The sequence below is a fragment of the Zingiber officinale genome, chromosome 3A (genome assembly GCF_018446385.1).
Source record: "Zingiber officinale cultivar Zhangliang chromosome 3A, Zo_v1.1, whole genome shotgun sequence".
NCBI classification, from domain to species: domain Eukaryota; kingdom Viridiplantae; phylum Streptophyta; class Magnoliopsida; order Zingiberales; family Zingiberaceae; genus Zingiber; species Zingiber officinale.
Genome location: NC_055990.1, coordinates 119159763 through 119231851, shown reverse-complemented (window position 1 = coordinate 119231851; position 72089 = coordinate 119159763). Strand labels below are relative to the sequence as shown.

Genomic DNA, 72089 nt, shown 5'->3' with positions numbered 1-72089 from the left:
CACCTAGGGTTAGGAAGGTAGGTAAAAGTTTAGGCTATGACACTAAGGACCATAGTTATAAGCCTAGAAATAAAAATGCTCAAGGATTTAAAGAAAAATCAAAATCTAGGGAGTTATGGGAAGAAAATCAAGTATTGAGGTCAAGGCTTGATAAAATGGAAAAGACCCTAAAAAGGATGAAAAATATCCTAAAAGGGAAAAATGAGCAAAATCTAGGTTTAGGACAACAAGGGTCATCCAAGAACCATAGGGGTTTGGGATACAAACCTAAAAAGGATATGCCTTCTTATCATATGGTTCCATATAATTATGGAACCGACCCTAGGTCAAATGGTCAAGTCAAAAATACTAGGAAGGTTATTCCTAAGAGTATTTTTGCAACAAAAGTGAAGAGTTCTAAGAAGTCCAAGAAAGTCACAAGGGAAGGAATCCCTAGAGTTGATCTAGAAAATGTGACCAAGGCTTCTAAGAAGCCTAACAAGGTCACTGGGAAGGTATCTAGGGAAGTTATCCCTAGTGAATACCTAGAGCATCCAAGGAGCACCAATATGTTTTGGGTTCCTAGGAGCATTTTCTCTACTCCTTAGATGGATTAGAGAGTATCAACTCTAATTAGAATGATAGTTAACCCAACTTTGATGAAGTTGACACTCGGAGAGTATTTTCAAGGTTATTGTTAACCTTTGAAATGATAAGGATTAATGGTTTACTCTTGGAAAGAGTAAGATGTGCAAAAATTTGAGTATTTGGTTATAATTTTAATTGGCACAAGAGATCAGGTGTAAAGAAATGCCAAGTTGGGATGTTGGCATTTTATTGAGAAGTTAAAGGCAAGTCTAAGCCTTATTTTAATTTGTTACTCTTTAAAAAGAGTCACATGTGTCAAAAAATTTGAGGAATTTATTTAATTTAAATTGGCACAAAATTAGGAAAATCAAAAGAAGTGTCAAAAATTGAATTTTGGCATGCTCTTGGGAAATAGTGGGCTATCTAAGTTTTAAATTTTAATTTAGCTAAGGTTTAAGGATACTTAGATAGTTATTCTAGGTATTTCATTTATGCTAATTTACCATGCGGTGTTTGCCCATCATATGCCATGACATCATATTTTGCATTCATGTTCTATTATGAAAAACACAAAAATACCATGTCATGACATACATACATCATGTAGTTCTAGGAAATTTTCTTTTGAAAATTATTTATCTTTGATGTATGTCATATCGCATCATGTATAACCTTTAAATTCCTTGCAATGAAAGACAAATGACATTCATTAACAAGTAACATCCTTGGTGGATGTTTATAACATCAAAATGCTTAGATAGATATGCATGATCCCTAGATTAGGGAAAAACCAAAATTTTACATCTCACAAGAACTATAAGGTGACTTGTATATGGTTTTGTACACATTAGATGCAAGTGAGATGTTAGGATGATGAACAAAACTCAAGATGTTGATTTAGTGCATTCTTTTGAGTTTTAAATTCATCAAAACACATAGTTATATGTTTTCCAATCATTGGGAAAGCTAATGTACAAGTTATGTGCATTGAGCCCAAAGAATATGGTTGGATATTGGTTTTGAAAATGATTTTAAAATACTTTTGGAAAACCTTGGTGAAGACTATCTTTTGATAGTAATCATCATTGAATAGTTAAGCACAAACTTGGAAGAAAACACTAAACTTTTTACAAGTTTCCAAGTTTGTGTCAATCTTTGAAAATAGAATGTATTTTCATAGAAAACTATTTTTCCTTGATAGTATATGCCCTAAGGAATGTCTACATGAATTTTCATAATTTTTTGAATTTTGTAGAATTTTTGGGGAGTTTCTGAAATTAATTGAAAGTGAATTTCAGTTTTTTCAGAGCTTCAATCGATCACCCGATCGATTGAAGTGCCTCAATCGATTGGGCAATCAATTGAGAAGGCATCTCTCGCGAGCAGAAGCTCGCTGGATCGATCCACCGATCGATCCACACAGTCTGAATCGATCAGTGAATCGATTCAGCAGGGTTCAATCGATTAAGACCCAACTCCAATCGATTGGGAATGCTGATTTTGGCTGGGAAAGCCTGATTTCAGCATTTTTGAACCACCTTTAGTCTAGGTAACCATTCCTTACCCCTCAAAACAAATTTGTATACATTTAGGGGGATTTTTCATGATGAAAACAAGGACGAATTGTTTAAGGGAGACTAAGTAGAGGTTTAGGTTGAAGTTTGGTTTCAATATTGAATTTTTGGACCTCAAAACTTATAATTTTGGGTTTTATAAAGGTTTAGGGATTTCAAGTCATTGTTGGTGCAATGACAGAAGTTACGTGCATGTCTTTAGGGGAGTTACTTTTTAAGGACATGAAAATCTATTTTTCATACACCTTGGAAGGTAGTTAACCTTCTTATAGCAAAAATGCTCAAGGTTGGGCATTTGAATGTAATGGAGAGTGGATATCTTCATTATTCAAGTGTTGTATGCTCATGGATGAGCATTTGATGACAATGAATGGTATGAGACCTTCATTTGAATTGTGTGAATATACCAAGTGGTGTATGCTCAAGGATGAGCGTTAAGATAATGAAGGGTATGGGGCCTTCGTTATTGTGTTGTAAACAACGAGTGAAGTTGTCAACAACGTTGGGTAACTCTTCAGGGGGAGAGTTTTTGATGTGTGTCAATAGGGGGAGAATGTGTGGTAAAGTTAGGCCTTCATTACCTAAAGAGGGAGTTTGCCCTCTAGAAAAGGAGGAGAATGAAGGAAACCATTATTCTTATATTGGCATGAAGGAGAATTGAGGCTATGAGATTAGCCTAACTTAAATGTATTGTCAAACATCAAAAAAGGAGAGATTGTTGGTGCAATATTCCCTAGGTCAAGGTTGACCTGGTTGACTGAGCTTGAATTGGTTCAAGCTCGAGTCTTGATGTTTGGGTTTCGATGTTTGACAATACATGGAGACAACACATGGAGATTGTAGGTGCGATTGTTCATGTGGATAGATTGTGAAGAAGAGTCAAGTAGGTCAAGGTTGACTGGATACTTGATTGGAAAGTCCTAGTGAGTGAAGCTAGGCAGAAGGAAAGTCCTGGTGAGTGAAGCCAGGCAGATGGGAAATCCTAGTGAGTGAAGCTAGGTGAAAGTCCCGGTGAGTGAAGTCGGGCAGCTGAGAAATCCTGGTGAGTGAAGCCAGGTGAAAGACCTAGTGAGTGAAGCTAGGCAGTATGGAAAGTCCTGGTGAGTGAAGCCAGGCAAATGAGAAGTCCTAGTGAGTGAAGCTAGGCAGAAGGAAAATTCTAGTGAGTGAAGCTAGATGAAAGTCCCTATGAGTGAAGCCGGGCAGCTGGAAAATCCTGGTGAGTGAAGCCAGATGAAAGTCTTAGTGAGTGAAGTTAGGCAGAAGGAAAATCCTAGTGAGTGAAGCTAGGTGAAAGTCCTGGTGAGTGAAGCCAGGCACAGGAAATCCAGATGGATTAAGTTTGATCAGACATCTGGTGTTGGGAAGCCCAAGTAGGTCAAAGGGATTGACTGGATACTTGGCACGGGAAATCCAGGTGGATCAAGGTTGATCGGACACCTGGTGGAGATAAGTCCAAGTGGGTCAAGGATGATCGGACACTTGGCACGAGGAGAAAAGTCCAAGTGGGTCAAAGGGTTTGACCGGACACTTGGTGAGGGAGTCCCAGCAGGTTAAGGGTGACCAGATGCTAGGCATGATGTACCAACAGGTCATGGTTGACCGGATGTTGGTTTAGGGGACTTTGGACTTATTTTTGGGCAAAAACAAGAGCTGGATCGATCAGCCGATCGATTGGCTCATGCCCAATCGATCGGTTGATCAATTAGGTGAGTCCCCGCGATAAGCCTCCTCCCAATCGATCAGTGGATCGATTGGGGAGAAGTGTCGCGTGAACAAAAAGCCTCCCAATCGATCAGTCGATCGATTGGGAGCCTCCAATTGATCGGGCGATCGATTGGGAAGTGTGATTTCGCACGATAAGCCCTGGATCGATCGCCCGATCGATCCAGGCAATTCCTGAGAGCACAGAGACGCTCTGGATCGATCGATCGATCGATCCAAAGCCTCCCCAATCGATTGGGAGCAATCCAATCGATTGGGATTTGACCGTTGGCGCAGGATATAGCTGTTGAAGAGCGTTGCTCTTGGCAGAAATTCCACGACTTTTATTCTCTTCTACACAGCAGTTCTCCACAGCCTTCTTCTCCACTCTCACGCCAGTTCTTGAAGGATCTTGGAGGCACATCCAAGTCAAGAGGCAAGTTACAGCAAGAAGAAAAAGCTAGGGTTAGAGTTTTCATTGCATATCTTGTAAGATATTTCTTGTATTTGTCTTCCCTTGCTTTCTTCTTGTATTGAGAGTGTTGTAAGGCTTCTCCGCCTTCTGTAGTTACCGAAAAGGAGCGTTTTCATAGTGGAGGGTGCGTGAGCGTGTGGATCCTTGGATTAGTCACCTCTTCTTGAGGTGGATACCAAGTAAATCCTTTGTATTAGCGTTGTATGTGTTGTTTCTTGTATTTCCGTTGCATATCTTTGAAGAAACAAGCAACGAAGAGCACGATGAGCGCGAAGAGCTATTAACCCCCCCTCTAGCTACATATTTGGTCCCAACAAGTCGGTCGACTGACGATTTGTGTCAGATCGCGACAATCATGCATGTTGTGGGTCGTCGACTGGTGGAAAGAACATAACATCGGCATCAACATCTTTCCTTTTGCCGCCTTCTACCGACCGGAAGCCACATGCTGCACGACATGTATCCTGGTGCGGCCGCACTCCTTTGGCCCTCTGCCCTTTGGGCGGCTGATGACTGCTTAACTGTTAGCGCTCGGCCGTCGCCGAGGGTTTAGTCGGTGCCTCTTTTTTTCTCGCCGTTTGGGCTTCTTCCACATTTATATATTCATTGGCCTTCTTGAGCATATGGTCGAAGTCCTTGAGCGGCTTCCTAATGAGAGATCGGAAGAAGTCTCCCTCGACAAGCCCCTGAGTGAAGGCGTTCATCATTGTCTCGGATGAGACCGAGGGAATGTCCATGGCTATTTGATTGTAACACTGTATGTAGGCTCGGAGCGTTTCTTTTGATCCTTGCTTCAGGGAGAAGAGGCTGATGCTCATCTTTTGATAGTGTCGACTGCTGCCAAAGTGATGTAAGAATGTAGCTCGGAAGTCCTTGAAGCTACGTATAGATCCGTCCGACAATCTTCTAAACCAACGCCGCACCGATCTAAAGAGGGTAGTGAGAAAGACTCGGCACTTCACTCCATCTGTATACTGGTGCAGTGTGGCTTCATTATTGAACCTATCCAGATGATCATCTGGATCGGTCGATCCGTTGTATGTCCCAATCACCAGCAGCGTATAGTGTCTAGGCAGAGGGTCTTGTAAGATCTCCTTGGAGAATTGTCGATTGATCCGTTTGGGTGATGCGTTGCTTTGGGGCGCCTTGCCTTTTCATGCATTCCGAACGGAAGCATCATTCGAAGACGATCCCCGCTCTTGATTCGCCTGGACTATTTCTGAGGGGGTTTGGAACAAGGCACGATGAAAGGGGATCGGCGTGGGTGGCGCTTCCCCTTGTGTGCTATTCGGCCTTCTATTATGCTCCCATACAGAGATTTGCTCCACTCAGTCTTCCTACCCCGCTCGTCTCCCAGCCGCCGCTATTGCAGGCTATGGCGCTTGCCAATTAGCTAACGCCTATTGTTGCTGCTGCTCGATCATCTTTGCTACTCGGTATTGCATGAGCATTTCGAGCTCTTCCTGGGTGAGCATCACGGTGGTAAGTCGTCCAGCGTCCTCCATCTTTTCAGGTTGGATGCAGGTTAAGTTCCTACAGACGGCACCAAATATGATCCTGTCCAAAAGTCGATTAGATGGCAAGTTGGGGATGTGGCGCTCCCGTTGACCTCCTGTGGAGTTTGCTCTGATTTGTAACATAAACTACGTTAGTACCAAGCCAGGGAAGGGGTCCCTGGCGTTGGCCCTCCAACGCTCAAGTCAGTCACCGGTGATGAAGTAGAAGGTGGAGCAACAAGAACAATAAACAGTAGCAACAATAGTCTATTGCTCATACCTCCGCCGATGCTCCCCCCCCCTTTATATAGAGCTTTGGTAGCACGTGTGCATACTTCCCAAGGTGAGCACGCTTCTCAAAGTTTTTCCTGAAAAGACTTGTTAGTAAAGTGTCTCTGACACAGTATCTTAACGGGCTGAGCATATCTCTGAAGTGATAGTGGACGCTTTTATTATACGATCTTCTGGCTGTCCATGCCCGGTGTCAGTGGCACCAACTCTCAAAAGGATGTCGATGGATATCAGAGGGAGTGTACTGCTAGGCCAAGCGGGTTGGCCGCTCGATTGAGATTTCGTCGCTATGGTGTTTCGTCCGGTCAGCCAGAACCTCGCTACTCCTGTACGTGTGTCCGTTCATTCGAAGTTTCACTCTGCCACTGTCGAGACATGTTGCCAGATCGAGCGGGGTAGCCGCTCGACTGAAGTCGACCTCTGCCAATGTCAAGCTCTACTGTCTGGCCGAGCGAGGTAGTCGCTCGGCTTGGCTTCTGCACCTCGTCTCCTTCTCCGTTCGACGTCCACTAATCCATTGAGCGTCGGTCATTTGACTCCTCCCGTGTCGAAGGCGGTAGTAGATCGGGGCCTTCTCCCCTGGTCGGGGCATGCTTCTCCCGACTGTTAGATCGAGATAGTGCTAGAGGGGGGAGGTGAATAGCGCTCGTGGCTTTCACGCATTTCGAATTCGTAAAGCGATAGAGAATTAAGCAGCAGAAATAATGAAAACAAACACAACACAAGTTATTTACTTGGTTCAGAACCTGTGACAACTCCTACTCCAAGGCCCGCGATCGTTGATCGCTTTTGGTGGGCAACAACTATAATATCGTTAAAAGAGTTACAATTTAAAGTACACTGATCAACAATTAAATATACCGACGACAAGAAAATTGACCAAATCGTAGTGTCGGGTCGTCAGGGACTTGCTGTAGCTTTATCGGAACTCCTCGTTTAGCAGCTTGATGTAGAAAGATTGATTGTTGATCGATGTCCCTGCTGCTGCCTCGAGACTGCCTTTTATTGAGCGTTAAGGGCACCTCCAATGCCCCATGGAGGTGCCTCGGACCCAAAAATATATCCCGAGTTGATCATTGCGATAAGCCTTCGTCGCTGCCTCTTATCCGCCTGAGGGCGCCTCCAATACCCCATAGAGGCGCCTCCAAGAAGCAGTCCAAAGCACCTCCAAGCTCCATGGAGGCGCCTCCAGCTCCTCTGCGCAGACAACTCATCTTTGCACCCGAGGCGACTCCAAGCTCCATGAAGGCGCCTCAGATGAACTGTTCATCCGAGGCTTAAGGTTTCTTCTTTGTACCTGCAAGATACGTTAGTCCAAGAGATACCCTGCAACACAAATTTAGCACATAATATCATAAATATAAAGTCTGACAGTCATCGGACTGTCCAGTTCTGACTTCTAATTTCCAACCAGAAACCCTAGGTCGAACCGACGCCTACTGTTCCCTCTTCCGGGGAATGCGTCCTCACCTACTCCACTCAGGAGAGTTTTACCTTTTACCAGTTTGGTCCTCCAGACCGACTGGACTTTTGCTCAGTGCTCGATGCTTCCGGTCTTCATGCTGGATGTCCGGTCCACGACCCGTCCAGACTTCTACTCGGTTCGCGATACCATGATTTTAACCTAGGGTTACGACCCCCTAGGATTTTTGCTCGAAGCTCCAACCCGCCAAGGCTTTCCACATAGGGTTACACTCCCTATGACCTAGGATTACCACCCTCTAGGGTTTTCCACTTGCCTAACCGCAGCTAGGACTTTTGCCTAAGTATACTTAGGACTTTTCCTGCAAAGCTCATTCAACACATCAGAAAATAAAACACCTTAACTTTGATCCCTTTGACATAATCAAAACATAGGTTTATTTGTCGAATGCTTCATGCACCAACAATCTCTCCCTTTTTGATTATGGCAACACGGTTCAAAGTTATATTCCCCCTTAATTTCCCCTTAACTTTGACCTCTCTCCCCCTTTGACGTAAATCAAAAAGATGTTAATTAGGGAGGATGACAATATATTCTAGGTAATCTTGAGCTCCCCCTGAAGAGTAGCTAAACTTGAACAAAAAAACAATGTTTAAGAGTTTTTTAAAGTGTTTGAAAAACACTTAGCTAATTTTGAAAGTGCTTTTGAAAAGACTTAGTGCTTTCAACAAAAACTTAGCTTCTTCAAATAATTGCTTTGAAAAATAATTAGCTAAATTCTTTTGAAGCTATTTAGACAATTTTGGAAACCATTTAGCAAAATTTGAAAAAGACTTTGCTAAATTTTAAAAAGCTTTTGACAATAATTGTTGTTTTGAAAAACAAATTTTTTGATAAAATACTTAGTTTTTGAGAAAAAATATTTAGCAAATACTTAGTTTTTCAACAAAAATTTAGAAAAGTTTTGAAAGTAAGTTTGACCAAGAACACTTGGCTTTAGCAAAAATACTTATTTTTTTTATTTAAATTAAAAAAAAACTTAGAAATAATTGGATTTGCTTTAACTTTTCAAAATAATTTTTTTTACTTAACCTAAAAAAAAAACTTTGCTTGACTCCAACCACTCTCCCTTAATTAGTGCCAAAATAAAAGTCCTAGGGTCCTAGAGTCCCCCTTAATTGGATTTGATTTTTAAAAGAGTTTGTAAAAGATTTTTAAAATATTTTTTTTAATTAATTAAGTTGATTCATTTGATTAAATTGAATTTATTTAATTAACTTGAATTTATTTGAAGATTAATACTGTTGATTCAACCTAGATCCATCTCACCCAATTCTAAGTTATCAATCAGATAATCTTAAGTAATTTTGTGAGATGGTTATCTTGAATTTAGATTATTTCTAAGGATTAATTTACATTTAAGTTAAACTTAGGTTTTTTCAACTAGTCAATTAAATACACATTTCTAAGATTGGTTCCCAGGTCGTGGCGAGACACTCAGCCTTCTTGGGTATGAGATCATCCACCACTTCCTAGACAGAGCCGCTCAAAAAAATTATATATTTAATTTTCTTTTTGAAACCCCTAGGTTTAACTGGACAAGTGTAAATTATGCATACGTCCTTAAACTATCCTGAATCTAAACATGTATAATAAAAAAAATCAAGCATCAAACAATTCTATCTATTGGTAAAAATAGTCTTTCTATTGGCTCCCTCTGGATTATAGCCTCGATATGGTCTATCAAGATAGTAGATTTGATCCTTAGGGACCCAATATAGTCTAAGTCCAACTTGATTAACCAAGTTCGACTTGGGGACCCATGCTTGGACTATGTTTCTATTTTTTCTATTAACTAAGGATAGATATGCTTTGTATTTCCTTTTGGTTTTAAATCCAAGTCCGGATTTATTGAAAACGGCTCACTGTTTTCCAAGAATCAGATCAAGATTCTTGGAACCCAGGGTGAACCGTTCCAACATGTCCTTGAGTTCTTTAATTTGAGTTTTCAAATTAGAATTTTCTTCGTCAAGTTGTTGGACTTGAGTTGAACTTCTAATTTGAACTGGCTCAGTTAAAGAACTCGAGTCATTCGCTTCCTTAAGGGTTGTTACCTCCTTTTGGAGTGACTTGACCCGGACGTTGGATTTAGCCAACTTTTTTAATAAGTAAGGAACTAAATTCTTTAAATCATCTAACTGAGTTTCGGCGAGTAGAGAACTTACAGTGGGGTTCGGTCCTTCGAAAACGGATGCGGATCCGTGGCTTCGCTAGAACTCGGTTTCTAACTCGCTCTCGGTTTCATACTTGAGCTCGGACTCGGTTTCGATAATGTTGGCTTGCACTGGTAACGCGAGGAAGCTTGTCGGTTCTTCTTTGTCAGTCTTGGATTCGTCTGATGACTCAGACCTAGTTGCCTTCAATGCCTTCTTTCTTCGTTGTTTTTTGTTTGGACAATCTGGCTTGTAGTGCCCCTTTTGGTTACAGTAGTAGCAGGTGACTCTGGACTTGTCCTTCATGTTCATTTGAGTCGCATTTTTATTTCTGCAGATCTTTCGTACGAGCCTTAATAGCTCGGAAATAATCTCGTCGTCATCCTCCGATTCGTCTTTGGACTCAGGTTTGGTTTTGTGCTTTGTTTTAGTTTCCCAGGTTCTGCCTGTACCTGCAACCAAAGCCAACCCTTTCTCGGTCGGGCGTGCATTAATCTGCTCATGCAGTTCAAACTCAGCAAACAACTCATCTAATTTAATAGAAGAAAGGTCCTTAGAAACCTTGTAGGCATCTACCATGGATGCCCACAAGGTATTTCTCGGAAAGGCGTTTAAGGAATACCTGATGATGTCCCGGTTATCTACCTTTTGTCCTATCGCATGAAGCCCATTGAGAAGGTCTTGGATGTGTGCATGGAACTAGCTTGCCGTCTCACTTTCCTTCATTTTGATGTTATATAATTTATTTAAAATTAAGCTGTGTTTGCTTACCTTAGCATCAGGAGTGCACTCGTGCAACTCGATCAACTTTTCGCATAACTCTTTGGTGCTTGAGAAGGGTCCTACTCTGTTGAGTTTCTCCTTTGTCAGCCCACATTGTAGCATGCAGGTTGCTTTGGCATTGGCTTCAACCTTCTTCTCTGATGCCGTCACGTGGAAGCTCGAGACCGGTCTGGATAATGATCCACATATCGACTTGCGTCTTGAGGTGGTATTCCATCCAGCTCTTCCAATAGCCAAAATCATCTCCGGTGAAAAGCGGGGGTCGGGCTGTATTGAAGCCTTCTTGGAGAGCCATGAAAGCAGAATCTCGCACATAAAGAAAAACAATGGAAAAGAATATCCCAGGACTTAATCCTAGATTAGTAGTGCGGGAAAAAGATAGAAATGAGAATTCACGAATTTTGAGAAAAAATAATAAAATATTATTAAAAAAAATATTATTTCAAATTTTACTAAATGCGATATTTTATCAATACTAATAAGTGGTGAAGAGATGAAAATGAATTTTTTGAAAATAGTTTTGGAGGGAAAAAATGAAAGACGTAAGGTTTTATTTTTACCCTAAACGAACGAGAAAGCGACGAAAAAAATGCTCGAACGGTAGTTGTACCAATTCAGAGCAACCTCGCTCTGATTCCAATTGTTGGATCGAGATCGCGCTAGAGGAGGGGGGTGAATAGCGCTCGTGGCTTTCACATGTTTCGAATTCATAAAGTGATAGAGAATTAAGCAGCGGAAATAATGAAAACAAACGCGAACACAAGTTATTTACTTGGTTCAGAGCCTGTGATGACTCCTACTCGAAGGCCCGCGATCGGTGATCGCTTTCGGTGGGCAACAACTATAATATCGTTAAAAGAGTTACAATTTAAAGTACAATGATCAGCAATTAAATATACCGACGACAAGAAAATTGACCAAATCGGAGTGTCAAGTCGTCAGGGACTTGCTATAGCTTTATCGAAACTTCTCGTTTAGCAGCTTGATGCAGAAAGATTGCTTGTTGATCAATGTCCCTGCTGCTGCCTCGAGACTGCCTTTTATTGGGCGTTGAGGGCGCCTCCAATGCCCCATGGAGGCGCCTCGGACCCAAAAATATATCCCGAGTTGATCATTGCGATAAGCCTTCACCGCTGCCTCTTATCTGCCTGAGGGCGCCTCCAATGCCCCATGGAGGTGCCTCCAAGAAGCAGTCCAAGGCACCTCCAAGCTCCATGGAGGCGTCTCCAGCTCCTCTGCGCAGACAGCTCATCTTTGCACCCGAGGCGCCTCCAAGCTCCATGGAGGCGCTTTGGACACTGTTCATCCGAGGCTTAAGGTTGCTTCTTTATACCTGCAAGATACGTTAGTCCAAGAGATACCCTACAACACAAAGTTAGCACATAATATCATAAATATAAAGTCTGACAGTCATCGGACTGTCCGATTCTGACTTCGGATTTCCAACCGAAAACCCTAGGTCGAACCGACGCTTACTATTCACTCTTCTGGGGAACACATCCTCACCTCTCCACTCAGGAGAGTTTTACCTTTTGTCAGTTTGGTCCTCCAGACCGACTGGACTTTTGCTCACCGCTCGATGCTTCCGGTCTTTATGCTGGACGTCCGGTCCATGACCCATCCAGACTTATACCCGGTTCGCGACACCAGGATTTTAACCTAGGGTTACCACCCCCTAGGATTTTTGCCCCAAGCTCCGACCTGCCAAGGCTTTCCGCATAGGGTTACCACCCCCTATGACCTAGGATTACTGCCCCCTAGGATTTTCCACTTGCCTAACCCAGCTAGGACTTTTGCCTAAGTATACCTAGGACTTTTTCTGCAAAGCTCATTCAACACATCAGAAAACAAAACACCTTAACTTTGATCCCTTTGACATAATCAAAACATAGGTTCGATCGTCAGATGCTTCGTGTGTCTGTTCATTCGAAGTTTCACTCTGCCATTGTCGAGACATGTTGCCAGATCGAGCGGGGTAGCCGCTCAATCGAAGTCGACCTCTGCCAATGTCGAGCTCTACTGTCTGGCCGAGCGAGATAGTCACTCGGCCTGGCTTCTGCACTTCATCTCCTTCTCTGTTCGACGCCCACTAATCCATTGAGCGTCGGTCATTTGACTCCTCTCGTCTCAAAGGCGGTAGTGGATCGAGGCCTTCTCCCCCGGTCGGGGAATGCTTCTCCCGACCGGCTGATGCTATCTGCGCCTTGACCGTCTTGACTTTGACCTTCACCGTGGCCTCGGGATGGGGCCCCTCATCATCATCGCAACAATATGCTTGGAAAACTTTATTTGGTGCATGTCTAGGTTAGATAAGATGTATCCTACCTAGTACATCTAGTTAAATGGAATTAACTGAAGCTAACTCACCCCATTCTAAATAAGTTAAACTAGTGTTTTGTAATTAAGTTAATTTAGGCATATTGAATTTTTATTGACTTTATCTAAGAAAATGTTTGTCTAAAATAATGCCCTTGTTCCTTGCCACAACCTAGAAGCTAGTTTAAGAAACACTTATTTGATTAACCCAAAGCAAAACTTGAATCTAACCTACGATCATATTTGCATTTCGAGTCAGATCAAATATTAATTGAAATTTTATAATTTAATCCGAGCCTAGCTTGAGTCAAATCCTAACTCTAATTTCAACCAAACATACCCAAACCAAAACCCCATCCCTTACTGAGACCTAATCAACTTAAACATTTATTTGATATTTTCTTGTGCTACTTACTCAAGATTTGTTAAAATCTTGGAGATTTTTCTATCTTAAAGGCTTTTCAAGGAGGTTTCACCACAACCCATTCTCCTCTTTTTGATGGAAAAAAATTTTGCTTATTGGAAAGGAAAGATGGAGTTCTATCTAATAAACCAAGTTAAAAGTTGAAAGATCATCAAATGTGTGGAATCGATTTTCCGAGAAGCCTAGCTGGTGAGCTACTTGGATTCAAATCATGGACCAATCGAGAGTGTCAAGAGAGTAGCCCAAGCAAATGCAAGAGTAACTACAATCATTCAATGTGGATTTACTCAAGAACAACTTGAGAAAGTTGGGTCATTCAACAATGTCAAGGAGCTATCGTAAAAGCTAAGTGAACTCAATGAAGATTCAACAGAGTCAAAACAAATAAGTTTCACATCCCTCATGGCCCAATCAAGCTTGGATAACTCGACCATTGAATAACTGCTAGATAGTGGATGTTTCATACACATGACCAAAAATAAATAAATATTCTCCATATTCGAGCTCAAGGACATGAGAACAGTAAGTTTAGGAAACAATGACAAGCTCAAGGTACTTGGGTCAAGTAACATTGTTATTAAATCAAGTTTATTCATTAAAAAGGTTTTTTACATTGAGAATTTAAGTTTGAATTTACTTAGTATTAGTCAATTTTGTGATACATGGTATAAAGTATAATTTCTATTTGATAAATGTATTATTAAATCTATTAAGGAAAAAGGTTCGACCTTGTTAGGAACTAGAAAAAATAATGCCTACACCATTAATCTATCTTCCTCACACAAGTGCTTTACGCACATCGAACATCGTTTTGTTCATAATTCAGTGAAGGTATTGAAAAACGGCATTTTAATGTGTGAAGCTTTTGATCATGAAGGGTCATAGGCTTCACCTAAATATGTGAGTTGGTTCCAAAAAGAATTGCTGTTAAATAAGTAATTAAACATGCGAGAACCTCCCGTGGCAAGTTAAAATAATTGTTAAAATCTAAAAGAGTCCATAGAAATTCTATGACAAGGGTAGGTAGGATGGCTTGCATATATGATATCCTCTCAACTTAAAGCACTAAGTAGCCAACCTATATCCTCCCTAGGGTAGGTAGGATGGCTTGCATATATGATATCCTCTCAACTTAAAGCACTAAGTAGTCAACCTATATCCTCCCTAATCCTTAAAATGTCCATGGTAGTAATATCACGGTAGCGAGTGCAAACAATTTTACTAGACATGGGAGTATGGTTGATACAGCTAGTGGAGGGGCTCTAATTAACAAGACATTTACTCAAACCAGAGAACTTAACAAGATTATGGCTGTAAATTATCAGCAGTATGAGACTAGACCAATGATTGCTAAAGATGTTCATTCCTTTGCTAGTGTATTCCCGACCAGGATCCAATATCACTAGCTTGATCCTCAGTATTATCAGACTTATTAGAAGGACAGGTATAATTCAATTGTAGGATTTGGGTATGGGGAAGCTCAACAAGGGATTTTTAAGTGACCCCATCATTATCAGCCTTACTTTCAGCACCATCAACCTAAGCATCATTTTAGGGAGCAGTCACAACAATATTTACAACAACAAGAAACGCAGTTCAAGCCAAGAACACATTTATCGACACAGTTACAGTTGCATTCAGATCAACCTACTGCATCAATTCCTAAGAAGATGGAGTGTAGAGTTTGTGATATTCCTGACCTTAATTATACTACTCTACATGACTCTTTTAGTTTTTTACATTGTGATATTGTAGTTGATCTTGATATTATTATTGTTGATGATATTTTGTTCTAGATATTCTTGATGTTGCAGGTGTTATTGATGATGATAGAAGTGTAGGGGAGACTCAAGAATCGCTTCCTTTGATTATTCTATCATCCGAGTTAGCTAAGCTAGTTGAGCCTGATATTCTACTTAGCGACGGTGGAAGTGTAGGGAAGACCCAAGAATCATTTCTGTTAATTGTACCTGATCCAGAGCTTGATCTTTTATTTGACCAAGATGATGTCACATTTAGTATTTTAGGGCCTCCATGTACCTTTCAAGATGGTAAGGTCAATGTTTCTTTAGAATCTTTAGAAAATGGCATGGAGGTAACTCATTTTGACTTGTTGAATGTGACACTTCTTTTGATTCATGCTTTATTGATATTGATATTATTTATAGCTCATCTCACACAGTATGCATGCATGAATTGCATCTTCTTTTTAGCACACAAGATTTGTATAGACATTTTATTTGCAGTCAATCACGTAAGGATGCATTCTACCAATTGAAGAAGACCATAGCATTGTATGCAATAATGAAGCTTCTGGAGTAGACACTCCAACTGAACCATCTTTGGCCATTGGAGAAAATTTTTAAGGAGTCGTTGGTGGAGGGAGCAGTCCTTGCTCCACTTACAACCATTCCACTTCCAGATTGGCTTCTGGAACTGAATCAACTCTGACTACCAGAATTTCAGGGGAGTTTGTTCCATCTCATTTTTTTTTTCTTTCTGCTTGTATATATTTCTTTGCTTTATTTGCTTTTGGTTAGTAGTTCATTTTTTTAGTTTGTCTTATTGGTTTTCATAATAAATTCCCTATGCGTTCTTTTTATTATCTTAGAAATTGTGAAAGGCAATTAACTTTGATTGTCAAGTTTGATGATTTATTGTCATGATTGGATTCTTAGATTATATATGATTACAACTTGGTGATGGATTTCATGTTGGTAGATTGAGATGATAATTTTTGATATACCTAGTGAGGATATTTTTAAGCCTATTATTCCTATTGATGTATGATGCACTTGTGGTTAATGTAACTCTAAAACTTAATTCTTTCGAGATCACATTATCATAGGTTTGCATGATTTTTATGAAAGTTATCTCATTTTCTTTTATCCATTCCTTTTGTTATCACATGGTATTTGAATAATTCCCTTATCTTTGGGCATTGCATTCTTTTCTCTCTTCCATTTACTTCCCTATATTCTTCTTTCGGATGTGGATAATTGGAATATTGCATGATGAGTGTTTTGCCCGAGACGGACAAAAATTTAAGTGTGGGGGAGAGAAATAGCTTAGTAGTATTTAGGAGAGACATAGGTGAACCATGCTTGATCACCATAGGTAAACCATGCTATTTATATTTTTATTTAAGCTATTGATGATGTTGTATAATGATGCACAACATGTTGAAAAAAATGGGGAAAAAATTAGCAAACAAAAAAAAAGAAAGAAAGAAAAAGCAAATGGAAAAAAAGAGAGAGAACAACAACGTAAAGAAAAAAAAAATAAGAAAAGAAAAAAATTGAAAAAAAAGAGCTTTAACATGATGTGTTATTTTGTATTCATTTGTGGTAGAATTTTTGTGAGTGACAATCTTTATTGTAGCAACATTGAAATATTATTGTATATTATGAGTGTGGATTTCTATTGAAAAGCAATAGTAGAGGTTGTTCACATGTTTATTAGATTTGTTAAAAACTAGCTTGGGAGTTTGGATGTACTACTTTTTGGGCATTGTTTACTTATATTCATCTATGTAACATTCTATTATGCCCATGTCTTACACATTACTTTGCTTCATCTTCTTCATTTCTTTTCTTACCTTATCAGTTGCTTTGATTCAAGTTTTCCTTACATTTCAAATAATGCCTTCATTATTTTATTGTACACTCTTATGTATATAGTGGTGGAGATTAGAAGCAAAGCAAGCATATGATAGTACATGAATCTATGAGTAATTTGAGTGAGCTCCACTATTGCATGTATATGAGAGGAGAGCCACCATCACTTACCTTGTGAGGTTATTTTGTTATCATTCTCAGTTTATTCATTATGGATTGAAGTTATCATGTTTGTTAATTGATGTATGAATTGAATCCATGAATGCTTTGGTCATTTGAATTTGACAATACTATGTAACTTTTCTTTCACTATTTTCTAAGCATGATTGAGAATTGCTAGAGGAATGCATTTTTAGTTATTTTTCTTATTTTGTTTGATTTGCTCGAGACGAGCAAGAATAAGTGTGGGGGGGTTGATAACTAGTATTTTTATCGATTATTTGGGCTCCTATTCTTGATATTTTTACCTTCTCACATACTTAATTTTATTGTTATATTACATTTTGTGAGTAGAATCTATTTTAGACTTAATTGTAAATTTTCTACAAATTGTAGAATTTAATTTCATGTTTTTATGTGGTTTTATAGGAAATTCAAAGAGCTATGGATTAGGGTTGAGCCAGATCGAATTTGGCCTAATTTGGAGGTCAAACGAAGGAGATCAAACTGAATTAATATGAACTGTTGATCGAGATCTGGAGAAATCTTGTTCCTTCACTCAGATATAGTTATCTAGCCCTCCATTCAGATCTGGAGCCACATGGACCGTTTGATCAAATTAGTGTCAATTTAATTTCAAACGATCTAGCTAGACAACTCATCTCGTGATCCGACGGCTAGATCTTCCTTATCAAATCAGACGCCCCAGATTAAAGGAGAGAAAACCTTACCTCTTCATCGGCGGCGACAGCATAGGGGAGGAGGTCTTCTTGATCTTTGCATCTCTTCTCGCGCGGCTAGGGCACGCGTCAAACTCCCACCCGCGCCTTCTTCTTTCTTCCTTCTCCCAACAACGGTGCCAAAATTTGATGTGTGAAAAGCGACTGTCACTCACTCACATCAAATTAATTCATTTCTAATTTACCAACCCCCTTAACCTACACTATGGTAGTATAGTAGAGAACCGGGTCGTCTCTCATTTGAAACTAGTGATAAAACGTTTATTTTCAGACAAGATCGAACCAAGGGGTTGTTTTGGGGGTTTTGTGTCTCTAAACCTAATGCAGTAAAGGAAATCCTAGCTAACAAGTAACGATAAACCTATAGCACAGTGTCACTCTACACTACAAGAGTCACCTTCTACAGGCATAACAAACAAGCATAACAGATAACAAAATAAGCGTAATTGAAACTAACCTACAATCCTATCTAACCATTGAAGAACATACTCACATTGCATTATCACACTATGACACAAGAATCATCATCAACAACATTAACATGAAAACATAACAAAGAACACAAATATGCATAAATGAAACTGAACAAAGTGCAATACTAAACAATCAAACATGCATAAGAAAATAACTACAAAATCAAACAAGAGCAACAAATAAATCTTAATTAACCAATCCAATCCTCTAATCAAATCCGAGAAGTGTTCCGCCTATAACACATGGAACCACAGAGGAAGAAGACCGCTGTCACTCGGAAATCCCCTGAATTTGGTGGACGAACAATGCTACTGGTCGAAGATGTAAGCTTTAATGGTGAAAGCGCAACTTCCTACAAGCAAACCACTCCTCGGAAGAAGGCAGGAGCTCAAATTCTAGCAGCGCCATTTCCCCTTCACCGGAGAATTTTCAATCGACTTCTACCAAATTCTGGCACCGCACAACCTTCTTTGCCCAACACGGTAAAGAGGGCAGATTAAAGTTGACAGTTTGGTAGATTCTTTGACATCCAGCTGACTTCCGAGGAGTGGTTTTCTTGTAGGAAGTTGCGCTTTCACCGTCGAAGCTTACATCTCTGACCAGCAGCGTTGTTTGTCCACCAAATTCAAGGGATTCCGAGTGACAGCGGTCTTCTTCCTCGATGGTTCCATGTGCGACAAGCGGAACACTTCTCGAATTTGATTGGAGGATTGGATTGGTTAATTAGGATTTATTTGTTGCTCTTGTTTGATTTTGTAGTTATTTTATTATGCATGTTTGATTACGTTGTTCAGTTTCATTTATGCATGTTTGTGTTCTTTGTTATGTTTTCATGTTAATGTTGTTGATGATGATGCTTGTGTCATAGTGTGACAATGCAATGTGAATATGTTCTTCAATGCTTAGATAGGATTGTAGGTTAGTTTCAGTTACACTTATTTTGTTATCTATTATGCTTGTTTGTTATGCTTGTAGAAGGTGACTCTTGTAGCGTAGAGTGACATTGTGTTATAGATTCATCATTACTTGTTAGTTAGGATTTTCTTTAGCATTAGGTTTAGAGAAACAAAACCCCAAAACAACCCCTTGGTTTGATCTTGTGTGAAAACAAACGTCTTATCACTAGCTCTACGTGAGAGATGACCTGATCCTCTACTATACTACCATAGTGTAGGTTAAGGGATTGGTAGATTAGAAATGAATTAATTTGATGTGAGCGAGTGATAGTCGCTTTTTACACACATCAATCATATTTCAAGGAATGTTTTATTTTTTGAGATTTAATGGTTCTTTCCTCTCTCTTCATCTCCAATTCTTCTTTTCAGCTCTTGCCTTTTTATGATGACACTTCTGGTGCTCCTAATACTCAAGTTGCAAGGTTTAAGCAAGACGTTGTTTACCATTGGAGATCTTTCATGCTAACCCCTTCCAACCCCTTCCACACCTGCCATGCTAGTTGGTCCCTTGCGACATCCACAAGAATTACTGGTCCTCCTAATTGATATGGATTTCCATCCCATACCATGGGTAATCCTACATCTGCTATCTTGGCTAGTCTCTCTTCCATTATTGTTCCTACTAGATATTCACATACATTCAAAGAGGAATGTTGGTTGTAGGCCATGCAAGAAGTATGTGCTCTTCAAGCTAATAAGACTTAGGAAGTGGTTGATTGTCCTACTGGTGTAACTCCACTTGGCTATAAATGGATTTATTCTGTTAAGGTCAAGTCTGATTGAAGTTTAGATAGGTACAAAACCCGTTTAGTTGCTCTTGGTAATAATCAAGAATATGGAGCTAATTATGAGAAGACTTTTGCTCCAGTAGCCAAAATGACTACCATACATACTATTTTGGTTATTGTGGCTTCACAAAATTAGAGTTTACATCAAATGGATATGAAGAATACATTTCTTCACGGAGATCTCAAGGAAGATGTTTATATGTGTCCTCCTACAAGTTTAATTTCTAACTCTACTTTTTCCATGTGCAAATTGTGTCACTCATTGTATGGTCTCAAATAGGCGTCCCGTGTATGGTATGAGAAATTCACTTTCTGCCTTACTCAAGTTTGCTTTTCTAAAAAACATGTTTGATGTATCTTTATTCCTTCACAAGATTGAGCAAGGAATTGTTATTCTTTTAGTATATGTTGATGATATCATAATCACGAATACTGATTTAGTATTTATCTCTCAACTAAAGCAGCATTTACAAGACTCTTTCCACATGAAAGATTTAGGCTCTCTCACATATTTGTTTGGTATAGAGATTAATGTTAGTTCCTAGGCATTTTTTTGTCACAACACAAATATGCTCAGAACTTGGTGGCAACTGTTGGACTCTAAGATTCCATTCCCCTTGATACTCGGATGGAGCTTAATCTCAAGTTGTGGAAAGAAGAGGGCGACTTGTTATCAGATCCTGCAACCTATCAAAATTTTATTGGCAACCTAATATATGTTAGTATTTCTAGACCTAATATCTCTTAGGTAGTACAACAACTTAGCCAGTTCCAGACTTCTCCTAGGCACTTGTACATGGTTATAATTCATAGAATATAATCATTTGCTATGCCCATGACACAATTTCTCATGGACTTTTTTTTATCCTACTTCTACGTCACTTGATCTTGCAACATATAGTGATGTTGATTATGTAGGGTGTAGTGATACAAAGCATTGTATAACAAGATCATGTATGTTTCTTAAGCCTGCTCTTATTTTCTAGTAATGTAAGAAACAAGATTGTGTTTCTAAGTGTTCGACTAAGTCTAAATATAGAGCTATGTCTCAAGCTTGTGCAGAAATCCACTAGCTTCATGGTCTACTAGCTGAGCTTGGTTTTCCTCTATGTGGTCCTACTCCTCTTCATGCAGATAATACTAGTGTCATTCACATTTCTACAAATCTTGTCTTCCATGAATGTACTAAACATATCGAGGTTGATTGTCACTTCATTCGTGAGCCTCACGAAGTTCAGATCATTTCTCTTCCTCATGTTTTTACGTGGCAAATATTTTTACCAAAGCTCTTCCATGACCAAGACATAAATTTCTTAATGACAAATTGATGCTGGTGGATCACCCGCATCAATTTGAGGGGAGATGTTAGTAATAGGCAATAAATTATAGTAGCTTAACTAGCTCTATAATTGATTTCCTAATAAAGACGGTATATGCTTTCATAAATAAGAGATTTAGCTCGGCAAAGCCGAGGTAAATACCTCCCTTATGTACTAGTCACTATTCCAAAGGCCAGTAGCCGCCCGTGATTTATCTCCTCTGTGTTGGTCCTGGGACGGGTTGGTGGGGGCGCTGGGGACGAGCGTATTCACCTTTTATCATAATAAATAGGAGATTTAGGTTATCATATTTATGTTCAATTACCTCTATAAAATATTGTAAATAATTCCCTAATAAAAGTTGTATGTACTCTCGAGATTTAGGTTACTAAATTTAGGTCCTATAATTACTCCATCTATTTATTATCCTTTTATAGTTAGTAGTCTTACCTATATAATGAACGACCTTCTCTAAGACATAAGATAATTTTGAGACAATTTTATCATTTTTTTAAATCTTTGATTTTAGATTTTCAAAATATTTTATCAATCTAAATTTCTAATTTAGAAATTTTTTACTTTAATTATTTATTTTTTAAAAAATTATATTCTAATTTTTTGTATTTCTAAATTTTATATTCTAATTTTCTAGAATTTAAATTCTATTTTTTTCTAAATTTTTTTTTAAATTTCTAAAATTAAAATTCTAATTTTTTTTATTTCTGAAATTTTTTCTATTTTTGAAGTTGAAAGATATTTTCAATCTCTAAAATTTAAATCGTTTAATGTTTGATTATTATTGGTATTTAATATAATTTTATGTTATTTGAATTTGTATTCGAGCTTTTATTATTATTTAATTTTAATTTTTCAACTTTTGACTTTTTATTATTTCTAATTTTAAATCTTTAACTTCTGATTTCAAATTTTTATCCTTAAAAATTAAATGTATATTATCTATATTATCTGAGTTTAAAATATTATTATCAAAATCTTTTTCTCCTAAATAGAAAATATTATTTAAATATTTAACTCAAAACCTAAGTTAACATGCCGATTTAAATTGAGAATTTTATCAAAATTGTAATCATAATCATAAAATAAATTTGTACAAAATTTAAATTTCATTACCTTGGGCATTACTTTAAATGGTTCCCGAGTCTTCTGGTAGATCCTTAGCTAGATATCCTCCTTGGACAGTAATTTTTTTAGTGATCCATCTTCTTATATATGAAGTACATCATGTGCCCTTTTGCTTTTCGAACCTCAAGCAATGATATCTCCTCCACCCCCACATTGAAAGGATATAATATCATCTTCATTTTTAAAGGACACATTCATATCCGCAGTCCTTAGCCAGACTTTCCCTTTCAAGTTTCAACCCTTGGAGATATAGATGGTTTTGATTTTTTTCCTCCATTAATTGGTTTATCTTCCTCCTTTTTAGATGATAAAATGTATGGTTGATTATTCTTAGTTAGTTGATGAGAAGGATGATTCATTGATCTCTACTTTCTCTTCTAAATCCTCCTTATTTTTTAGTGCAAATGGGTTTTTGTATTTATCTAATCTGCATGAGATTTCAATTGGTAAAATATTAGTATTTGCCTCTGATCCCTTGATCTGTCTTTCTGTTCAATTATTCTTCTTCTGGAGAAATTTTTTTCTTGGAGGAATGAATTCTTTCTTTAACGCAACCCATCTTTCAAAATCTTCGATTAATATCAAGCTCTCCATCGTTATTAACCTCCGATAATTAAATCCTTCATTTCGGTGGATCAGAGATATTGTGGTTAAATTTTCCTTCAAACTCCATCCTCTAACGCTATTAAGCTTCCTTCTTTCCGGTACAAAAATAAACAACTCTAAAATATAAATGAAATAATGCAAAATTAAAGAAAACTGTAATGAAATTAAACCAAAACTCATAATTTTATCTACTATCAAAACCCAAACCAATCCAATAAATACAAAAATAAACAACTCTTTGATCAGATTTGGCTTGGCGCTAGATCATTTGTGTTGCTTGGATCTAAAAAAATAAAACAAATAAGCACAGAAACATAGTTCTAAACAATCAGGTTCCTACTCCAAGACCTACATCTAGATATGTGTCTACTAATTTTCTCCTTCCCGAAGACCCTCCAGGGGTGGAGAAATCATTTATAATCTTGTCTTTACAACAATACGCTTTACCCAACTGTATGATAAAAGATAAACAAGAATAAGCACTTTACAAAGCCTCATCACTTACTAGAGGTCCTGAATGCAACAACACTCGTACAGTTTATTGAGAATTCATCTATTTATATTGGTCCACATAATTGCACAATGAAAATATATTACAGATCCTACTTAATTCCAAGTAAATTCCACTCAAAAGGTAAATTTTATCTTCAAAGAACTGAGTCTCCTAGATTGCAACCTCGAGTGCACCGAAAAAACTTCTGTATTTTTGCTTGGAATGTTTCTTTATTGAGGAAGATTTTGCACCAAATGAATTGTAAACTACAGAGAAAGGGTCAACATGAATGCCCAAATAAGCAATCAATGGCACTGCCCTAGACTTGTTGATGGTGAGCCTCAAAGAGTGAGTTTCTACCATTTGAAAACGCAGGAGCCTTTTGTATCCAATTGTTGTGCCGTTTACTATTGTCTCCCATTCTCCATGTATCAAAATGTCAACTTGGAACTTGATAACACGTTGACCCATTTGAATTGGTTCTTGGATTTGAATCACATTGAATGATACCAATTGCTCAAAATGAAGGAAGATAGCCCACTCAGATTCACCCTCATCAGGTGCCCAGTAATTGTAGATACTTTTATGGAGTATGTTTAATGGAGAAAAGCTTGCATCACTTCTACCCCCACGCATGCTGTTTGCTGTAATGGTGGCAGTCTCAGCTAAGTTATGGGAGAAAATTGCAGTGCGAAGTGTGGCGAAGTCCTGCAGAACCTCAAGGTCTTCATCAGATATAAGGCCAGTTGAATTAGGAGGAACATTCAGTATCAGGAAACAATTTCTTCCTACTGAATTGTAATATATGTCAAGTAGGTCGAGTGCAGATTTTGGATGCTCTGAACTGTGCCAAAACCATCCTGACCTGATGGATACATCACACTCAGCAGGAACCCAGTCGATTCCAGCAGGATCTCCATGCCGAGCATACCTAGTGAATATAAGCGAGAAGAATGATAATTAGATTCTAAAACTTCTGACTGAATCTTGGACCTAGAATGCACATGTTGAAATGAAAACAATAGTATACACTTTTATCAAAAAGATCAGAGGCACTAGTGATTGGTTTGAAGCACTATCTAGACAATAAAATTACCAAGTGATAAATCAGGTTTAGTTTTATTGTCTTTTTTTTTTTTTTTGAAAAATTTAAGCTACAAATTAAAATTAATAGATGAAATCCAGATTTATATAGTGAAATGCATTACTTGAGCGATTCTCTAAAGCTAACCTTAAGAAAGTCAGCCTTCCTTCAATGTTTGTGCATTAACTAGTTATCATAATATCTGCAGTTTTTTCCTTTTTTTTTTTTTTTACAGAAAGCAGTCCTGACAATCAAATAGGCTGATTGCAATCATGAAATAGAATAACCGACTAGCCAGTGATCATTAAAAGCCCACGTGTCCTTGAGAATCCTAAGACACAAGGGCACAACATAGATGGTTTTAGGTGAGAATATCCTAAACTGTTTGAAGAATGTAAAACTGATATTTATATTACTCATGCTGATAAAAAGCAAAGTTGAAGCTCGAAGAAAACCAACTGATTTGATGCCAACTTAAGGAATAATTTAGAATCTACACTCTGGAATAGAATGCTTCCTATAGTTGGGAATATAAGGTACTAGTTGGGATTAGGAGGTTTTTCTATTGTTATCAGATGTGTTAAGATAATACTGACAAAGTGGATATTTATTTGAAAGGAAACATATTGTTGAAGTCTAATGATGCGGTGCTCTATATACCTACTGTCTTTCCTATGATAGTTTCAAAAACCAATTGAGTTGTCCTAATTTAACTCATAAATCTAGATGTTGGCAGAAAACTGTTTTGAGAATTTGGGAGATGGAGCACTAATCCTTTGAAATTGAATTTTGGGCCCCATTATGAAAGAAGTGCTTCTCCAATTGCATTTCTCATAGAAAATAATTAATTGCATCTTTGTGCACAGGAGCAAGAGTTCTGAACCATGAAATGCGTGTACGATTTTCTGGTTGCAATTTTGCTAGATACTTGTATTGTTTCTTTATAGAAATAATTCTTTAAAACAAATTGCTGCCACAGTAAGCTTTCAAGTTATAGGAGTAGATTGATATTTCATTTTCTTATTTCATCTAACCCACACATTGCCATCCACTCTCATTTTTTTTAACGAGGTTGAATATACTAAGGTGAAAAGATAGGAGCAGGAGGGGAAAGGAAAGTAACACAAAAATATAGTTTACCAGTATGCTATATTCCACATAACTTGAATAGCAGCTGCAAGAACTTTTATTCCTAAACAAGTTTGTCAGTGTGGCAATATACCAGAGTTAACATACAAACATTGTAAAATACTATCAGATTATCAAACCACCTTCAAACATATAGCACTCACTAAAGCATGCCATACAAATTAAGTTCTTATAACCAAAATATTGTAAATGAAGACTTACGGTTCATTAGTACCCCCAATCGTGGCAGCACTCTTGTTGAAAAGAGACCAGCAAGTAGAGCCAGCAACTCCAAGCTCATCTCCTACCCATCTAATGTCTGGGCCAGCATCAGAGAATATCATCGCATCTGGCTGTAACTGATGGATAAGCTGAAACCAGAGATCAAAAAAGTATTCCATGTCCTTCTCACCTTCCCCTTTTGCACCGTCCAAAAAAACCTCCAGAATATCACCATATCTGTTACAGCAATCCAATGCCAAAAGATGATATGAGAACATTCATTGCAATTCATGAAACATACATTGAAATTCAGAAAAATAAACATTCTCTGGGTTATTCTTCTTGCAGAATATTATACAACAACCAAGCCTTATCCCACACTAGCTGGGGTCAGCTAATTAGATGAAAAATTCAACATAAAGCATGAATCAAAGAGACAAAAACCATTAATTGTATGACATGGTGGCATAATTAAGTTCAGTACTGCATATTTGGATAACCACTATAAAAGAGTGTCCAGGAGCAATGACTCCACAATTTCAGTTGATATAGTGCAAGGTAGTACTGAAGTTTACACCAATCCACAACTACAATCCACAACAGACTCAAAGCTAATGACACCAGCTTCAACATCAACATCATATAGGTTAATACAGAAAACAGCAAGCTTTTGTGGTTCCTTCCAGTGACACCACTGTAGACTTGATTAACAATCTCCAAGTCTGAAAGAGGTTGAAGAAAATCTACTACTGACTCTGAATTCAATTCAGAAGAGCATAGCAGGAAACAGAAAGTAGAAATTTAAGGAATTCCATTTGTTAAACATTCTCTTGTTAGCAGGAGATCTCTTGTGACCTACAAACTGTTATATAGATTGTAATTTGGGATATTATTTAGTCCCACATTGAGAAAATCAAACAATTAGAACTTATTAATGTATCTTTAACCATGTTAATTTAAATAATAAAAATTCTCTTTTGTGTGGTTTGTTGAGATCATATTACATTGGATCAATATATATTATATCAAGACTAGACACTTAACATTTGAACTTCCATAAAAATTAATTGACACTATTTTGTAAATCTTTGTTATTTAATGTTATTAATTTATTTTATCAAAATTATTATTTTCTATGAATTGCCAAGTAAAACTAATTTCAAATTAAAAGCATATGGCTTTTCATGTTAAAATATGCAACTGTTTATAAAAGGATGTATCTTTCAACCATGAGATGAGATTGTTGATTAAGAAGAGGATTTATTGTTCCTTTGGTCAAAACTTTGAATCTGAGAACAAACTTGAGAATTCAAAATAAGCTTTGTTTTATTCTGAAGAAGACTTGTCTCTAATTCCCTTGATACTAGAGGCAATATCTTCTTAAGAAAGTGTTCTACATGACTCAGGCTTTGAGTTTCCTCTCAGTTTCTAACAATATTAAGAAAAACATTGCAATGGAGATCAAGAAGAATTCTACCTTAAATCATGAATCAGGATTTCATCAAGTTAGATTGGTTTGATAGAAGCAACTTCACTTGATGGAAGGATAAGATGGTGTTTTTGCTCACAGTTCTAAAGATTTATTACACATTGAATCCTAAATTACCTCCACTTACATATCCAAGTCCAGCTCCACTTGCAGATCCAAGTTCAGAAGACACTAAGCAGATGAAGATTGAAAGGAAAAGGCATAAGGAAGACTCTAGCTTGCAGAAGTCATATTCTGAATATTCTCATAAATTGTGTATATGATCTTTATTCTAATCCCAACCAGAACACACTGAGAGAAACTTGGATTGCATTGAAAATCAAATGCAAAAACAAGAAAAGAGGATTGGATAATTTTTTGACTTACGTATTCTGAATTTAACAACTCCGCCCATGATGACCAGTCATGGCCGGTCCGAAGCCCGGATAAAGGAGGAAGGTTGCGTTAGGTTGCCAGCCAGCATCAAACTATGACAAATATTTCATGAATGAATCCATTAAACTATTGTGCTAATGCTAGGTTGTTCCCCGGAAGGAACGTGTTGCAGAGTCCGACTGTAACGTCTCGGCAAGGACCGCTATATCTCCAGAACTCGGGTGTAGTGATAAATATGCAAGAGTTCGCGTTACAGGGTCCGACTGTAATGTCTCAGCAAGGACCGTTACATCTCCATGAGAACTTGGGTGTAGTATTAAATAGGCAAGAGTTCTAACACCATAGGTTATGATCCAGCGGTAAAAATCCGGAACCCCATAAGGAGTCAACGCTGAGGGGAGGTCAAAGGGTCCAGTGGCTCGCCGGAAAAGGGCGAGCCGACCGGACTCAGAAGAAAGGGAAATCTGATAGTAAAAGGCACCCTGGTAGGGATCAGGGGTCCGACGCTCAAATAAAGCAGTGCGTAATGACCGAGCGGAAGGAGGTGCCGCCCGGACAGCGCAAAGAATCAAGGCCGTCCGGACGACGTTCATCGCCCGCCCGGCTGGTCGGGCACCCCAGTCAGACGGTGGGTAAAAGACGGGGACATCTTCTGACAGCCGTCAAGTCGTATGGCTGTGCCATACTTCTAGTTGACAACGGGTGGTCCTGCCGTCCCATCAAAGAACATGCTCGGACTGTGGCAGCATGGTGTCAGGTAAGTTCTCTGACAAGTGCATACCGCGGCATGGGTTGCTGACACGTACGCACCTCGGTGGGCGTGCATCAGTTCCTTCTCCGTCCTATATAAAGAGGCTATTACTTCGCCAAAGGTACGCATAATACAAATTTGGCAGCCACTTTCTCCACTACTTACCTGACTTGAGCGTCGGAGGACCGTCGCCGGGGCACCCCTCCCGCTAGGTGTTTTGTTGCGAGTTCGCCGGAGCACTCGAGGATCCAGCAGAGAGCCACGTGCCGTGTCCGCGACTCTTGGTTCGACGGATCAAATGGTGGCGCCGTCTACGGAACGCTCTGCGTTCGAACAAGAACAATGGACGAAGCCGACGACAACACACGGTGGCGCTTTGAAGAACTCGGCCCGGTCGAGATGAGGGCCGCCAAACTCATGGAGCAAAACAAAAAGCATCCGCCAGCGTGAGCAACAAGCAACATCTGCGTTTGGTGGCGGCGGAAGCACCTCCAGCCCACCGTCGCATTCCATCGGCCTTATTTCGCACCCAAGCCATACCACCGAAGAGATGAGGATCTTCCTCGGATGAAATGCCAGCGGGATGACTGAAGGGAAAGCTCCCGGCGGACTCTCCCGGCGGATCAATCGCCAATTTTCGGAGGCTATCCTACGAGACCCTCTGCCTAACACTACGTGCCTCCGACGATCAGCGAATCTGATGGAACAATGACCCGGACGATCATCCGGGTAAGTTCGATCATAGCCACGCCCATCGCATACGACGATGGAGTAAAGTGTAAGTCTTCCTTACCACCTCTGGATCGGCTCAGCGGTGGTTTGGAGGTCACGGAGATCCATCACGAGCTTGAGGAATTCGACGGCCTTCCTCCACCACCGCAGAGTGGTGGCGTTATCAAAAGACAAGTGTCGACTATTCGCCATCAAGCAAGAGCCGAGAGAATCGCTCGAGGTTATATTCAGTGATTCAACCAAGTGGCGATGGATATCCCCACGGCCACATCGGAAACGATGATGAATGCCTTCACGCAAGGCCTCGTGGATGGGGACTTCTTATCATCCGAAAGCCGCCCGAGATTATGATCACACGCTACATCGGGCCAACGAATATATAAATGTGGAAGAAGCGCAAGCCGCCGGAAAAGGAAACCCACCGGAGCGCGCACTGCTCACGCCGAAGCGGAACAAAGACGCCGCGCCAGCCCACCGAGGACCGAGGCAAGGCAATTCGATCCCTCACGCCGGATCGCGCGACTGAAGTGGGCCCGACCCAAGCCAAAGAAGAGGTGGACCCCTGTTCGCACCTTCCATCGACGACACGCACAACACGAGGGATGCCAAGCCTTCCCTTTATGTCCATCTGCTCCGGAAAGCCGAACGACGGTCGCCTCCCATCGGCTGTGAGACGTAGGACTCACGTGGGCCGACCGACCCGCAGAGGGCGACATCACAGACACCCGATCGGCACCGATCTCCGCGGCAGAGAATCGCCGGGCGTCCATAGAACGGTCACGACCGTCCGCTCGGGAGGAGGAAAATAGGAGCAATACTTCCGGGGCGAGATCAACGTTATTGTTGGTGGGCCGACCGGAGGAGACTCCAACCGAGCCAGAAAGGCGGGCGTCCGCAGCGCAGATCCACGCGCATTGCGCAACCGAGCGGGCAAGTGGACCGAAATCACTTTCGGACCGGGGACTTAGAAGAGTAGAATGCTCACGACGACGCTGCTCATTAAAGCGGTAATAGCAAATTACACCATCCATCGAGACATTTGGCACGGAGCTCGGTCACAACATCATATTTAAGAAGGCGTTCGATCACCGCAATTGATCGAGCCGAGTCATCGCCACGACGACCCCGCCTACGGGTTTACTGACGGTTCAAAGGTCGGATAAATCCTACCGCCACCTACCGGGAGAAGAGCCGTCAGGAGAACCAGGACAATAAACTCGTGGTGGTCGACTCTCCCTCATCCTACAACGTCATTTTGGGACGACCGGCGCTCGGCGAATTCCAAGCGGTTGTCTCAACCTTCCACCAAGATAAAGTTCCCGTGGAGGACAAGTAGGAGAAGTGCGGGAGATCAGCCTAGCAACGGTCTATATAGAGATGATCCGAGCAGAAGCTTGTTCCGCCGGGCGCCCAATCGAGGTACACGCCATAACCGAGAAGCATCCCGCTTAATTTATGATGAAAAGGAGGAAGTCCAGATCCATCCGACCCGATCGGAGGCCACGACTTTTATCGCCTCGATTTGGGGAAGAAGGAGAAGGCGATTCATGCCTCCAACGAAATCACGGATGTCTTCTGCTCGTCAACACACTGGAGTTACACGAATTTCGCGAGCCTAGCGCAAAGATGAATCGTGTCCGGACTCGGACGAAAGCAAGGGAAAAGGGACTTCATACGAGCGTAATGCCATTATCCGGCGGAGGTGGAAAAACTCAAGGCCGGCCACATACGCGAGGTGCAGTTCCCGAGCTGGCCAACGTAGTCTTGGTCTCCAAGCCGGGCGGCAGTGGAGGGTCCGTCGACTTCGAGATTTAAACAAGGCGTGCCCAGATTTTTATCCTCCGCCGTATAGATCACCGTGGACTCTCACGGCCTGCGAATTAATTGCATGTCGACGCCTACCAAGGATATCATCTGGCTCGCCTGCCGGAAGATCAAGAAAAGTAAGCTCAGAATAACGGCGACGTATATATTGTTACAATGTAATGCCGCTCGGATCAAGAACGGGGCCACTATCAACGCTTGATGAACAAGGTGTTCAAGGAGCGATCGGCGGAACTGGAAGTTTATGTGGCGACATTCTTATCAAATCCGTCCGAGCGGCCGATCTTTTCGAGGATATGGAAGAAACCTTCCGAACGCTGCAAATACGGAGTCAAGCTAAATCCCCAAAGTGCCCGTTCGAGCCAACGGAGGCGTTTCTTGATACATAGTGATGAGCGGGGAATCAAGCAAATCCAAGCAAGGTTAAAGCAAGACATGTCGCCCCAAGAAATACAAGAGAAGTCAAAGGTCGCCGGCCGGATAACCGCTTTATCCAGATTCATCTCCGTAACCGCCGACCGAGCCTGCCATTCTTCAGGATCTCGTGAGGCCACTAAGTTCCAGTGGGATGAAGAATGTGACAGAGCATTCAAGAGTCAAGACATATCTTAATTCTCTGCCAGTGCTAGCCAAGGCGGGGGTGAGTCACTTTATATGTATCTGTCGTCAATCGAGCACGCTGTAGGCTCAAGACTTGTGAGGGCGAACGGCGAGAACAACAGGTGTATTTTCTAAGCCACATTTTAAAGATCTTGAATCTCGTTACCGGGCTCGAAGTTGGCGCTGCTTTGGTTCTAGCCGCTCGGCGCTACCGCGACCGTATTTCTTGGCTCACACCATTATTGTCCGGACGAACAGTCCACTCGGAAGAGTCTTTGTTGAATCCGAGCGTCCGGACGGCTTATCAGTGGACGTTAAGTGAATTTGACATCCAATATCAGCCCGCCGGCGATTAAAGCCCAACTTAGCTGATTTCATGATGTGCAAAGGCAGCCGGGCTATGTGGAGAATATATGTGGATGGATCCTCCACTCTCGGAAGTGGGATCGGAATATTACTACTCTCACCTCAAGAAGAAAAGATGCACCTATCCGTCCGGCTAGATTACAAAGCTACTAACAATGGGCAGAGTATGAGGCCCTCATGGCGGATTGCAGGCAGACGCACGTGGGGCAGGTCGGGTGACACTCTATTCGATTCACAACACGTCAAGAACTTTCCAAGACCTTTGAAATCAATCGTGGCTCAAACTCTACCGAGGCCTTTGAAAACTCAAAACTACTTTCCAGAGGTGCTTATTCGTAAGATCCCACGAACGGAGAACCAAGGGGACGATGAGTTAGCCAAACTCGCGAGCTCAATAACGCCGGTCGCCATTCAAAACCCAATTGAAAAAGCTGCTGGTGGCGCATGTCGACCGGTGGATGCAAGGCCTCGCGTTTCCAAGTGACCGGAGGACACCTATTATAGAATTCCTCCATTCGGGCACCACACCATCCGATGAGACATGCACGGCTCCTCGGAAGAAGAGCCGGTCGGTTTCACTCATCGGAGATCGCCTTACAAGAAAGCTTTCTCGCTCACTGAATGTGTAGCTCGGGAGGACTCATTACATCCTCCGTGAAGTACATCAAGGATCATGCGGGGGTCATCCAGGGTGACGCCATCGTTGCGAAGATCCTCTGTCGGATACTTTTGCGACTTTACAAACAAACGCTCGGACAAGATTCTACGCCTTCACGCGAGTATCACACTTCTCCCACCGACCGGCAGAGGAGATGAAGGCATCAACCATCTCATGTCCGTTCGATCGATGGGAATGGATATTGTGGGTCCATTTCCGATGGCGACCGGGCAGAGGAAATTTTTACTAGTGGCGGTAGACTATTTCTCCAGTGGGTGGAGGCCGGCACCGCAAAGATCATCGAACAAATGGTTAAAAATTCATCGGCAACACATCATTTCCGGTTCGTCCCTCGCCGACTAGTGTCCGACAACAGACGGCAATTCACAGGGAAGATGTTAGAGGATCGGTGCAAAAGCTACGGCATTGAGCAACATTTCACGTCCGTGGCCTATCCTCGGAGCCAACGGCCGTCAAGTCGCCAACCGGAAATTCTTCGGATACTCGCGCTCGGCCTCGACCATTTGGGAGGAGTCGGACGGCGGATGAAGAGCGTCTTGGGGCCATCCGAACGACGCCAAGAAGGGACCGGAGTCACACCGTTCCATTTGGTATACGGCGGTGAGGCCGTCATACCGGTCGAAGTCGGAGTTGAGTCAGCCGGATCCGAGCTATGATGATGACAACGCGAACGAAGAAACATGGGTGGACTTGGTAGAAGAGAGAGGGAAAGCGTCCGATTCGTGATGGCATACCGTCGTGGATGAAGCAAAACTACAACCGTCGCGTAATTCCTAGATCGTTCCAAGTCGGCGATCTTGTGCGGAAGAAAGTCAAGCCGTTCGACGCCGACAAGCTTGAGCTCCGTGGGCGGGCCCTTTCAAATCATCGAAAAGCTCCGCCGGCCAGACATTATCCGGAGGACGAGGACGGACGGCCTAGATAGCCGTGGAGCGCGAACCACCTCCCTTTACCGCAAGGCGGGGTGAAGGTGTATCATCGAAATCACCACGTATTTCATGCAGATGAAAAGTCAAAAGAGCGAATATAAGGCATTATCATCGTAACTCAAGGCCCCGAGCCGATCGGTAGGAGGTTTATATCCGAGGAGCTCGAACCCAAGACCCAGTGTCGTTCGGTAGGAGGTTTATATCCGAGGGAGCTCGAACTCAAGACCCAGTGTCGTTCGTAGGAGGTTTATATCCGAGGGAGCTCGAACAAGGCCCCGAGCCGATCGGTAGGGAGGTTTATATCCGGCCGGAGCTCGAACAAGACCCAGTGCCGTTCGGTAGGCATATAGAATATAAGCGCTGAAATCAAGACCCCGAGCTGTTCGACCGGCTGCGTACTAGTGTGGCGGAAGGAAACCAAAGCCCTGCTACTGTTCGGGATGATAGGGAGGTTATTGCGAAGCGAGGCCCGAGCCGCTCGTAGGAGGTATCTGGATCAAATGGCGCCAAGCGCCTAAAACGGAAGCCCGTCTGGCCAGACGTTAAACCGTAGAGTCACCGAGGCTATAAAACCGAAGGAAAATCGACGAGCACCGTCGTTAAAATCGAGCCGCCGATCGGCTATAAATATCCGCTACCGCTCAGCCGGACGTTAAACCGAGAGCCGCTACCGACCGCTATAAAAACCGAAGCTAAAACCGACGAGCACCGTCGTTAAAAAACCGCGCAGATCGGCTATAAATATCCGCTACTCGAGCTCCGACGATAAATATCGAGACGAGCCGCGTCATAAATAATCCGAAGCGACGAACCGACGAGCCCGTCGTAAAATCGAGAGTCGGACCGCTTATAAATATCCATGTACCCGAGCTCGACGATAAATATCGAGACACTTAAAGTTGGGACGAGGGAAAAATTTCTTGCTAAAATAGAAAGGAGCAGAAGATTATCTAATATGCAAGTCAAAAAGTCATTACATAGATAGCGGGGCGAAGCGGCAATTCAAAAGTTTCTGAAACGCTCCTCACACATCGAAATCAAAAGAGCGTCGGGGATGGCGTCCATCACGCTCGCGGATCCTCGGGGGATAGTCCGGCGAGACGGTGACCTTTGGTCTTGGATAGCCCACCGCCGCCTTGATGGCCTCCTCGAAAGGGATATCTTGTCGGTAAACTTCTCTCAAAGCCTTAGCGGAGCGCCTTCCTCACTTCGTCCGAGCGGGTGACTCCCCTCTGATACTCCTTGGCCGACGTGGGCGGTCGCTGCAGCAGCTTGAGATCCTTCAGTCTCCATGAATCTTTGGAGATCGGCGGCTCTTTTTCGGTGGGCAGAGCATCCAGGTCCTTGATCGTTGCTCCGGCCCGGATCTCCACCTTCATGGTCCATATCGTTGATGGCTGTTGCTTAGAGTGATCGCCGTCCGGATCTCCTTGTCTCATGCTAATCATTGTTTCAAGCCGAACGACCTTGCCGCGGATCGGAGGCTCGTTCCGCTCGGCCTTAGCGATTGGCCTTCTCCAGAGCGGACCGGTCGTACGCGCCCCCGCGCTTTGTTTCTTGGTTCCTCCTCCACCGCCAACCGATCGCTAATGGCGATCTGTTCCACCCAGCCTGCTAGCAAACACGCAGGGTAAAACTTCAATAAGAGAGAGAAGAGGGGAAGGGCTATACCCGTGGTGATTGAAGGTTCTTTGTCGCCGAGCCGCCCGGAGTCAACTTAGCTATCCGACCGAGCATCTATCCAGCTTGTGCGAGAGGGCCCGTCAGGGTGATCATCTGCTCAGGAAACACCGGCCGATCGGCGGCAGCCATGTACGCCTCGAAGGGAGGCGCAGAACGGTTTTAAGTAAATTCGGCCGCCCGCTCTGAGATGGCCCGCCAGCAGAAGAGGTGGGTAGCTCGCCTAAACGCCGAGACGTCGTCGAGTCCTTGAACTGGCGGCGGCACTTCCAAGCCGGCTTCGAGAATCTCGAGGGTGGGGTACTCTCGAGAAACTGCCCGACAGCACCAACAGGTAGCATCCGCACCCCGCCGGTTGTGGCTCATCAGTGTAGAGCGGTCACGGATTCCGGTCGCCGGCGTTCCGCCTGGCAGCACATCATCGACCGAATCGACCTCCCCCTTCACTGGTTCTATATTCGTGGCCTCGTCGGGAGGGGCAGGGGCGCCGGGCTTCGGGACCGTTGGCGCCCTCACCTTCTTCGCCGCCGGATCAACCGAGCAATGCCTGCCTCGCGGCTCGTGCCACCGCCTCAATCCGAGCGGTCTTGAGCTTCTTGGTGGCTCGGCCCGCCACGTGACCTCAGTGCAAGGCGGAGAAAATCAGTTAGAACAAAATAAAGGGAAGATAGGAAGCTTACTCGTCTGCTGAGGCGGATCGGGTGTAGAAAGACTGTCAATATATACATTACTCCGGGAGAAGCATCTTGTCAATGTGGTAGCACCGACCGACTAGGTTAGCGTTGCACGGAGATAGTCTGCCACCTCTAAACTCGCTGAGCTCCGGCACAGCTTGTATAGCCGTCCGCCACTGAGTGCGGAACCGGGCCGCCGAAAGCGATAGAAAAATGCTCCTTCCGTGTTTGTTTGAGCTCGGCATATTATCGAAAAGGACGAAGCCTATCCTAGATTGGAAAACAAAGGTGCCCCACTCGACTTGCTTGGGATAGTAGAAGTAGTGGAAGATTGGGGTTAAGGAATCCCGCTTCATTGAACAAAACTACCACTCCGCCGCCAAAGACCTAATAGAATTAGGAACTACTCGCCGAGCGGAACGCGGAAATAGTTGCAAACTTAAGAAAAACTCGTGAGGAGGAAAACGAGTCGCCGCCAGAATCGATCCCAAGAAGACAACGGTCTGGGCGGAGGATCGTTAGCCGATCAAGGCGTGGCTAACACTATTTCGTGGTCGGTCGGTAGGTCATATACTCGAGTGAGGCGACGGCGCCTTCCTCGTCGAACCGACTTTCCATGCTCGAGTACCAAAGACCCGAGCACCGCCGGCCGATCGCGAGGTACCTTGGTCGTGATCGAAAGGCCGAATGCGGGATAAGAGGATGGTTCAAGCAATGGAAGAAAACCGGTGAAAAGGATGATTAATGAAAGAAGAATGCGTCGACGCGAGAAAAGGCTCTTCAGGTAGGAAGACGACGGAAGAAGCCGTGTGATCGCCGGAAAGTCGAGAACAAAGTCGCCGGTGAGAGGGGGAACGACAGGAGTTGGAAACGAAGAAGACGAAACGCGCGGAAACGAAGTCAAGGGTCTTATATCGCCGCCGGAAACGATCTCCACCGTCCGATCCGGGTCGTCGATATCGAGGTTGTCATCGGATCGTCTGCTTCAAACGGCGGCCGTCCCATCGGAAGCGACGAACCGCCATACTCGACAAACGCAGGCGCCACGTGTCGCCCTAAGCATTAGCAGATTTAATGAGCTTCCCCCGTGCAGAGCACGCGAGGGGTAGTGGGAGAACAACGGACATCGATTCCCGTAAAATCAAGGTACGGACAAGTATCGCGACGGACATGATATCGCCGCACGGATGAGCATCTTTACGCTCGCCGAGCGCCTAAGCGATCATCGTTCGACGATCGGCGATCGGCTGGTCGGACTTGCCTCCTTCGACTGACTCAGAGGAAGGCAAGTGATCCGCGTAAAAATGAACCCCATAAGGAGTCAACGCCGAGGGAGTCAAGGGTCAGTGGCTCGCCGGAAAAGGGCGAGCCGGACTCAAGAAAGGGAAATCGATAGTAAAGGCACCGGTAGGGACCGGGTCCGAGCCTTCAAATAAAGCAAATGGCCAAAGCGGAGGAGGTGCCGACGCGACAGAAGAATAAAGGCCGTCCGACGACGTTCATCGCCCGCCTACCGGTGGCGATCGACGGTGGGTAAAGACGGGCATCTTTCGTCAAAGTCGTATGGGCCGTGCCATACTAGTCCGACAACGGGTGGTCCTGTCCCATCAAAGAACACGCTTGGTTGTGGCAGCGGTGTCGTAAGTTCTCGACAAGTGCATACTGCGACGGGTTCACGACACGTCGCACCTCGGTGGGCAGTCGCCTTCTCCGTCTATATAAAGAGGCTATTACTTCGCCAAAGGTCGTGTCTAATACAAATTGGCCCACTTTCTCCACCACTTACGACAGGCCGGAGGACCGTCACGGGCACCCTCCCTCCAGTTTTGTTGCGGGTTCGAGGAGCACTCGAGGATCCAGAGAGCGCCCGTGCCCGTCACGACTCTTGGTTGACGGGATCCGTTAGATAAGAACAAATATGATAGGAAAACTAATAATCTAAGATTTGGACATGGAATATGTGAACTCTCACGTAAATCAAATGAGGTAGTAGATATGATGATTAGGAGAAAATTAATATTTTACAGATAAGAGACAAAATGGACAGTGAGAAAGAAGATGATAGAGAACTCGGTTTTAAGTTATGGTACACGGAAAGAGTAAAACAGAAATGGAGTGGGTATTATTGTAGATAGTTTGTTAAAGGATGAAGTTATAGGAGTAGTTAGAAGGGGATAGAATTATAACCCTTAAGATAATAGTGACGAAAGAAACTATGAACATAATTAGCATATATGCACTACAAGTAGGATTAAATGAAGCTACCAAATCAAAGTTTTGAGACGACTTAGATGAAATATTACAAAATATTTCACCAAATGAAATGATTTTAATAGGAGGTGATCTAAATGAGTATGTCGGAGTGAAAAAATGAGGAATATGAGAGGGTACATGGGAGTTATGGGTTTGGAACGAGAAATGAGGAAGGAAAAATTATATTAGATTTTGCGATAACATATGACCTTATATTAACTAATACGTTTTTAAGAAAAGAGAAAACACTTAGTCACATTCAAAAAACAATAGATCGTAAATCGACTTTCTTATGGTTAGGAAGAAGGATAAAAGATTTGTAAAGATTGCAAAGTCATCCCGAGAGAAAGCTTAAATAGGGTAATAGTGTTGGATATACGCCTCAAACATAGTATCAATAGAAAGAAAATATATACGAGTCCTGAATTAAGTGGTGGAAGTTAAAGGACGGAAAATATATTTAAAGAGAAGGTAGAAGTACAAGCATTAGGTGAAATATATAATGACTCTAATACAACATGGTGGGATAAGATGGTATCAAAATTGAAAATAGTAGCTAAGAGTGTCCTCAGGGGCATGCACCGCTAAGTAAAGAATCTTGGTGGTGGAACGAGAAAGTACAAGAGAAAGTGAAGGAAAACGAATAGCTTATAAGGAATTATATATTTGTAGAACGAGAAAATTTAAAAAATATCTGAAGAAAGAAGCTAAGAAAGTGAGTGAGTAAAATGAAACTTTGAATGGTTATATCAAAATCGATCAAAAGAAGGGAAAAGACATCAATAGTAATAGCTAAAAGAGAAAGAAAAATAAGAGATCTTATAAATAAAATATATTAAAGATGAATGTAATAGGGTATTAGTAAATAAAAGAGTGGTGGAAGAGGTATTTCATCAACTTTTAATGAAGGTTTAGACTAACTTAACTTGGGTAATTTAATTAGGTCAATGAGCATCGAAATTTTAATTTTATCGTAAATTCAAACTTCAGGAGTAAAAATGAGATGGACAATGGAAAAGCCGTTGGACCAGATGATATTCCGATAGAGGTATGGAAGTGCTTGGTATTGAATGACTTACAAAATTATTTAACATGATATTGAAAGAAAAAAAAACGATCAATGGAGGATAAGTACTCTGGTTCCCTTATATAAGAATAAGAAAATTGTGCAAACTATAGGGGTATTAAACTAATGAGTCATTATGAAACTTTGGGAAAAGTAATAGAAAAAGATTAAGGAAGGAGACCATAGTAACAGAAAATCAATTTGGGTTTATGCCTGGAAGGTCGACAATAGATACATCTTTGATAATTAATTGAAAAATATCGAGCAAAACAAGATCTACATATGGTATTCATCGACTTAGAAAAGCATGATAGAGTCCCAAGAGAAATTATATGGAGAATTTTAGAAAAGAGAGGTGTTAGCGTAACATATATTGAACTAATTAAGGATATATACGAGGATGTAACAACCAGAGTAAAGACTTCAGGCAGAGTAACTGAAGCATTTCTAATAATGATAGGGTTACATAAAGGATCAGCTCTAAGTCCTTATATTTTTACACTAATTATGGACGAACTCGGCACATTCAAGACATAGTACCGTGGTGCATATTGTTTGCAGATGATATTATTTTGGTAAATGCAACACGTGAAGGAGTAAATGCTAAATTCAAGGTTCTAAAATTCGCTAGGCGCTAGTCGGGCGACAGACCAGCGCCTAGGGCCTAGATCGTCTAGGCGGGGACTAGGCGCCGCTAGGCGGATTCCTAGGTATCCCTTGTTATATTTGGATCTTTTAAAACGATGGAGGAATTGAGAGAGATGTCTTACATAGAATACAAGCAGGATGAGTGAAATGGAGGGGAGCGTCGAGTGTTTTATGTGATGCAAAGTACCTCTTAAACTTAAAGGTGATAAAACCGCAGCATTAGACCTGCCATGTTATATGGAGTTGAATGTTGGCACATGAGCAGAAGATGAGAGTTGCAGAGATGAGGATGTTAAGGTGGATGTGTGGACATACGAGGATGGACAAAATAAGAAATGAGAGCATTAGAGAGAAAGTAGGAGTTGCATCTATTGAGGAAAAACTCAGAGAGACACGTTTAAGATGGTACGGACATGTACTTAGACGATCAATAAATGCTCCAGTTAGGCGATGTGAAACTATGATAAACATGCATATAAAACGAGGAAGAGGAAGACCAAAAAAGACTTGGTTAGCAACAATAAAACAAGATAAAATTTATTTAAATATAGATGATGATATAATAGGAGATAGAGCTCAATGGCGTAAAAGGATTCATACAGCCGACCCCGCCTAGTGGGAAAAGGCTTGGTTGTTGTTGTTGTTGTATTCTGAATTCAACTTGAATGATGGCATGCCTATAATGGATCAAGTGCATGAGCAACAAGTTATTGTAGGTCAATTAAAAGATCAGGAAGGTTTCAGATGCTCTACAAGTGGGCGCAATTCTTTCTAAGCTTCCTCATGCCACAGCTACTAAAAGAGGATTTTCCAATTACCAAAGAGCAACACCTGAAAGCAATTTCAGACTCACCTCCTTCAGATAGAGGCCAAGACCCGTACTCAAGATACTTTTTTCATGTGTCCAAGATTAGCTTTGTAATTGAAAATGGTTCAGAATTATCTTAAGGCGAAAGGATGCAATCTGCATTGAAGAAAAAAGATAAAAACTTGCTACAACTGCATAAAGAAGGGACATTATGCCTGGGAATGCAGAAATAAGAAAAAGAGCCAGTTTGAAAATTCAAATAAGGCTAATATGGTTGAGAAAGAAGTCAAAGAATTTATAGCTATAGTGCCTAAATGGCAAATTGAACGTGTGACTAACAAGTGCAAATATGGCTAGAGACTAATGGCTAGATTGTTCTTCTTAGAAATAATGCTACTATAAAAGTCAAGAAAAAGGAATCATGGAGCTACATTTCACTTCGGCCAAAACCGCACTTTATTGAATGTGTCATGTTCTTGAGATAAGGAAAAATCTTATATTTGCTAGTTTGTTGAGCAAGAAAGTATTCAAAATTGTAAGTCCAATCAAGTGATCGTGACTAAGAATGACATTCGTCAGGAAAAGACTGTATATGATGACATGTTCAAACTTAGAATTAGTGAAATAAGAATCACCTATATTGTTGAGTCTGATTCTACCTATACTGTCAAGGCGAGCCTGATTCTTTTTCATGGCATGCCATATTAATCTAAATTTTCATTCTTTAAAATATATGTACAAATGTGGTTATATTTCTTATTAAACAAATAGTTAGTATTCCAGCAAAGATGGAAAGGAAACATTTTCTTAAGGTTCAACACAATAGTTAATTATTAGAACTTTCATTCTAATAGATATATATTGAATGGTATTTTAACTAGAGGTGGAAAAGTTATTTATTACTTTTATTGATAAATTTTCAAGTTCTTGTATGTTCACTTGATTTGTATTAAAGATGAGGCTATTGCCAAATTTGCGTTCAAATCACTTCTAGTAAATCAAAAGGAGAAGAAAATTAAAATTCTTCACAGCAATGAAGGATATAATTTTCAAAAAAAAAAAAAAAAAAAAAAAAGGGCAGCCCGGTGCACGAAGCTCCTGCCATGCGGGGTCCCGGGGAAGGATCCATTGTACGCAGCCTTATCCTGCTTTTTGCAAGACGCTGTTTCCAAGATTCGAACCCCTTTTGGTCACATAGCAACAACTTTACCGTTGCGCCAAGCTCCCCTTCGAAGGATATAATTTTCAGAAGAATTTAATTCCTTTTGTAAAATAAATGGAATTATACATTAAAGAATTGCTCCTTATATTTATCTACAAAATAACATAGTAGAGAAAAAAAATAAAACACTATTAGATATGATTAATGTTATGCTTTTGAATTCAGGTTTACTCAATAATTTATGGAGTGAGGCTTTACAACATGTTATATTCGTAATCACATTACTTCTAAGAAATTACATGTTTCTAGCTGTGACATAGTAGAAAAGACAAACCTGAATAATTGAAGTTTGGGGGTATCTCTTTCTTTATAAGACATTTGACCCTCATGAAAGTAAAAAACTTAGATCTAGAGGAATAAAATCTGTATTTGTCGATATACTCAAAAACTCTAAAGCTTATAGATTATAAGATTTGAGCAATAATATCATTGTTGAATCTATTTATGTTGAATTTTATGAAAAGTTCTTTTTACATTCTTCAATTTATGTACTACTTTTAACTTCTTATTATGTAGAAAATAAACCAAAAATTTCACATTTCATTGATGAGCCTAGAATAAGCCGAAGATTAAGAAAAGAAAAAAGATTGCATCCTGATTTTTTTTCCTTAGATTGTCAAATTTTCCTTGTTGAAGTCATTTCTTCTAGAGATGCAGCTTTCTAGAAAGAAATCATCAATGATGAAATAGACTCTATTGCATCCAATAACACATGGATTTTTGTGGATCTTCCTCTTGGTTCTAGACCTATAAGTGCAAATGCAATATAACTCATTTTGATGCATATATGCTCCTGCGGTAAGAATTGTCACTCACTCAAACACTCAACTTTGACTTCAATATATTATCTATAGAGTTGGATTGTTGTGAAAGGGAGCCTTGGAGTAAAGTTGCTACCATATGACCTAGAGGTCACGGGTTCGAGTCACGGAAAGATACTCCTGCATTGTAGCGCAAGACCGTGTATAATAGACCCAATTTAGTCCGACCCTTCTCCGGGACCCCATATTGTTGGGAGCTTCGTGCACCCAACTGCTCTTTAGTTGGATTATTATGACAGATGACCAAGTCATAATAGACTAAAAGAGAGGGGTGAAAAATCTATTCTTAAAATTTGTTCTCTTGTGAGTGCAAAGACAAATAAATTAAGTCCATAAGTGGCTTTTATTATAAACACATTGATGGACCAACGATAATTGGATTTATGCAAACTCCCAATCACTATGAAGGGTTGAGCGAGATAAAAGGTAGATATGGTATCAAACCAAACTTTTGATCAAGGCAGAAAGTGGGCCTGATATGATCGCATATCAGGCCCAACGTATTGATACCTACCATATTAAACTAAAATGCATGAGCAAGATCTAGCTGAAACCTAGCATCATAGTGAAGCACCTTGCAAATCGATTAAGTATTGAAGTAAATCATATTGTAGGTGTTGTTGAATATTTATTCCACAAACATCCAATGAAACCATAAACATGATTTTTGTCATTACCCTTTGTAACCAAAGGGTAACTTTTTTTTTACATAAGTACCCTGTAAAATAAATCTATACATATATCGCTAAATCTTTAATGTATTCTTCTACTAATTTCACTCTTGCTAGAAGTTTGTCCTTCGATGCTGACGTCCTTAAATGCTATTATCCTTTGGACTCCTCTTGAAACTCTTACGGATCACTAAACCCTAACTGGTCTTTTGCAATCCCACCAACCAGCACGACAAGGAATGACAAGCGAAGGAGGTTTATATTTCTTTCGTGTTTATAAAACCAGACAGAGCGATGGAGGGAGAGACGTTGAGAGGACGTGCATCCAAACCACATTATTTTTCAATTCAATTTGTGGCTTGGATGGTTGGAAAATGGTGATTGAAAACAGGAGATTGGCAAGGGTAAACTGGGAATTTATTTTTTTTCCCTGTGCCTTTTGGTATAAACCAAACTACCCTACGCCTTGATAAATACAATATACAAGCTACGCCTTTTGGTAAATTGCCGAAAGAAGTTGAAGCTTATAATTACCAATTGATTGAAGAGACGGTCGTAAAACAATTCAAAGAGTATTAAACAAGTCAACTCATAAGGTTTGACAGTTAACTAATAACCTAATTAACACATTATTGTTTGAGATTCAAGTGATTCGGTCATGATTTTATCTAAAGCAGTTGATTGATAAATTATAAGTCAACTAGTGACACATTCACTAGCAAAATTAGTCCAAATGCAAGGCAATTGGATGATGTGTCACGGTGGAGTCAACTAACAGACTTAGAGTCGACTGGTAACACAAGCAATCAACTGGAGGCAACAATGGTCAAGAAGGATAAGACTCAAGAACAATGGATCAGTCCACTATTAACAGTTGAACAATCAATTGATAGCAATCATTTCAAGTCTATAAATACTAAAAAAAGGCATTTCGACCAGAATATCCCACACAACTACAAGTGTGCTTCTTCTACAGTATTAATCGGATGCCCTCTTTCCTGCTACATTTTATTTTAAGTCTTTCCCACTTTATTATTATGCTTTATTCGTAAGCTCTTATGTTTGTTTTTTACACTCAACGTTCTTATTCTTTTCTTACTTCTTAATTCTATTGCAAATTTTTCTACAAAGATTTCTTTGCCTTTTTAAAGGAGAAAATTAGTGGATTTATGAGGGTTGACTCATCACCTTACAGGTTCATAGGTCATGGAATATGACTGCAAGGTAAAATTCCAGTGTGTTTTCCTTTACTATCTTTTTCCTTACTTTTTCGTAAGTTTTATTTTACACTAACATTGCTACATTACTCTTATTACTATTTCCGTTGTGATTACTTATCTATTGAATTAATACATCTATGTATGAATGAATAGCGCTTCACTTTACTTATGTTTTTCATCCTGGATTGTTGGTACACACTAAAATATATATAAAATAAAACAAGCATAACAAAAGAAAAAGCACATCAGAATTTTTACGTGGTTCGAAACTCTCAAGTTCTTACTCCACGGTCCTATGTCTTAGCATGAATCCACTATCTTTCTCCTTACCAGAAACTCTATGGAGGTGGAGAAACCTCTTACAGATTTATCTTTACAACAATGCAATAATATAAAAGATATAATAAAAATAATACTGTTATAAATAAACTTTACAACAGATAATCGCTACTAATGCCAGCAGCACTTGTCTTGCCACCTCTAGATCACAAGAATAATGGTACTTCGAGAGCTTTAAGTAGAGGAATGTATGTTAAGTATTTCTCAGTTGATGTTGATTGACTACTTGAAGCTTCTTTATGAAAATATTCCAGTAGTTTCGATCACTTGGAACTTCTTGTTATCTTTCCTTGCTATTTATCCAAGCTCCAGTTGCCCACGCCTACTTTCAATCAATCGGACTCCTCCCTCGTCAGCTTCTTTGACCAAATACACTTCGCATCTCGAAATGTTGACGGATCTTCCGATCGATTGAATCTCTTCCGGTCGTCGAGACCAAAGTTTATTCCACTACGCCAGCACTTAATGGTATTCAATACTTATCAAAATGTTTGATCGCCTAGACCTTCTTGCAGTCGCATGAAGTTCCGATTGTCTAGACCTCTTCCGGTCGCTTGAATAATTTGAAGCATCATAGAACATAATATATATAATATCTGGTCTGTGTGACCTACTCGACTTGTTTGGTATCTAATCTACTTGACCTACTAAGACTTCTTACTTACCTGGAATTCACTCATTCAGGACTTCCCCTTTGTCGATAGTTCACTCCTATAAGACATCCACACTTATCTAAAGGTCACTCCTTTAGGACTTTTTGTTTGCCTAGAGTTCATGAGAAATTTTCACACCTACCTACCTAACATTTGACTGCCTAACATCTGACCTCGTGCAACCTACTAGGATTTCCAACAAACTACCAAACATCTGATTACCTTTGACCTACTTGAAACTTTTCTTTTGCTAAGTCTGTGGTCAAGTTTGACCAAAGATCGATTAGACCATCAATCTTCCTCTTTTTTATAACTATTCAAATACACAATTTCCTTCCAAGATCAAACATCAAAACTCAATTCAAACTTGTCAACCTTAACAAGGGGTCAATTGCACTAGCAGTGTGGACATACGAGGATAGTCAGAATAAAATATGAGAAGATTAGAGAGAAAGTCAAGTTACGCCTAACAGAAAACTTTGAGAGACACATTTAAGACAGTACAAATAGGTACTTAGATGACCAATAAATGTTTTAGTTAGGCAATGTGAAATTATGACAAATACGCACATTAAATGACGAAGATTAAAAAAAGACATGTAGCAATGATAAAACAAGATAAAATTTATTTAAATATAGATAATGATATAGTAAGAGATAAGACACAATGACATAAGAAGATACAAATAGCTAACCCATTTAGTGGGATAAGGCTTGATTGTTGTTATTGTTGTAATCTCTCACATCTCAAAAGCCAAAAGGCCTCGTCTCTAAGGCTTCTTCAGTTTGCCAAGAGGACTTGCCCCTAGGTCTTCTTTTGCTTCCTAGGAAGTCTCACCTCCAAGTCTTCTTCCCCTACCAAGAGGCCTCATCTATCACGTTCTTGGTCATCCTTAACCTTTTGAGCACCCTACCAACATTTGTTTATATTCTTTAGCTATCAAGGAGCTCTTGGACTTTTCCAGTTACTGACATACTTCTGCATCTGTCAAACATAAGTTAGACTCACTGACATCTTCACTAAGTCACTAAGTCAGTAATTAGACAACCTAACCTTTTAACAGATGAACCTTTTAATAGATAGATAATCAAATTCAATGTCAGAAGTCTCCAAAGGGTTTGCCAGAGGGTAAAAGAGAATTATTCAACATGACTTCATCAGCTTAAATCAATTGTAAAATTCTGTTATTAAAAATTATTGTTATTGACCGCTATAAATTTTGTAGCTTTTGGAAAATTTAAGGTTAAGAAAGTTCAATCTCTTTATAGTTTTATCTTTAAAATTACTTTACTAATCGAAAGTGAAAAAAAAAAAAAAATCAGTGGGATAGTCATAGCCATACTTGGTCAATAACTCAGTCATCTGGCCCAGGTAATACTCGTTGTACTCCACCGTGTTCCCAAATGCTGGATCGTGGCGATCCCACGGCGAGAGGTAGACACCCATTCCAATCCCAAACTCTCTGGCCGCGTCAGCTAGTTCACCCACGAGGTCACCGTTGCCTGCGCGCCAGGGGCTGGAGAGGACGGAGTAGTTGGTATAAGAGGAAGGCCAAAGGCAGAAGCCGTCGTGGTGCTTGGCTGTGAGCACCATGCGGGCGAATCCTCCGGAAGCTGCAGCGCGGGCCCACTGGCGGGCGTCGAGGCCATCGGGACGGAAGACGGAGGGAGAGACGCGGCCGGAGCCCCACTCGGTGTCGGTGAAGGTGTTGGGGCCGAAGTGGAAGAAGAGGGCCATCTCGCCTAGCTGCCATCGGAGCTGGGCGGCGGAGGGGAGGGGCGGAAGGGGAAGAGGAGGAGGGGTGGAGTGAGAAGCAACGAAAAGCCAGCACGCATGATGGAGCAGAAGGAGAGGGAGGACGATACCTCCGAGGGAGTAGATCGGCTTCCACATGCTCTTCTAATGAAGTGACATAAGTTTTGATGATATTTACAAGTTTTTGCCGACAGGCCCACGGGCCCACGGGCCCACGGTCAGCTAGTAGTTCGTTGAACTCTCAGAGGCATACACGCTACTCAAGAGGGAAAATTAACTTTGTAATGATTTTATGATTTATTAATACTAACATTAATTACATGCATCATTTTAACACTGTATAAACAATTCACCGTATATTTAAATAATAACTTGATAAAAAATGTACGTGATAAAAAAAAATTAAAATATTGTTGAATCATTCGCGCGTGAAATTAGATGGGTTGAATAGTCAATCATTTTTATTTCGCTTGTTTATGTCTACAAATGTATTAGTACCTAACGAAATACCAAAACAATACAAATACAACAAACACCAAATAATTATCCTTTATGTGGTTTAAAACTTTGATTCTTATTCCATCGTCAGTGAATTATACCCTGTCACCCCTCTATATTTTCTCCTTAAATGATCTTTAGAGGTGGAGAAATTTTTTATAATCTTATTTATATAGATGAATAAATAAATAAATAAATAAATAATACAATAAATTACAATAAGAACATTAACAAGATTGGATCTCTTCTTTTGTTTGATGTCACTTGCTTTCTCTCATATGAATTGCTCAAGGATGTTGCCAAACTCTTCCCTTGTAAGCCTTCTTAAAGTCTTCTTGTTCTTGATAGCTACCTAATATTTTTTGCCTAACAAGTTGATTATTAACTTATCTTAGTCTATTGTCAATTTCAACTAAGCCAATTGCACTTGTATTTAGTTGGCTGCCTGGCTCAACCCCACTTATTTGAGTTAGTTGATCAATTTACTTATTGTTGCATCTAAATCATGTGACAGCAGCAAATCCAATCAAACCAACGGTTCTCTTCACTTCCTAGATTCTCATTGTTCCATCAATCGACTACTCTTACTCATCAGTTGGCTACCTAATCAACTAACCCTATGAATAAAAATATTTTATTCGCTAGCAAATCATCTTGAGTTGATTACTTTGTTGATTCAACCATTAGTCAAACTAGATAGTTTGACCACTGTCTCCCACAAACTCTAAGGTCAAGTCCTCACCTAAGTCAAGCTTGATCAAAATCAAAAGTATAGGTTACTCATAAACTCTCATCTCACATAGACTTTACTACTAAAAGACTACACCTTAGGAACTTATATTGCCAAGAGGCCTTACCTTTGGGACTTCCTATGCAAGAGAGTTTGTCTTTGGGAATTCCTTCTTTGCTTAATATATGCTAATCTTAACCTACCATGATTTCCCCTTGGTAAGGCACCTAGCCTCTAGGACTTTACCATTTCCTATGCAAGTATACGTACTTGTTATTATATAGAGATTAAGAGGACACACATCCATAATAACAGAGGTTTTGTTCTTTTATGTAGTCAGTATAAATCGAACAACCTCAAATAGTTCTGCTTAATACATACATAGTGTACTAGTGTAATTTTATAGTCAAGATAGACTAATATCAAATTACACTACAATCGTTTCAATGGTTTGTCCCAATCCATCTTGGTTGTGAGTCACTATTTATAATTTATAAGGAACCAATAACACGATCTTCTGTGTGACACCATACATCATGTTATCTACAATATAAATTAAATGGACAACTGCATTGACATATATATAAATATAAAATGTAAACATTTGACCAAAGTGATTCTCATTTCAAAATATTTCAAAACAGATGTTTATACAAAAGCTAAGCTTATAGTATACATCCCAACACAGTCTAGGCACCCAAACAGGGCTATAAAAGGAGGGCTTGACCAACACCTTAAGAACATCAATTTGAACAACTTTCTCTCTTGCGTGTTGCTCTGAAAATGACTCTACGATACTGTAATGCTGCTTCGACGACCAAAAGTATGAATCTTCAAATCTGTAGTTGACGATATACTTTAATTTATAGTTCTTAAAACATTATAATTCTCTACTTGTACTTATTCAAATTCATTAGTGGACCACCCAATGAAAGTACTCTCAAGTGTGGATCTTGAAGTAGGATTCGCTACAAGCTTCAAACCAAGTAAAAAAGCTTGACTTTATTGTTCTTTGTTCTCTTTCTTATTTCCGCTGTATTTTCTCATAGATTTTATGAAAAACGTGAAAAATCTATGAGCACTATTCACCTCCTCCTCCTCTAGCGCTTTCGATCTAACAATTGGTTTCAAAGCGGGGTTGCTCTAAATTAGTACAACCATCGTTCAAGCAAATTTTTTGTGGTATTTTTGAGTTTTTCGGAGTCGATCAAAATCGATGCTATCACCCCTTACCATCAGAATTTTAATCGAGTTTTTTTTTCTCGAAGTTGATGCAACATCACTCGAGTTTATTATTTTTTTCATACCACACTACTAATGTAACGACCCGACTCTTGGTCGCTAAACTGTGAGCCGGATCGCTACATTAACTATTGAAACTACTGTGCTGTACTGTGCGGAAGCTGGGTAAAATAAAATTTTACTAAACTATTGTAGTTGCCTCTGTTAACTCTGTGAGAGTGAGATTTCATATCCAACTACCTTCTAGATATTCATAGCTATACTGGGGAGGTGAAATTGGAGCTTTGGATCGGTCCGTGGAACGATCCACTGGCGCCCACGCGAACACTGGCTGGATCGGTCTGTCGACCGATCCAGCTGCTCACTGATCGGGACCGCTGGTTTCGTCCCGAACTCTCCGTTCGCGGAGGGATCGATCGGCTGACCGATCCCGGGGATACCGTAGGCTCAGTATCCATCTGGATCGGTCGACTGACCGATCCAGGAGAAGGAATGGCACTGGATCGGTCTGCTGACCGATCCAGGTTCTGATAATCTGAAATGAAATCAGAATTTCTGATTTCCAGCACTGATTCGTGCCAAAAATCCCACACACAAGCTCTAGATACATGAAAACCACTCTAGCATGTAAATACTAACATTCTAAACATGATAAACTAAACAAGACATAGTTTACTAAGCTATAACACCTAGTAACAAGACTAAGTCATAAAACTAGACATGTTAAGTACTAAAACTGAAATAAAAGCGTATAGATCCCAAGGATCTTTATTCCAGACCCCTTGCACACACACATCATCATAGCATCGCCCTAGTCCACTTTTCTTTTACCTGTATATGAAAAGTAGCATCTATAAGCTAAGAAGCTTAGTAAGAAACCATCTATCTCACAAAACATAACGATGCGATTATGTTTTAAAACATGCTGTTTGAAAACTGAGCATGGCAACATGGCATGGCATACAAACATGTACTGAATCGATCATGGCATACAAACAAGTGAGCATAGCATACTATATCTGAAACTAAGCATGAATCTTGAATCGATCATGCATATACCTCTAACCGGTCATGAACTCAAATCATGAAACTTAATCGAGATAATTAATGAAACTGAACTAAGTTAGTGTCTCCATCCCTGATATATTTGGAAAACTATATATAATAATAGATGAAAATACTAAACATCTTTTGGGCCACGCAACTTCTTGTCTGCGCGATCCCTACGAGACCGGATTACAAGTTCAGAATCCAGAGGTTACTAGGTTATCGAACCTAGGGACGATTGTGGAGTCCGACCCATGGATATCTCGATCCAAGCACGGTGCCATCTGAATAAAAGTAAAATCTTGAATCTTATTTTACTTTCTTTGTTCTAGGTTATCTGAACCTAGAGCTAGGTTATCTGAACCTAGAGGCTACTGTGCCCACCCAATGGATATCTGATCCATATAGCTGTAATAACGATAATAAGCTGAATAAAATGTTTCTAATACATTTTACATGCTGTTAGGACGCCTACTGGTGCATCATTCTACCGAATACTTGGTGTGCACTACAAGCACACCCTAAAACTGAAAACTGTAGAACTACTGAACTAACGCCAAAACTAACAAGCAAGAGCAATTATACTGCAGGTGAGGGGTTTCTTACCTCCTGTTCGTAATTTCTTACGATTCTATTCGCTAGGATTCCGGTGGAGATGATCTTCTCGACAATCCGCTCGCGTCTTCGCGTTCCTCTCGCGGAGAAGAACCTTTTTCGTTGCCGGAAGATGTTCCCTTGACCCTTGGCTTGGTGTGCCGTGCGTGAGGAAGAGGGGAAGAAGGAAGAAGCGGCGGTGGTGTTGGGAGGGTTTCAGTGGAGAAGGATGTGCCGAACCAAAATAATATAACCCAACCCCAACTTAAGTTTATATTTATATTAAGTGGGTAACTAGGCCCAACTCAAATATAAATATAAATGTTTCCCTTCTCTTTCAGCACGGCCCTGCTGGGTTCAACTGGTTACTAGCATTATCCCTTAAACCATAGGTCTCGGGTTCGATTCCCGCCTAAGCTATTTTGCGACTTATTTGTTTTTGCTACTTCCGGTACTCCAAAAATTATGTAAAAATATCCTAAAAATCTAGAGAAATCATAGGATATTTCTAAAATAAATTCGGGAATTTTTCGGGCTTTACAACTAATCCAAAAGTAAGTCTTGGAACAAGTTTTCCTTATTTTTCTTTTCGCGAGATTTCAAATTGTCAATCAAGAAGGCTGCAGTACTGTAAGCCCACCCCTCTTCTCCAGCGAGGATTTCAGATATTGGAAATGTCGGATGGAGTACCACCTAAAGACTCAGGTAGAGATATGGATCATTATTCAAACCAAATTCACGCTCTCCACTTAGGATAGAGTACCCATCACCTGCAATAAGTAGGACGCACCAATTCGTAAGAAGATTGAGGCCAATGCAAAGGCAACCCAAACCTTGTAGTGCGGACTAACCCAAGAAGAGCTGAACCGAGTCAGTCCATTCTCAAGTGCAAAGAATCTATGGGAGAAGTTAATCGAACTTCATGAGAGGACCTCCGATATAAAGGTAAGTAAACGTGACTTAATTTTAAATAAATTATATAACATAGAAATGCTAGGTGGTGAATCGATGAGCTAATTACACACTCGAATCTAAGACCTGCTCAATGGGCTTCACGTGATCAAATAAAAGGTGGAGAACTGTGACATAATAAGATTAGGGCTGTAAATGAACCAAGCGTTCGTGAACAAGCTTGGTGTTTGGCTTGGTAAGAGCTTGTTTATGTTCGTTCAATATACTTAAGATTAATTAAATAAACAAGCTTGAACAGTTTGTTAAGCTAAATAAACAAGCTTGAACACATATGTGTTCAGCTCATTAACGTTCGTGAACAACGTTCGTGAACAACGTTCATGAACAATGTTCACGAACCATATTCATTAATGAAACTCATGTCAATATGCTAAATACACAATAAAATTAAATAAAATAAATAAATAAATTTAAATTATCAAGCTCAATAACTAATCAAACAACTAAAAGTTTCAAACAATCAAACAAGCTTGAATTGAGAGCTTGATAGCATCTAAACGAACCAAGCTCGAACCAAGCTCAAGCCAAGCTCAAGTCAAGCTTGAATTGAGAGCTTGATAACATCTAAACGAACCAAGCTCAAGCCAAGCTTCAAACAAGCTCAAGCTCATAAAAAATAAACCAAGCCAAGCTTGAACACTCATTTCAAAAGCTTGGTTCATTTTAAGCTCGGCTCGGCTCGGCTTGGTTACCTTATCAAACAAGCTTGAACACCCCAAAGCTTGGCTTAGCTCGACTTGTTTACAACCCTAAATAAGATATGCATTAAATGATTTTCCAAGGAATACATTGTGGGTATCCATGGTAGATGTTTGTAAAGTTTCCAAGGATCTTTCATCAATTAGAATAGAAGAGTTATTTTCTGAGTTTGAATTGCATAAACAAACTAATGCACTTCCAGTCGAAAAAGGTATTACTTTGGTTGTAGGTACAAGCAAGTTGAAGGAATCAAAGAACAAATTCTAAACCACACTCGAGTTCGAAGGTGAATCAAACTCAGAAAACTATATGATGAAATCACTATCGAGCTCGTGAACCTGATTCAAAAGTTGTGTAAAAAGAAGAAGGGGATCACCAAACAGGAGATCAAAAAGGTGATCCAAATGAAGATGAAACAATTGAGTCTGAGTTCGAAAATGAAGGACAAGTCAAAAGTCACCTGTTATGGATGTAACATGAAAGAACATATTATGGCAAACTGTCCGAATCTAAAGTAAGCCAAGAAGTAACGAAGAAAGAAGGCGCTATAAGCAACGTGGGTTGAGTCTTCATTAGATGACTCTAACGAAGAACACAAGTAAACAAGCTTCCTCGTGCTTCCAGTCCAATAACAAGTTACTGAAATCGAGTTCAATAATGAATCGGAAGCTGAGTTCAAATGAAGCCACGGATTCGTATCCTGTTCAGATGATTCCAACTCCACTGTAAGTCCATTGTTAGTTAGATTGCATAATTTAATTTCTTATTTGTCTAGAAAATTAGCCAAGTCTAATATCCGGGTCAAGTCACTCTAAAAGGAGGTCAAAGCCCTTAAGGAGGAGACCAACTCAAGTCCTTTGATCAAGCCAATTCCAATTGGAACTTCAACTCAAGTCTAACAACTTGAGGAAAAAATTCTAATTTGAAAACTCAAGTCAAAGAACTCAAGGAAACGTTGGAACAGTTCACTTTGGGTTCTAAGAATATTGATCTAATTCTTGAAAAATTAAGGGTCGTATACAACTAATCCAAACTCGGATATAAGGCTAAACATTGATTCAGATCTTATCATTAGTGAATCGAACCAATAGAAATCTAGTTCAAGCATGATTCCCTAAGTCTAACTTAATTAATCAAGTTAGACTTAATCAATATTGGATCCCTAAGGATCAAATTCATTACCTTGATAGACCTTATCGAGGTTATGATTTAGGAGGAGCCAATAGAAATACTATCTTTATTATTAGATCTTAAATTGAGATATCTTAGAGAATAGAGATGAAGTTGTTACAACTTAAGAAAGTTCATTCTGATGGCAATAGTTTAGATATAATGACTAAAGCTTTGCTTAGATAAGCTTATTGTTTTCAAAGATCTTGCAAGTATGGGAGTGCCTTCCTCTATGGGAATTGGGAGGAGGAATATATATATATATATATATATATATATATATATATATATATATATATATAAACTCCGCCCATGACGACCGGTCATGGCCGGTCCCAATCCCGGATAAAGGAGGAGGATTGCGTTAGATTACCAGCCAACGTCAAACTATGACAAATATTCAATGAATATAAACTATTGTGCTAATGCTAGGTTGTTCCTCGGAAGGAACGCGTTGTAAGGTCTGACTGTAACGTCTCGACAAGGATCGCTATATCTTCAGAACTCGGGTGTAGTGCTAAATATGCAAGAGTTCGCGTTACAGGGTCCGACTATAACGTCTCAGCAAGGATCGCTACATCTCCATGAGAACTTGGGTGTAGGGTTAAATAGGCAAGAGTTCTCACACCATAGGTTGGATAAGAACAAATATGATAGGAAAACTAATAATCTAAGGTTTAGAACATGAAACATAGGAGCTCTTACTGGTAAATCAATGGAGATAGTAGATATGATGATTAGGAGAAAAATTAGTATTTTGTGTGTACAAGAGATAAAATGGACATGCGAGAAGGCAAAGCTGATAGAGAACTCGGGTTTTAAGTTATGGTACACTAGAAAGAGTAAAGTAAGAAATATAGTGGGTATTATTGTAGATAGTTTGTTAAAGGATGAAGTTGTAGGAATAGTTAGAAAAGGGGATAGAATTATAACCCTTAAGAAAATAGTGGCGAAAGAAACTATGAACATAATTAGCATATATGCACCACAAGTAGGATTAGATGAAGCTACCAGATCAAGGTTTGGGAGGACTTAGATGAAATATTACAAAATATTCCACCAAATGAAATGATTTTAATAGGAGGTGATCTAAATGGACATGTTGGAGTGAAAAAATGATGAATGTGAGAGAGTACATGGGAGTTATGGGTTTGGAATGAGGAATGAGGAAGGGAAACCTATATTAGATTTTGTGATAGCTTATGACCTTATCTTAGCTAATATGTTTTTTAAGAAAAGAGAAGAACACTTAGTCACATTCAAAAGTGGGAATAATAAATCACAAATTGACTTTCTTATGGTTAGAAAGAAGGATAGAAAGATTTGTAAAGATTGCAAAGTCATCTTTGGAGAAAGCTTAACTACCCAACATAGGGTAGTAGTGTTGGATATACGTCTCAAACATAGTATCAATAGAAAGAAAACATATACAATTCCTAGAATTAAGTGGTGGAAGTTAAAGGATGGAAAGCAAAATATATTTAAGGAGAAGGTAGAAGTACAAACATTAGGTGAAATATACGATGCCTCTAATACAACATGGGATAAGATGGTATTAAAGTTGAAAATAGTAGCTAAGAGTGTACTCGGTGAGTTAAAGGTACATGCACCACTAAGTAAAGAATCTTGGTGGTGGAATGAGAAAGTACAAGAGAAAGTGAAGGAAAAATGAATAACTTATAAGGAATTATATATTTGTAAGAGCGAGGAAAACTTAAAAAAATCTACAATAGCCAAGAAAGAAGCTAAGAAAGTAGTGAGTGAAGCAAAAAAATGAAACTTTTGAACGGTTATATAAAAAATTGGATACAAAAGAAGGGGAAAGAGACATTTATAGAATAGCTAAAGTGATAGAAAGGAAAATAAGAGATCTTAGCCAAATAAAATGTATTAAAGATGAATGTAATAGGGTATTAGTAAACGATGGAGAAATAAAAGAGCGGTGGAAGAGGTATTTTTATCAACTTTTTAATGAATGTTTAGGTGACCAACTTAACTTAGGTAATTTAATTAGGTCAAATGAGCATAGAAATTTTAATTTTTATCGTAGAATTCAAACTTCAAAAGTAAAACAAACTTTAAATGAGATGCACAATGGAAAAGTCATTGGATCAGATGATATTCCGATAAATGTATGGAAGTGCTTAAGGAAATAAGATATTGACTGACTTACAAAATTATTTAACATGATATTGAAAACGAAAAAAATGTCTGATCAATGGAAGATAAGTATTCTAGTTCCCTTATATAAGAACAAGGGAGACGTACAAAATTGTGCAAACTATAGGGGTATTAAACTAATGAGTCATACTATGAAACTTTGAGAAAAAATAATAGAAAAAAGATTAAGGAAGGAGACCACAGTGATAGAAAATCAATTTGGGTTCATGCATGGAAGGTCGACAATAGAAGTTATACATCTTCTTAGACAATTAATTGAAAAATATCAGGAGCAAAAATAAGATCTACACATGGTATTTATTTGTTGGTGCAACATCCCTCAGGTCAAGGTTGACCTGGGTGACCAAGCTGAGTCTTGGTTTGAGTTTAGATGTTTGACAATAAGAAATTGATTGAAGAAGAGTCAAGTAGATACTTGACAGGGAAGTCCTGGTGAGTGAAGCCAGGCAGAAGGAAAACCCTAGTGAGTGAAGCTAGGTGAAAGTCCTAGTGAGTGAAGCTAGGTGAAAGTCCTGGTGAGTGAAACCAGGTGAAAATCCTAGTGAGTGAAGCTAGGTGAAAGTCCTGGTGAGTGAAGCTAGGTGAAAGTCCTGGTGAGTGAAACCAGGTGAAAATCCTAGTGAGTGAAGCTAGGTGAAAGTCCTGGTGAGTGAAACCAGGTGAAAACCCTAGTGAGTGAAGCTAGGTGAAAGTCTTGGTGAGTGAAGCCAGGCAGAAGGAAAATCCTAGTGAGTGAAGCTAGGTGAAAGTCCTGGTGAGTGAAGCCAGGTGAAAGCCCTAGTGAGTGAAGCTAGGCAGATGGAAAACCCTAGTGAGTGAAGCTAGGTGAAAGTCCTGGTGAGTGAAGCCAGGCAAGGGAAAATCCAGATGGATCAAGGATGATCGGACATCTGGTGTTGGGAAGTCCAAGTAGGTCAAGGGAGTGACCAGATACTTGGCATGAATAGAAAAGTCTAAGTGGGTCAAAGGATTGACCGGACACTTGGTGGGAAGTCCTAGCGGGTCAAAGGGTGACCGGATGCTAGGCATGATGTACCAACAGGTCAAGGTTGACGGATGTTGGTTTGAGAGGCTTGGAACTTGGTTTTGGGCAAAACCAAGTGTTGGATCGATCGATGGATCGATCCGGGCTTCTGAGCGAGCAGAGCCTGGATCGATCCGTGGATCGATCCGGATGTTCAATCGCGTGGATCGAGAGCACAGAGGCGCTCCGGATCGATCCGTGGATCGATCGGCGCTTGCGAAGGCGCTGGATCGATCCGTGGATCGATCAAAGCCTCCGATCGATTGGGAACATTCGAATCGATCGGGATCCGACCGTTAGCGTCGATAAAGGCGTTCATTTCCTTGGCATCTCTTCACCGTTTCATTTCGGATCTTCGCGGCTCCTCCGGCCTCTCAAGCTCGTGATCGCCGGTTCTTGAAGGTTTTGGAAGCTCTCCGAGTCAAGAGGCGGATCAAAGGCAAGAAGAAGCTAGGGTTAGGGTTTTCTACATTCATTGTAAGCTTTGTGCTTGTATTTTGTTTCCCTTTCCTTCTTCTTGTACCGAGAGTCTTGTAGGGCTTCTCCGCCCTCGGTAGTTACCGAAAAGGAGTGTTTCATAGTGGAGGGTGCGTGCGTGCTATGGATCCTTGGATTAGTCACCTCCTTTGGAGGTGGATACCAAGTAAAATCCTAGTGTTAGCGTGGTTGTATTTGTTTCTGTTTTCGCTGCATATTCTTGAAGAAACAAGCAGCGCCGAAGGCATTTGACAGCTATTCACCCCCTCTAGCTACTTTTGGTCCTAACAAGTGGTATCAGAGTGAGGCCGCTCTTCACCGGAATCATCGCCGGAAGGGTCAAGCATAACAAGAAGAGCTAGAGGGTGAAGAAGTTGAAGCAAAGTTGTCAAAGTCAAAGAAATTCAAAAGCTCAACTTCTACAATGGAATTCCGAGATGGGCTCGGATTCGACACGAGGGTGGCTCCTCCATACACTTCCACGAGCTTCGATTCTTGGAAATCAAGAATTGAAAATTTTCTTATGATGGAGATAGAGCAATGGTTTGCTCTTATGGAAGGCTTCAAGACTCCAACAAACTCAAAGGACAAAGTTCTCAAGAGGAGCAAGTGGAGCCAAGAGCAAGTCCAAAGGTGCGAGGCCAATGACAAAGTGACCAAGCTTTTGGTCAACTTATTGCCAAGCACCATCCTTTGCAAAATTGGAGAATTTGAAGATGCAAAGGAACTATGGAGCAAATTGGCCAAGCTTCATGAAGAGATCCCCTCCACTGTACAAGATCATGAAGAATCCGGAGAGGGTGACTCTTTGGAGCAAGATCAAGAGGAGGACTCCAAGGTTGAGAGATGCTCAACCTCCGAAGAAGAAGAAATCCAAGAAGCTTCATCCTCAAGGGAATGCAACGAAGGGAACAAGGAGGGAGCATACTCCTTGTTTCATATTCAAGATGATGAAGCCTCCACCTCTAGGATTGAGGGGGAGCAATCCTTGGTGACGCCGGATGAAGAAGAAGGAGAAGCTTCTACATCCGGGTCAAGAGATGAAGAGATTGAAGAAGCTTCTACCTCCACGAGTCAAGAAAAATCAAATGGAGGAGAATCAAGATCGGATCAAGAGGAAGCTTCTACCTCCGGATCCAAAGGGAAAGATGTCACCCCTACAAGCAAAGGTATAAATATTTCAATTAAAAATAAAAATCATATTATATGCTTTGAGTTGATAGGGCATTACGCACTGTTTAAATTGAGCGAAGGAAGCCTGGTCCCTACCAGGGTGCCTTTTACTATCAGATTTCCCTTTCTTCTGAGTCCGGTCGGCTTGCCCTTTTCTGGCGAACCACTAGACCCTTTGACCTCCCCTCAGCGTTGACTCCTTATGGGGCTCAGGATTCTTACCGCCGGATCCAAGGTAAAGAAGAAGGTAACATTTATTGAGCCTACCCCTTACATTATGGTGAAAAGCATGATAGTTCTAACTTTTATCATTTTAATGCAATTTACCATAAGAATAGAAAGCATGAGGGCTTTAAGGAAAAACATGTGGCCCTACATGCCAAAACTACCCAACCTAAGGTTAGGAAGGTAGATAGACACTTGGGCAATAACTCTAAAGATTTTAGATACAAGCCCAAGAACAAATATGCTCATGAATCAAATGAAAAATCTAAAACTAAGGACTTAGTGATAGAAAATCAAGTCTTGAGGTCAAGACTTGATAAAATGGAAAAGACCCTAAAAAGGATGGAAAATATCCTATTAGGGCAAAATGAGCATAACCTAGGTTTAGGGGTACAAAAGTCATCCAATGGCCATAGAGGTTTGGGATACAAACCAAAGGCTAAGAAGGATGTGCCCTCTTACCATAGAGTTCCATATAGTTATGGAACAAACCCTAGGTCTAGTGGTCAAGCCAAGAATACTAGGGAAGTCATCCCTAAGAGTATTTTTGCAATAAATGTGACTAAGACTTCTAAGAAGTCTAAGAAAGTCACAAACAAGGTCACAAGGGAGGTTATCCCTAGGGTTGACCTAGAAACTGTGACCAAGGCTTCTAAGAAGCCCAACAAGGTCACTAGGAAGGTATCTAGGGAAGTTATCCCTAGTGAGTACCTAGAGCATCCAAGGAGCACCAATAGGTGTTGGGTTCCTAGGAGCATTTTCTCTACCCCATAGATGGGTTAGAGAGTGTCAACTCCGATTAGAAGGGTAGTTAACCCAACTTTGAGGAAATTGACACTCAAGGAGTATTTTCAAGGTTTTAGTTAACCTTTGAAAATGAAATGGAATCTTTGTTTACTCCTTGAAAGAGTAAAATGTGCCTAATGATGGAAGAATTGATTTTTATCTTAAAATGGCACAAATTGGGAAAACCTTGAGAAATACCAAGTTGGGATTTTGGTATTCTCTTGGAAATTTAAGGCAATCCGGGCCTTGATTTATGTAATCACTCTTGAGGAAAAATGGAATATGCCAACATTTGAGGACATGTTTATTTTCAATTGGCATACATTAAATCAAGGAAATTAGAAATGCCAATTTAGGCTTTGGCATTCTCTTATAGCACTTTAGGGCAATCTAGGTTTAAGTTGTAAGTTTAGCTAAGACTTTAAGGATACTTAGATAGTTAATCTAAGTATATTTTATTTATGCTAAATCTTGCCATGATTGTTTGCCCATCATATGCCATGACATCATGTCTATTTTTGAATTCATTGTTTTAGTATGAAAACTCCAAAAAATACCATGTCATGACATTCATACATCATGTAGTAATAGGATATTTTCTTTTGAAAATTATTTTCTTTTGATGTATGTCATAACATAATCATGCATTAAGTTTAATTCCTTGTAATTAAGGACGAATGGCATTTAACAACAATTATTGACAAGTGACATCCTAGGTGGATGTCTAACATCTCTAGAATGCCTAGATAGATATGCATGATCCCTAGATTAGGGCAAAAACCAAAATTTACATCTCACAAAGACTATAAGGTGACTTGTATGTGATTAGTGCACATTAGATACAAGTGAGATGTTAGAAAGATGAACAAAACTCAATATGTTGATTTAGTGCATTCTTTTGAGTTTTAGGTTCATCAAAACACATAGTTATGTGTTTTCCCATCATTGGGAAAGCTAATGTACAAGTCATGTGCATTATGCCCAAGGAACATGATGGGATATTGGTTTTGAAAATGTTTTTAAAATATTTTTGGAAAACCTTGGTGAAGGCTATCTTTTGATAGTAATCACCATTGAATAGTTAGACACAAACTTGAAGAAAAACACTAAAGTTTTTGCAAGTTTTCAAGTTTGTGTCAATCTTTGAAAATATGACGTATTTTCATAGAAAACTATTTTTCCATGATTAAGTATGCCCTAAATAATGTCTACACGAAATTTCATGATTTTTTGATTTTTGTAGAATTTTCTAAGGGTTTCTGAAGTTGACTGAAATGGAATTTCAGCAACTATCAGAGCTCCGATAGATCCATGGATCGATTGGAGTGCCCGAATCGATCCGTGGATCGATTCAGAAGGCAAGACTCCCGCGAGCAGAAGCTCGCTGGATCGATCAGCCGATCGATCCAAGTAGTCTGAATCGATCAGTGGATCGATTCAGAAAGGTTCAATCGATTGGAACCCAACTCCAATCGATCCAAGTTGCTGATTTTGGCTGGGAAGGCTTGATTTCAGCATCTTTGAACCTCTTTGAGTTTAGGTAACCATTCCAAACCCCTAAAATACATTTGTATACATACAAAGGGTGTTTTCATGTTGAAAACAAGGATGGATTGGTTAACGAAGACTAAGTAGAAATTTAGGTTGAGGTTGTTTCAAATATTGAACATTTAAACCTCAAAACTTCTATAATTTGGGTTTCCTAAAGGTTTAGGGATTCCAAGTCATTGTTGGTGCAATGATAGAAGTTACCACCATGTCTTTAAGGGGAGGGACTCTTTAAAGACATGAAAAATTACTTTTCATGAACCTTGGAAGGTGGTTAACCTTCTTTAAAGAAAATGCTCATGTATGAGCCTTTGAACTTGAAATGGGGAGTGGATATCCTCATTATTTCAAGTGGGAACTCAAGTGGTTAGATAATGCTCAAGGTTGGGTATTTGTTTACATTGAGGGAGAAGTTAAGGATAAATGAAGGGTATGGGACCTTCATTATCGTGTTGATCACAACGAGTGATGTTGTGAACAATGTTGAGTAACTCTTCAGGGGGAGAGTCGTCAACAAATGGATTTGTTGATGTGTACCCAAAATTGGGGCATGGGTTGATGTGTGCCCAAAGATGGGTTGATGTGTGCCCAAAGATGGGTTGATGTGTGCCAATAGGGGGAGAATGAAAGGACCTATGAATGGGTGTAAGTTAGGCTTTCATTACCTAGAGGGAGTGTGCCCTCGTAGGGGGAGAATGAAGAGCTTAATTTATATGTTCATTACCTAGTGACATGAAGATTGAGGCTATAGGATTAGCCTAACTTACATGTGGTATTGTAAGTGTTATTGTGGTATTGTCAAACATCAAAAAGGGGGAGATTGTTGGTGCAACATCCCTCAGGTCAAGGTTGACCTGGGTGACCAAGCTGAGTCTTGGTTTGAGTTTAGATGTTTGACAATAAGAAATTGATTGAAGAAGAGTCAAGTAGATACTTGACAGGGAAGTCCTGGTGAGTGAAGCCAGGCAGAAGGAAAACCCTAGTGAGTGAAGCTAGGTGAAAGTTCTAGTGAGTGAAGCTAGGTGAAAGTCACCGTGAGTGAAAGGTGAAAATCCTAGTGGTGAAGCTGGGTGAAGTCCCGGTGAGTGAAACCAGGTGAAAACCCTAGGAGTGAAGCTAGGTGAAAGTCTTGGTGAGTGAAGCCGGTGAAGGAAAATCTAGTGGTGAAGCTAGGTGAAAGTCACAGTGAGTGAAGCCGGTGAAAGCCCTAGTGAGTGAAGCTGGGCGGATGGAAACCCTAGTGAGTGAAGCTAGGTGAAAGTCCCGGTGAGTGAAGCCGGGCAGGAAAATCCAGATGGATCAAGGATGATCGGACATCCGGTGTTGGGAAGTAGGTCAAGGGAGTGACCAGATACTTGGCATGAATAGAAAAGTCTAAGTGGGTCAAAGGTTGACCGGACACTTGGTGGGAAGTCCTAGCAGGTCAAGGGTGACCGGATGCTGGGCATGATGTACCAGCAGGTCAAGGTTGACGGATGTTGGTTTGAGAGGCTTGGAACTTGGTTTGGGCAAAAACCAAGTGTTGGATCGATCGGTGGATCGATCCGGCTTCCAAGCGAGAGAGGTCGGATCGATCCGTGGATCGATCAGAGTTCTTCAATCGATCGGTGGATCGATTGGGGCGAGCTTCGAGCGATAAGCGCTGGATCGATCCGTGGATCGATTCGTGGATCGATCCAGGCGCTGGATCGATCCAAAGCCTCCCCGATCGATTGGGAACATTCGAATCGATCGGGATCCGACCGTTGGCGTCGATAAAGGCTGCAGGCGTTCATTTCCTTCGGCATCTCTTCACCGTTTCATTTCAGATCTTCGCCAGCTCCTCCACAGCACTCTCAAAGCTCGTGATCGCCAGTTCTTGAAGGTTTTTGGAAGCTCTCCGAGTCAAGAGGCGGATCAAAGGCAAGAAGAGAAGCTAGGGTTAGGGTTTTCTACATTCATTGTAAGCTTTGTGCTTGTATTTTGTTTCCCTTTCCTTCTTCTTGTACCGAGAGTCTTGTAGGGCTTCTCCGCCCTCGGTAGTTACCGAAAAGGAGTGTTTCATAGTGGAGGGTGCGTGCGTGGTGTGGATCCTTGGATTAGTCACCTCCTTTGGAGGTGGATACCAAGTAAAATCCTAGTGTTAGCGTGGTTGTATTTGTTTCTGTATTTTCCGCTGCATATTCTTGAAGAAACAAGCAACGCCGAGCAACGCCAAGCACCGAGCGAACGCGACGAGCTATTCACCCCCCCCCCCTCTAGCTACTTTTGGTCCTAACATTATTAACTTAGAAAAAACTTATGATAGAGTTCCAAGAGAAATTATATGGAGAATTTTAGAAAAGAGAGGTGTTAGCGTAACATATATTGAACTAATTAAGTGTTGGTGCAATATTCCCTAGGTCATGGTTGACCTGGTTGACTAAGCTTGAATTGGGTCAAGCTCGAGTCTTGATGTTTGGATTTCGATGTTTGACAATACATGGAGACAATACATGGAGATTGCAAGTGCAATTGTTCATGTGGGGAGATTATGAAGAAGAGTCAAGTAGGTCAAAGTTGACTGGATACTTGAATGAAAAATCCTGGTGAGAGAAGCCAGGTGAAAGTCCTAACTGGGAAGTTAGGCAGACTAGAAAGTCCTGGTGAGTGAAGCCAGGTGAAAGACCTAGTGAGTGAAGCTAGGCAGAAGAAAATCCTGGTGAGTGAAGCCAGGTGAAAGTCCTAGTGAGTGAAGCTAGGCAGAAGAAAATCCTGGTGAGTGAAACCAGTGAAAGTTCTAGTGAGTGAAGCTAGGCAGTAAGGAAAGTCCTGGTGAGTGAAATCAGGCAGAGGAGAAGTCCTAGTGAGTGAAGCTAGGCAGAAGGGAAGTCCTGGTGAGTGAAGTCAGGCACAGGAAATCCAGATGGGTCAAGATTGACCAGACATCTGGTGGAAGTCCAAGTGGGTCATGGAGGACCAGACACTTGGCACGAGGAGAAAAGTCCAAGTGGGTCAAAGGGATTGACCAAACACTTGGTGAGGGAGTGCTGGCAGATCAAGGGTGACCGGATGCTAGGCATGATGTACCAACAGGTCATGGTTGACCGGATGTTGGTTTAGGGGACTTTGGACTTGGTTTTAGGCAAAAACCTTGAGCTGGATCGATCAGCCGATCGATTGGCTCATGCCCAATCGATCGGCTGATCGATTGGGTGAGTCCCCGGGACAAGCCTCCTCCCAATAGATCAGTGGATCGATTTGGAGAAGCTCGCGATCACACAGAATGGCTCTGGATCGATCGGCTGATCAATTCAGAGCCTCCAATCGATCGGTCGATCGATTGGGAGTCGCTATTCTGTGCGATAAGCCCTGGATCGAGCAGCCGATCGATCCAGGCGATTCCCAAGAGCACAGAAGCGCTCTGGATCAATCGGTCGATCGATCCAAATCCTCCCCAATCGATTGGGAGAAATCTAATCGATTGGGATTCAACCGTTGGCGTAGAATAAAGTCGTTGTCGAGCTCTTTCTCCGCCAACGCTTGCACTGTTCAGCTCCGATCTTCACAGCAATTCCAGAGCTTCTCCACAGAGTTCTCACTGCCAGATCTTGAAGGTTCTTGGAGGCATTTCCAAGTCAAGAGGTGGATCTACAACAAGAAGAAGAAGCTAGGGTTAGGGTCTTTTGTGTAAACCGTGTAAGCTTTCCCTTGTATTTGCTTCTCTTTGTTTCTTGTTGTATTGAGAGTATTATAGGGCTTCTCCGTCTTCGGTAGTTACCGTAAAGGAGTGTTTTCATAGTGGAGGGTGCGTGAGTGTGTGAATCATTGGATTAGTCACCTCTTCTTGAGGTGGATACCAAGTAACTCCCTTGTGTTAGCGTTGTGTGTTTGTTTTCTTGTATTTCCTTTGCACATCATTGAAGAAGCAAGCAACGACAAGCACGAGAATGCGACGAGCTATTCATCCCCCCTCTAGCTACATTTCGGTCTCAACATTAAGGATATGTATGAGAATATAACGACCAGAGTAAAGACTTCAAGCGAAGTAACTGAGGCATTTCCAATAAAGATGGGATTATATCAATGATCAGCTCTAAGTCCCTATCTTTTTACACTAATTATGGACGAACTTACTGCACACATTCAAGATACAGTATCATGGTGCATGTTGTTTGCAGATAATATTATTTTGGTAGATGAGACACGTGAAGAGTAAATGTTAAACTAGAATCTTGGAGGGAAACACTAGAAGGGAAAGGTTTTAAGCTTAGTAGATTAAAGACGGAATATATGGAATTTAAGTTTAGCAATATTAGAAGTAATGAAATAATTGTTAAGATAGGAGAGGACGAGTTGCCTGGAACCGAGAGATTTAAATATTTAGGATCATTGTTACAAAATGATGGAGGAATTGAGAGAGATGTCTTACATAGAATACAAGCAGGATGGGTGAAATGGAGGGGAGCGTCGAGTGTTTTATGTGACCATAAAGTACCTCTTAAACTTAAAGGTAAGTTCTATAAAACCGCAGTTAGACCTGCTATGTTATATGGAGCTGAATGTTGGACTATGACTCGAGCACATGAGCAGAAGATAAGAGTTGCAAAGATGAGGATGTTAAGGTGGATGTGTGGGCATACGAAGATGGACAAAATAAGAAATGAGAGCATTAGAGAGAAAGTCGGAGTTGCATCTATTGAGAAAAAACTCCGAGAGACACGTTTAAGATGATACAGACATGTACTTAGACGACCAATAAATGTTCCAGTTAGGCGATGTGAAACTATGATAAACATGCATATCAAACGAGGAAGAGGATGACAAAAAAAGACTTGGTTAGCAATAATAAAACAAGATAAAATTTATTTAAATATAGATGATAATATAATAGGAGATAGAGCTCAATGGCGTAAAAGGATTCATACAGCCGACCTCACCTAGTGGGAAAAGACTTGGTTGTTGTATATATATATATATATATATATATATATATATATATATATATATGTATGAAGTTCTAGAAAATAAATATGATAAGAAAAAAAAAGAGACAACAAAAGAGAGACGTGCTCAAAAAAGAGAGAGGAGAGAAAATTAGGCTTTTTTTTCATCATATGAAGAACACAAGATCCAATGGTGAATCTTAATTTCCTTGATCTTCACCAAATTTTAGAATATTGTTGGCAATAATTTGTGCTTCAATCGGTTTAAATCATTCAATCCTTTCTTTTATTTCTAGTGTTCACGCGAAATCCAAACTTTTCAATTTGATTGAATATCATATCGACCACCCCAAGATGCGACAATGAGACCACCAGGATATCCTCCTGCAAGGACTCAAGAAGGGTCATCTACATTTCAGCCCATATATGAACAACAACCCCCAAAGACAAAATTTCGAGGAGGAATGAATAATGAGCTATGGGCATTACCATCAGCACAACAACAAAGTGGAGCTCTATTTGTTATTCCAAAACAATTGGGATTATTTGATGATGCATTTTCTCGCTGGGAATCCATAACCAAAAACTATGTCTCAAATCAAGTCTTCACCGTTACAAAAGACAAAGTGGAATTCATAGAAAACCTATTGGGGGAAATTGAAAAGATAGCATGGGTACAATGGAGAATGAGTTATCCAACAGAGTATGAGGCTCTTACACAGACTGGAGAAGGAAGGGAAGGTACACAAAATATCCTATCCCAAATGAGAAGAGTATTTTCTGTAGAGGATCCTGCTCAAGGATCCACCATTATCCAAGACACCGCATATAGAGATCTTGAGAAGCTTTCATGTGATAATGTGAAAAATATTATTCAATATATTAATAACTATATGAGACTCGTTGCCAAAACAGGGAGGCTCTATGTAGGACCGGAGCTCTCGGAGAAGTTCTAGTTCAAAATGTCAGGAGATCTAGGCAATCGAATTAAAAAGGCATTTGACGAAAAATATCCTGGCTTGACGGTGGGAGTATTCCCCAGAATTATCTTCGCACATAAATTTCTGGAGCAGGAGTGCAAGGATGCAGCCTTCAAGAGGTCACTTAAAAATCTTTCCTTTTGTAGTCAAATTCCTATACCTGGTTATTATAAAAATCAGGGACAGAAAATGTTGGGGCTAAGGCAATCAAAGACATACAAAGGGAAGCCACATGACACACATGCAAGGATCGAGAAGAGAAAGCACCTAATCAGAAATAAAAAATGTAAGTGCTACCTATGTGGACAGGAAGGACATTTTGCTTGAGAATGCCCCAATGAGAAAAGGAATATCAAAAGAATGGCAATATTCGAACAACTGGATATACCAGAAGATTGTGATATTATATCTGTCCAAGAAGGAGAAAACCAAAGTGACGCTATCTATAGCATATCTGAAGGAGAGGATGATATGGATGACTTAAACAGGTCTATTCAAACCCTTCACTTTAATTCCATTTATATGTTAGGATAGATAGATGGTGGTTATAGGCCACAGGTGAAGATCTCTGATCAACAATCAAGCTATCTACATAATTGGAAATTGAATGAAAGGATACTACCCCCACAGTCTACAACGTGTACCTGTTGTAAAAGGGCTACTCTTCAAAGAGCAAGAATACATTGCCCAGAGTGTTCTATCACTGCATGCAACTTATGTGGACCATACTACTTCAACAAAGAGGTACAAGTAGCACCATCCCCTCCAACCCCCTTCTTCCCACAAAATCTAATACAAGAGAAAAGATATTACATTACCTGGTGCGAAGGAGAAATAGAACGCTTACAAAAGGAAATGATCTATTATAGAAAGCAGCTTGAAGAATTATTATTAGAAAAAGATCTAAGAGAAGAATTCCAAGCCTTAGAAGAAGAAGAAGAGGAAGATGCAAATATGCTTCTTGAAACAGCAACCAACAAAACTATAGCAGTTGTCTCAAGCCCAAGGTTAGTAAAAAAATATGGTATATAACCTCACAGTGGAAATCGATATTCCAGGAATTCCAAAATTTTCTTTAAAGGTGATATTAGACATTGGAGCCATAACCTGCTGTGTTGACCAAAAGTCAGTACTAAAGGAAGCACTAGAACGAAATACTTTCGAAGTCAGCTTTAGCGGGATTAACTCTCAACATAAGGCCAATATAAAGATGAAGCAAGGAACGATGACTATATGTAAAATACGATGCCCAAATAATAATTAAATAATAAGGTTTAATGGATGAATAACCTTAACGGAATTTTTAGGAATTTTTAGAAATTTTTTGGGATTTAATCGGAGCCCGTATGACGTACTTAGAGGGGATGTGTTCATGGGCCCGAGAAAAGTCTGTTTGGAATACCCAAACGTGGGAGTTGATTAATTTGATTAACGTATAGTTGAATTAATCAAAACCTAAGTTATAAATAAACCTTAACCTCTTCCCCCTTTCCACCGCCGAAACCCCTTCTTCTCCGTGCCCTAAACCTCCTCACATGATCTCTTCCCCGCCGAGCCGAGCTTTTCCTCTCCTTCTCTTCCGCCTAAGCAACACCGAGCCTCTTCCTCATCTTCGTTGAGCTCGCGACACCGTGCCCTAGCCAACTCGGCGTCACTTCCTTCCTCCGTAGCTTCTTCCCTTCTCTCCCGAGCCGCGCCGCCTGAACTCTTCTCCTCCTCCGCCAGCCGTCTTCTCCTCTTTATCTCACGGCGCCACCCTAACATCGCAGGGTCCAGCCGTCACTGGAAGGGAGGTCCTCACCGTGCCGACAACAGCCTTCCTTTTTCCCCTAGCACCAACAACTGACCCATTCCTCTGCCCTTGATCGCTGCCCAACGTTGGCTGCCATATTTCTGCCCTAACGCCGGCCAGCCGCCCTAGTTGCTTGGTGCTGTCGCTACAGAAGATTGAAGTTTTTCATTTTGCCCTAAGCCACAAGGTTCCAGCAGCTCCGTTGTGTTCCGGCAGCAACTTCATTGTAATTTCGGCCACCAGATTTTGGCGACGACTTTCTGCGGCTGTGAAGCGTAGGCTATGATATCAATTTGGGTGAGTTTGTTTGGATAGGTTTGATTCTTTATATAGTTGGTTGTTCATATGTAGTTAGGGTAACTAGTGGTTAAGTTAGGAATGGGTTGTTTTAATTTGATTTAAGGTTAAGTTGGATTTTAATCTAATCGATTAGTGGAACGATTTGGGTTTAACGAAGTTAACCCTAGATGATCAATGGATTAGATTTTAACCGGGGATTTGTTTTAGCTAATTAATTTATGTAATTAGCTAAATCTGTATATTATGTGTTACAGGACTTTGATTCAAGAGGGACGTCTCGACGTAGGATTTCTGGATTTGATTTTCTACACATAAGGCGGGTACTTCTTACTTTGTCTCTTTAGTTCTTTGAATTTAGTGCATGAGCTATTTTGGATAGAAATTGCTTTTACCTTGACTCCACTCTTATTTTTCCTGCGTTTAATACTTCCATGTGATCTTTGAGAAATTCGTTTCCATATCTATGCAGTTTTTCGTTGTTGTTCATAATAGGTAGCAGATACTAGATACCATGGTTGTATGCTTTGTTTGTTGTTCATTTATGTATTATATTGAACATGCTGGCTTCATGTATCATACCTAATTTTCTGCTTATATTTGTATGATGACTGTTGCATTTGGCGCATCATATCATGGCATGCATGTCAACGACCAATTCTCCCTTGCGGTCGAGAGAGTCGTTGACCAGGGGCGCATCCTTGGCCACTCGAGAGAGTGGTAGCTGGAGTTGATGCCGCTTGTCCTGTCGTGCCGCACTCAGCGACGCGTGGGTAGTGGTAGCTGGAGTTGCGAGCAGCAGTGACCCCCTTCGCTGTGTAGCTAGTTAGCTACTCAGCACATGTCCATCCGGTCACTCGAGAGTAGTGGCAGCTTTTGGGTGGTATAGTTGTCATCGATCCGGCCTCTCGACCATACAGGGGTCATGGTGCAGAGAGGTGGGTGGGGTGACCATCCGTGCATACGTTGTTATCGTTATATCTGCTGATGTTGTTGTTGCTACTTTTGCTGCTGTTACTAGCTTATGCTGCTATTGCTTGTTTTTGCTGCTGGTATTAGTTTATGTGGTTGCTGCTCACTTATGTTGCTATGTTTACTTATGTCGAGATATGCCCTCGTCGTAGGTGTTTAGTTCATGGTTTACTTATTGGAAGTTTGTATATACCTTGCATATTTCCTCTGTAGTTATGACAAGTGCTGTAGCAGATTAGTACTACTTCTGACCTTCTATTATTAGCCTAGGATATGGTTTCAGGTATGAGCATTTATTATGGTTTTATTTTAGTATCTGCTACTTCCCTTACGAGACTATATTCCGTTTGGCATTCTCTATTTGTTTATATATGTTCATGCACTATCTTTCCTTACCCGCTGAGTTCCAATACTCACCACCCACAAAATGATTTTTCTTTCGCCAGGTAGCAGTAGATGATTCATGGATGCTTGGAGAGATGTCGGCTGCCAGTCTTGGGTCCTGCGCTATATCAGTTTTATTTTCGCTTTACTTGTATTTTTAGTATATGGCGGTTTTAGTATTGTATGAATTGGTCTGTGTTTGGTGTTTGATTCGTGATGTTTTGCTTCCGAGATCTTGTGGTGGTCCAAGCCTGATTGGTTAGTAAACTTTAGTTGTGGATTGTTCGTATTATTTTATGTTTTCCACTGTGCATGTTTACTTTCAGCCGTGTAGGCTTATTAAACTGCGTGATTATGTTTAGTTTGTTCCAGCCGAGTGGGATGATGGTATAAACTGCGTAGTTGTGTATATATTCTAGCCGAATGTGGCTGATGTATATTTTGTATGTAATAATACTTCAGATTGTCACCCGTATAGGGGAGATGTTGCCGGATTTTTGTCTGGTAAGGACTCCTCTGTGGCGTGACAATTTAGTGGTATCAGAGCAAGGTATACGATATTTGCTTATCATTTTCGATTCTTTGAGTTAATCTGATACCAATTTTGTGGTATTAGAGCAGGTATACGATGTCTGTTGTTTTTGTGATATGGTTTTTCGAGTTAATCTGATACCAATTTAGTGGTATCAGAACGTGGTTCGAGTCAAACGTTGTGTTTTGTATTTTGAAATTTTGATCTTGTTTCGATTTATGATTTTCGGTGTTCCGATTGTTTTGTTTTCCCTTTGTAAGTTGATCCCTCGATGTGACTCTCGAGTTTTGGGACCAGGCAGCGGCAGGAAT

The 72089-nt window shown here is 40.6% G+C and overlaps 1 protein-coding gene across 2 annotated transcripts; it reads right to left on the bottom strand.

The window, feature by feature from the left end:
- Nucleotides 1-23431: 23431 nt before the first annotated feature.
- On the bottom strand, nt 23432-47708 carry LOC122052361 (putative alpha-L-fucosidase 1). 2 transcript variants are annotated; one of them, XM_042613844.1, is made up of 4 exons: nt 47139-47708; nt 26186-26232; nt 25996-26092; nt 23432-24492 (listed from the first exon to the last, which is right to left on the bottom strand). In XM_042613844.1, the coding sequence occupies exons 1-4, from the start codon at nt 47687-47689 to the stop codon at nt 23733-23735; spliced, it is 1455 nt and encodes a 484-aa protein (XP_042469778.1). In that variant the 5' UTR covers nt 47690-47708; the 3' UTR covers nt 23432-23732. The 2 variants fall into 2 exon arrangements, with proteins under 2 accessions (XP_042469778.1, XP_042469777.1); XM_042613843.1 differs by having other exon boundaries at nt 25996-26232.
- Nucleotides 47709-72089: the final 24381 nt, after the last annotated feature.

What these genes read in the sequence shown, in the direction of transcription:
- LOC122052361 (XM_042613843.1), bottom strand. Translation starts at nt 47,689, where the DNA reads ATGTGGAAGCCGATCTACTCCCTCGGAGGTATCGTCCTCCCTCTCCTT. An exon ending in ATGACTGAGTTATTGACCAA is followed by an intron (nt 26,233 to 47,138) that starts GTATGGCTATGA and finishes TTGCTGTAACAG; the next exon opens with ATATGGTGATATTCTGGAGG. An exon ending in ATTGGGGGTACTAATGAACC is followed by an intron (nt 24,493 to 25,995) that starts GTAAGTCTTCAT and finishes TATATTCACTAG; the next exon opens with GTATGCTCGGCATGGAGATC.